Source organism: Conger conger, chromosome 1, assembly GCF_963514075.1.
Source record: "Conger conger chromosome 1, fConCon1.1, whole genome shotgun sequence".
Lineage (NCBI taxonomy): Eukaryota > Metazoa > Chordata > Actinopteri > Anguilliformes > Congridae > Conger > Conger conger.
This window is the reverse complement of record NC_083760.1, coordinates 37,325,891-37,397,979: the sequence shown is the minus strand read 5'-3', so window position 1 is coordinate 37,397,979 and position 72,089 is coordinate 37,325,891. Positions and strand designations below refer to the sequence as shown.

Here is a 72,089-nt window from a genome sequence, read left to right as displayed (position 1 = left end):
ATCTGTGAAATTTACGGTAAAATACCGGCAGCTGTGGTTGCCAGAACTTCACTGTAAGAAATACGGTGACAATGTAAAGGACATTACGGTAAGCTATATTCCCAGTTGTAAATTTCACAGTTTAAAACAGTTGCTTTTAAGGTAAATTACTATTAAAAACAAATATACTGTAAACCTGTTTAAGGTAATTTCCTGCTAAAACAACATCAATAATGTGAAGCTGTTTACGGTAAACTACTGTGAAAAACAAAATATATTCTGTAAACCCCATTACATTCTTTCACCGTGATAAAACACGTCACAACTCTACCATATATCACGGTATTTCATTGCAAAGTTTGTTAGCCTCCAATTTTATTACAAGTTTTATTATAAGTTGTTGGTTACAGTCTGGAGAATGTTCAGAAAATCTAATTCCAGCACAGTAATTGAAAAGACTGATGTTAGAACAGTAATCTAAGATTTGCATACCGTAAATCCTCAAATTATGGCCGAGGTCTTTTATTTGCTGCACAACGCACAATGCAAACAATTTTTTTAATAAACTCCCGGTACACTTACTAAGTTTGTGATGCTTTGTTTCATGTGTAGGGACCCTATTGATACTACTGGTGAAGTGTGGTGCTATTTTGAGCATTATTAGTGGATAAACAATGGTGATTTTGATGAGTTTGGCACACCACCCTTAGCACTGAAATGTTAGCGCTGTTTGGGCTGTTAGCGCCTTAGCGCCAAAGTCAATCAAACTCCGATCAACAAAATATGTCTCTTGAAGGGTTGGTCGACCTATTTTCATGCCGAAAAAAGACCTTGGGTTGAAATTACTCCGGACTTACACTTTAAACTGTAATATGAAAAACCTTCACGATCACAAACGTATCTTAAATGTACAGCATGTCAGTTTACTTTTAACTCTGTTACACTTCACTAATGTAAAACTTAAATTAAACTAAATATGCAACTAGAGTTTTGCATTGTGTTACTCAGTGTGGTTACATAGCCTGCTAATTCCATTTTCAAAATGATAAAGTTAGGTCATCAAAATGTACAAAATATATCTCACAGTTTAATTTGCCTCTCTCCACTCAAGATCAGCGAGATCAGTGATGAGGGTGAGGACTCTCGGGTTTACTGACAGCTGCTTCTTGTTCTTCTTTGTTTCAACTTTTGTGCCCCTCTCAGGGTTGATGTTGAAGAAACACCTTTGTGAACACAACAATTTAAATTAAAATAGTGATTTGTTCAAAATGTGTAAAGAAAAAGAAAAAATGTGCACGCACACACTTTACCTCTGAAGGAGCTCAAGTGTGGAACCCAGGTCTACTGGATAGTGGATATTCAGGCAGTAGTAGCTTCCAAACATCAAGCAGATGGCAGTGATGAAGTTGGAAATTTGGTCGTTCACAATCTTGCCGTCTATGCTGAGCATGAACTGCCTTGCAGCATAGCAGGAAGTTCCTGCAAAGAACAGCACATCAGCTATTACCATTAAATAGTGCAAACATAAAATGTTTTGAATGATGCACACTAACAGAACAGAGCAGACTGTTTTGTATTGAATCACATAACATGAAGGATCTTTTACTTTCTCAATACAAAATATAACTGGGTGGGGAAGAATCACAACTAGCAATTTGAAACTTGACTGTGCATTTTATGTAACATGGCCATACAGGCCCCTTCAGTAAACCGGAATGAACTTACCACGTACAATGATGCAAGGTGTCACAGGCAAGCTTTCTACGTGTACTTCATTTTCCAGGCATGTCTCCTCTACGTAGTGGAAGAGGTTTTCCTCATTTTCATTGAAATAGGAGAGAAGAAGAAGCACCATATCCTTGATGTCACCTGAGCTGCCCTCCAACGGTCCTCTCAGAAATTTCAGTTTTGTTACAGTCTCCAAGACGCGTTTGCTCTTGTCTGCACAAACAGTTGTCATGAAGTTCAAAAGCCGTTTCCCCTTTTTTTCTACACTATTGAGGAAAGTCTCCTTAAGTGGTAGTCCTGTGAGCTCTAGGAAATGGACGGTCATCCCAATTTCTTCAAACAAAAAAGGCCATTCCTCCATTAGGCATTGGATCTGTTCCTGTGTTTATTGCTTTACGTTGGGAGTAGTAAGTGCGCTCCATAAGAGCTTTTACCTCTTCTGGACTGAAGGTACGCTGTTCACGAAGCATCTTAATTTTATCCTTCTTTTCCTATTGGCTTTCCAGTGTCTCACTGACTGGCATGAACTTCAAATTCCACTTTATGCAGCCATATGTGTCCTGAATAACCGCCCTTTGCTCAGCTGGGATTTCATCCGTGTCGGAGTCACCTGATTCCTGTTTACACCTCTTTATCCTTGGTGTTGAAGGCCGCTTCACGTTGTCAATGCGGGCTTGTAGCTGTTTGACTAGTGAGTGATATCCTGCTCCCACTACCTCACCTTCTACGAAGTCTTTCAGGGACTGTGAATACTTGGCAACAATTTTTTTGGCAACTTCTGTAGACTCCAGTTAACTTGGAGATGCGCAAGTGTTCATCATTGCAGAGACAACAATCCGGATCATTTCTCACCGTAAACGTGGGCTTGGCCTTTTCGCTCTCTCCAAGCACTGCATCAAGTCTTCAGGAAATTTTCCCCATGGAATCTGAAAGCCGTCAACCCAATCTGCAGTTCTAATCAGATTGCTGGGTGAGGGGCAAGGTGAGAGTGAGGAGCGAGTGGAGGTAGGAGAGGTGAGAGGTGAAACTGAAGGACTGACGGCTGACTGGCTGGCTGTGGGTTTCAGGGCCCTGAAATGTAAAACAAAAATAATGAAATTAAAGATGTATTAAACTGACTGGTGGTCCGTGTACCATTTGTTCATTTGATATTCATAATTGCAAATCAATTATCAAACAGATGAAAAACGAGTCATTATTCCATTATTTGTTTGTAGATGTGGTTAAAAAAACACACACACACAAAACATGTGATCAAGTTTAAGCATTAGATTGTGTACTGAGACAAAAAGACAAATGTGCAAAAAAATGTGATACGGTCCAAATTATTTAGTTATTAAATTGTTCTGGTATATGTGAAGTATATATGGTAGCCTATCCAAAGTCACCAGCGTTGTTGACATAAGGCAGCAGATTCATCCCGCAAGTAGGACTATCTGATTTTGTAGGTGGTACCCGATCAAGAGGCACACATTTAATGGTATGGTAATCCTTGGTATATGTAAAAGTAAATTCTGTTGATTTGTACTTACTGGTTTCTTTCCATGTAGCAACCAATCTTCTCACTTGTATTGGTCGTAAAACTGACGCGAGATCAACCTGTACAAAGTGAAAATCCTCAGTGGTCTCCTCCACAAGGTTCAGAATTGGGTCTGGGAGGTCTGGCAACACCTTAGTAATGGAACTTCTTATGTTATTTTGCTCTGAATCATCCATTTCTAAGAATGAAAAAGTGAATAAAGTTCAGTTTACACCAGAATGATAGACAATAGAAAGGCATTCATTATTGTGACAGCACACTGTGTTTAAGTGGAACCAATTGATATCCATCCTTCTGGTAAGATGGCAATGGATAGAAATCAGTTAAGTCACTGATGTTCAGACAGTGCATCTTTTCATTGTTCTTCCTAACGGAGTACATACGGAAATGAGGTAAGAACTCGGGAATGTACACTGACACAAGAAATGTCATTTTTTTATCAAAATAAGCACTAGTTCACCAAACTCCACGTTATCCATATTACCAGTCACAAGGAATTGTCCTTTTTTGTACAATGTTCCCTTATAAGACATTTCTACTGTGACCTTTGTGTTAATATCAGTGAAGCCAAACTGTCTGACTGCATCTTGAATGGCTTGACTGTAGAGTGCCAGGTAAAATGGGGAACTGTCTTTAACTTGGAGGACAACTTGGCCAAGTGATCCTGCTGAGAGGTAAGCCTGCAGCATTTCATGTCAGAGAGAGTAAAGCAGAGGTTTTTTAAATTCTTTAAATTCCTTGCACATGTCTTGAAATAACTGTGCTTGCTCTCGTATCTTATTGTCCAGAGTCTGATCAAGGGGCCAAATTTCAGAATGAGTGCCGGATAATGACGTAAATAATGATGCTAGGGTTTCAGCTTAGTGTTTGGGAACAGAGCTTTTCTTGACTCTAAATATTCTTGAATAAGAACATCAAGAAATGCAACATGTCTCTCCGATTCTCATCTCTTCCTAAAAACTATTTCTTAGGTTCAACAAAGTTGAACATTTCTTTGAAAGACTATGTTCTTGAGTATGCTGTCCTCATTGGCCCTGTATGACATGCAGAAAACAGATTGAAACCTCTGACAGACTCACAAACTTTGGTGATGTCCTCATCTGACAATCGTGTGTAATTTTTGAGCAATTAACTAAGTTTACGCAAAGTATATGTCTGACCTAAGTCGTGAATGTTTTGCATCTCTTCAACAATATTCTGAATGGTCGAAGCAGGTAGCAGAAACTGTCCCTGTAATTTCAGGTAAAACAAACTGACATTTCTGAGAAAAAGATCACTGAAATTTTCTGCTATATCCAGATCACCTTCATCTGTGCCTACCTCATTCACTTGAGGGCCAAAGCTATCTGATTCAGTTTCAACTGTTGCAACCGATGCAGATTCTCTGTACAAGTCACTGACACTGCCATCTGAAAGATCCCTGTGTTTCCGTGACATGTGAGATGTAAATGAAGATTTGATATTGAAAACACCTGTGCATCCAGTCACTGGACAACCTACTGCATGCCCTTCAGCAATATGTTCCTTCAAGTGTGTTAACAGATCCTTGATCTCTTGACAATGGTGTTCACACAATGCAGCTGGGCATCTATAAGTATCAACAACGGCCCCCACAGTTACAGGGGCAGCAGGTACGTTATGCCTGTGGTAAAAATGTGCATTAAACGCTCCATATCCGAACCACAACCGGCACCACAACACTTAAATAAACAATGTGGTTCATTCCGATGAAGTTTGCAATGAAGAACATATAACCTCTGAATGTCTTCACTGACTTTCCACAGAAATTGCAATTCAACATTTCAAGCTACATTTAACTTTACTGTGAGGGCAATACAAAACTGTTGAGATGCACCGTGATAAGATAACCGTGATGTAGCAAACTTCAACACCCGACTTCAACAAAAAAGAGTAGCAAAAAATTACCTCTCGAATAAAAATAGTTTTCCTCGCCAAAGCAATCGATTCAACCATCCGGACAGAGCAGCACTAGCTAAACTAAGTGAGCCCTGCCACTGAACAGAAAAAAGGCGCAATTCTTCTTGTTAAAAGAGTCAACCGTTACCTGGATACTTTCGAAAAACAATGCTGGCATATGATAGGTTCAAATATGTGGTACAAGACTATGCCACACCCAGTATTCACAGAAGCGAGGGAAAACTAGCAATGTGGTTCATCATTACGACAAAGTATGCAATCTCAATGTCTACACCGACTTTCCACAGAAATGACAATTCAACATTTCAAGCTACATTTAACTTTGAGGGCAACACAAAATTGTTGAGATGCACCATGAAAAGATAACCGTGACATAGCAAACTTCAACTAGTTGCTGACTTAAACTTCAACTAACCTAAAAAAAAGAAAAAACAACAGTTTCGAATAACTCTGGAATAAAACTTTGTTCCTCGCCAAAACTTTGTGCTGTCGATACAACCACCCAGACAGAGTAGCTAGCTAGCACAACTAACTAAGTGAGCACTGCCACTGAGGGAGAAGAAAGGAAAGGCAGCGCAGTGCGGTAGAATTATAGGGACAGAGAAAATGTAAAAATATATATATTACCTTCGTTCTGGTCTTCTTGTCCGAGATGTCTCTTCACACGAAGTCTCGTTTCGTTATCATGAAATAACGTGATAATTTCATGTAATAACGTGAAAATTATCTTGTAAAAACGTGAAAATATCATATCGTGAAATAACGTGATAATTTCATGTTATAACGTGAAAATATCATTATCATGAAATAACGTGATAATTTCATGTAATAATGTGAAAATTATCTTGTAAAAACTGGAAACTTTTCACGTAAAAACGTGAAACTTTTCACGTAATTACGTGACACTGAGCCTTTTTTTTTTTTTTTTTTGTGTGGCAGCAATATGCTTCCATAATTTTAGGATTTATTCATTTGTTTGTCTTCAAGGTTTTGGATTTTTCACTTTGAAACTAAGAAATCACCAAAAGGTAATTTTTCATACCCATCTACCCCCAACTTTACCAGGGGTGCAGCCTACTGTTTTGAAAAAAAAAAAAAAATTTTACGGCCATAAAATTTACTGTTGACATTTTACCGTTCTTCACTGTACCATGTTTACTATTCTGTCCTCGTTGTGCATGTTCCCGACAGATAGCTTACAGGATTCAGAAAAGTTCCAAACCAGTTACAATGTCTGGTTACAAATTGTTCACAGAATAAACACAAATGCACTTCCATTGCTTACAAATAACATCAATGCACATGCTAATACAAGAAGCTACATTTACCTCTGCTAACCTCTGCAAATGCAATTATCACAAATAGTTTGTTTTTAATTAAAACTTATGAATTACAAATTATTTATGCACATTTGTACAAAAAGCATTAAGAAAGTAGCATTATCTACAAGCAAAGGCTCTCCAAGGCACAAAATGTGAAGGAAAAGGGGAGATGAGCTTTTCGGTCTAACCACATGGAAAAATACTGGATACTGAGATCACTTCCTGGTTTACCTTTAACCTTACTGTCACATGACTTGAACTAAGGAGAAATGCTTATTAAGGCCCGGACACACCAAACCGACGGTCGGCTGCGGAGCGCCGACAAAGATCGCCTCGCGTCGATACGCGTCGTTAATGTTGGCTGTGCCGAACACACCGCAACAACGGTCCGCCGACGGCCGAGTTGCACGTACGTTCTGCGCCTGCGTGAGAGGTAATAACTCTCCACACCAGCAGGTGGCGGTAGTCTGTATTTGTCTTTTAAAAAATGGAAACCGGAAGACCGGGGAATGCGTTTGCATTGCGTTGGACCTAGAAGCAGCCATTGTCTCGCTCACAACAAACAGTTTGCAGCAATTTCCTTGTTCTCTCGCTATTTAGTAATACTAATTGAAAATTATGTCTGGTAGTGATAGCAACTTTGGAATAGCTTGCTTTCGTCGCACACCGGAAAGACTCGGCCGACAGGGCGCCACCGACGGCCGACCGTCGGTTTGGTGTGTCCGGGCCTTTACTGGTAACACTGTTTTTACAACAAACCACCACAAGGTGGTGCTATAAAAAAATTAATTTCAAGGCCACAGAATGTGTGTCATGACATTCCCTGCCTGGTATAGAGACAGAGCGCCCACGCGTCATAATCTAAGTCCCGCCCACACCTTGGGGGAAACTTCACTTTCGGTCCCCATTGACTTTACATTGCGCGAAGGTGCCTCCTTGTCTTTTCCGTCTGTTAACAAACAAAATAAAAATGCCTAAAAGCTGTTGTGTGGTGGGATGCACTAACAACAAGGCAAAGAACCCACAACTAAGTTTTTATAAGCTGCCGAACCGAAAAACGGAGCCTAAACGAAGACAAAAGTGGATACAGGCGATAAAACGCGAGGCATCACCAGGAGGGAAACTGTGGGATCCTGATACTCAGTACGCCTACGTTTGCAGCTTGCATTTTGTCACTGGTAAGTAAAATATCCAAATGTCAGTTTTAGGCTAACTATTTCTGTAGCTAGCTAACGTTAAGCTAAAGCATTTTTACAGTATGCAACTTGTGGAATGTAGATAAATCAGAAAGCTAAGCGTAGCCTTAGCTTGCATTAGCTCGCTAACATTAGCGTGTCCCATCATCATTTTAGTTAGCGGTATGAAATGCTTCCCTCTATATCTGGCTCTATTTTGTACGCTAATTTTCCTCCCTCGTGTGGTGTACCTAACATTACCCTGGAATGTCCTTTCTCTCACTCTGTAACTTATGTGAGGGAGAGGCAGAGAGGGGTGATAATCATCTAATGTTAGCCTATTTACCAGTAGAATTAGAATATTTTTTTAGAATTGGAATTATTTTGGCCAACTGCCATCTATTGATTTGTTGCCTCAAAGTAATGTTACATGATTTTGTTGTTTCAGGCTCCAAAAGTAATGATGAGTCTCATCCAGACTACATTCCAAGCCTACTGCCTCACAAGACTGTAAAAACAGCCACTTCACTACGGCAGTTTCAAAATGAAAAGAAGCGTCATCAAGTCCATGTTGCCAACACCACAGCCACCACAGCCACAATTGACGACCCTCCGAATCCAAACCCACCTGAAGAACACCCAACAGAACCAGGAGATTAATCTTTTAAGAGAGGAAAGGGATGCTGCCAGGAGAGAGAGGGATGAGGCACAACAGAGAACATTTCAATCTACCACTACACCACAATCAGAATTTAACTGAAACACTACATTTCCCTGATATAACCTAAGATTTTGTTATGATGTTTGTGTTTCAGTGCCAAAACCTAAACCTAAGAAGTGGACAACAGCCAAATATTTCATCGCCTGTCATCCATCTGGAGGCATCACCTTCCTTTCAAAAGGCTGGGGGGGTCGGGCATCTGATGTCCATATAGTTAGGCATTCTGGCTTTTTATCTTCTAGCTACCACCAACCAGGGGACCAGGTATGTACCAGTTTGTACAGATGTAGCTGGGGACATTACTTGAATGTGAAAATATCTGACCATTTTTAATCAATTGTATTCTCTATTACAGATACTGGCTGACAGGGGTTTTACTCTTGGGGAAGATTTTGCTGTTTCGGCGCCCATTTGATAATGCCAGCTTTCACTCGGGGCCGGAAACAGTTGCCTGGGAAAGATGTTGAGGAGTCACGGGTGAAATCGAACATCAGAATTCACATAGGCAAGAACTTTGTTTGAATGTATTACTGACAATTTTATTGACAAGGCTAAGCTTATTTCATACATAACAAACAAAACAGGTGAAAGGTTTGTCAATATTTTGTTGTGAAAATGACGAGATCAGTCATTGTAAAACACTCATGAGAGATATAATTTCTTTTTCAAAACAGAAAGAGTGATTGGGGTCCTCAAGGGACGGTTCCACATCCTGGATTGGCCGATTCAGATGCGGCTGGTGAAGAGCCTAATGGATGAAAGGCAACACAGACAAGAGGCAACAATTGACAAAATTGTTCATGTGTGTGCAGCTTTAGTCAACATGTCCAGCAGTGTGGTAAGTTAAATAAGGAACATTGCATGCTAAGGTTCTTGGGGTGATGATACAAGGGGCTACAGTTTGGGACAATATAGATGGCCAATTTTATTTAGACAATTATGTCCCAACAAATTTTTGTCACTTATAACCCACTATGTTGTCACATAGATAGAGTCCCAGATGACAATCCCTATACCTGCTGAGGGCAATATAAACTATTGCACATGTATCATGGAATGCCTTGCTTTACAGGTCTAACTGTCTCATTGGGATCCATGAACTACCGTCACTCTGCTCCCCTGCTCTGCTGGTCCCTGCCACAATGCCTGCTCCTCTGCTGGACCCTGCCACGATGCCTGCTCCTCTGCTGGTCCCTGCCACGATGCCTTCACTGCCAGCGCTTCCTGTTCTACTGTCATGTCTCCTGCCCTTGACTGCACTCTTGCTGTTGGCTCCGCTGCTCCCTGCCTCAGTGCCTGCAATACTGGCACTACTACAACTGCCAGGGTTGTGCTCCAGTCCCTAATCACACATCATTTGGTTAGTAAACCTCAATGCTAAGGGTTTTCCCTGGCTATCTATGTCTTCCAGAACCCGTGTAGCTTCCATGATCAGATTTGTTTAGTCATTTATTTTCCAAATTAAACAAACTACACCATGTACCTGACTGTACAGTGTCATTCTTGGTAGAATGTGGCAGGTCCAGAAGTCTGTGATGGTTCCCACAGCAGCGCAGATGAAGTCTTCACTTCTGGGTACCCGGAAGATGACACACAACTGTGGAGTCCATGTTATGAAGTCACAGTAGTGACTCTTTGTCACAAACATCTCCATCTGCAAAACAATTACACATACTGTACCATCCATACTGTAATGAACTTGACCTTTCCCACCTCTCTTCAATACCTTTCAACATTGGGGGAAAAAATGTGTATGGCATTTGCAATCAAATAAAATTGAGCTATTAATTTTTGTAATGCATTTTATACCTGGGTAAAGTAGGGGTGATGGTTCTTCAAACCAGTTGCACTCTGCAGGTGTCCACTGGGGTCTTGAAGCCACTGGTCTAGACTGCTGCCCATGTCTTGGCCCCAGTTGTAGGGACACTTGGCCTCAACAACTCCCACCCCACAGCAGTCACACATTACATAGCCATCACAAGATGCTCCAATGAATGGTTTGTCCAGTGAGACTCTGAATCCAGCCCTCATCACCTGCAAGTTGACATGCGATGTTCCCACTTGATCATGCAGATAAATCTGGGAGGAGGTTCCTTGCTTTGGTTGGCCAATCCCTAGTGCTAACTTATATGTTTCAAGGGCGTCACTCTCATGATTTCTCCCCCAGAGGATACATGCTGTCTTGATTGCTCTATTTTTGGGTTGACATATTGTACTAATGAGTGACGGAGCAGGAGTGGTGGGAGAGGTATGGAGAACTCGGTGTGCAATTGACCCTGTGACCCTCCCAACTCTATGTCTGTGCTATAAGGCACTGCTCGCCTGGTTCACAGTTTCTCTGTCGATGCTCACTACATCATCTTCTGATATACCAGCAATATTGAGGAACCACGGCTTTGCTGATTGTGTAAATGTTTTGTGTGTTTTCAGGGCCACTGCACTGGTTCCTGTGGAGGACAACATCTCCAATAGTTGCATTTGCTGGTCTTCTGTTGCTGGTGGTAAAGGGCCTTTAGAGCTGCATCTCTTGGCAAGTGGCTTGGCCTTGGCTGAGTCACTATAAAATTCTATATCTTTGATTAAGGCTGGCTCTACTTTTTTAGTGCACACCTTATTCCACTCGCATGCGAGACCAGTGCATGCCACTTTGTTATAGCCAAGACGGACAGATGCCTCTAGTTTAAAAAGTACAGCCCCCACATGAGAACATGTCTCTCCAAGCCTACAAGGGAAATAAAACTAATTCAATAAATTGATATGGGTCATAAAACAAGCTAAAACAAGTCACGTGTAAAGTTCTACTTTGCCAGTATCTGCTTTTAACTTACCCTGCCATACAGTCACAATGGGCTGCCACAACTGTCCCATTACTCCTCCCAGCAACCCATGTGTGATGTGATGCATCAGTGACCCTCCAGGATGGCTTCACATCAGCCTTGAAGACTGTGCATTCAGAGTTGGCTGGTTTATGGTGGTACACAACTTGCACCCATCCACTAACAAAAAAGTTGTGGGCATCTAGAGAACGGTAGTTTCTCATTGTTGTATGAGTGTATATTCCTTACAAAAGGTAAGACATACAAGCAATCAGCTATCACTGGATACTCTTCTCATGCCAAGCTTTTATTAGATGCTTTATCAAATTGGGGAAGTACCTTTCATAAAGCTGAGGCAGGCTATGGGCCTTGATTATTATGAAATAAGTTATAGTTGCTAATTTGGCCAGGCAAACTGTAGGCCTAAAGCTTGACTAGAAAAGCATATAAAGCCTGTATTGTCATTATACAATACAATGTACAACGGGATTAAAATTAAGCTAACTAAACTATGCAAGGCCTAGTTTTGATCTTAGCTAGAGCTATCTAGGTTAAATTATGGTCTTACCTGGTGATTCGATCAAATAGTTGTAAATATCAAAGTATTTTACTTCTGGCCATTCAGTGGGATCATTTCTCCAAGATGAGCAAGGTAAGGAGAAAGGACACTGAGATAGCCCGACAATATTGAGTTTGTCAATATACCTTTTCCTCTCTGGTAGACATAGGGTGTTAAAATAATTATCTTAAATCTGATGGTTTTAGCTTAGTTAGCTAACGTTAGCTAGCTACCGGCACTTTGTTAGCATTGTTTACAGGTCTAATGCCTTGGTTACAGGTGGGCGTGGTTTCCAGCGAGCTGTGCCTGTCTCTGGCCTGTATCGACTTTTGTCTTCTTAAAAAAGCTCAGTTTTTCGGTTCGGCAGCTTATGAAAACTTAGTTGTGGGTTCTTTACCCTGTTGTTAGTGCATCCCACCACACAGAAGCTTTTAGGCATTTTTATTTCATTTGATATCAGACGGAAAAGACAAGAAGGCACCTTTGCGCAATGCAAAGTCAATGGGGACCGGAAGTGAAGGTGAAGGTGAAGGTGTGGGCGGGACTTAAATGCGCTCTGTCTCTATTAATTAGATACCACTATATCGCAAACTGAAATGTTCACATGAAAGACTATGATGTCAGTCCTTGGTTGATATAAGAACTGTTTCTGAAACAGGTCTGAGGAATGTCTTGATTGTTCCATGTTTTGCGACACTGAGCTCGACCCTTCTGACTCTTCCTTCACTGCCAGTGAACGCCTTACTCACAAGAGCCATGGGCCATTCGTTCTTTAAGGATCTTTAAGGAGGACTATATCTCCCTCTCTGATGTTTTGTCATTCCTCTTGCAATTTGTTGATACACTTCCTAACACCAACAATCCAATACCCTGCAGTGCGGATGGCAGCTTCAGTGAACACACGGCCCTGGTGCTTGACTCGATTATGGTAGTGCTCCATGAGTAGATTTGCAGTATGGCTATAGCTTGGAACAATCAAGGGAAACTTCCTCCATTGTCAGTTTTTTCAGAGTACTGTTCCTTGGAATGCCTTTTCCATTTGCAATGCATGCAAGCCCAAGTGGGTCAAAGAGACTGTTGACAGTAGCAAGTATCCCTCTGCGAGTAATGGGCTTCTTGGTGTCTGTTACATGGAAGGTAAATATGTTCCTCTTCAGATCCCAGTTAAGACCAAGGCTGCGTTGGATGGGAGTGGGATCAACATCCAAGTCCAGTTGAGTCCTTTCACATGCTCTTTGGTAGGGAATGCATTCATTACTTCCTTCCTGTTAGTTGCAAACTTGTGAAGTCTCAGATTTGAGGTGGCAAGCATCTCCTGTGTCTGTGTTAACAGGTTGATGGCTGCAGCAGCTGTAGGCATTGACAACAGTCCATCATCAACATAGAACTCCCTCTCAACAAAGCGTTTTGCGTCTGAGCCATACTCCTCTTCGCCGTAGGCAGCTGCTCCTCTGAGACCGTAAATGGCTACTACAGGAGACGGACTGTTCCCGAATACGTGCACCCTCAGGCGGTATTCTATGATTTCTTTGCTGGTGTCATTGTCCTTGAACCAAAGAAAATTAAATCTCTGCCGTCCTCTCTTACAATAAAACTGTGGAACATCTACTCAATGTCTGCAGTTACATTTTTCAGAGAGATACCTTGTTTTTGTGTGCTGGAGTCAAAGACAACTCGGATCTGACCGGGCTTCTGTGGATGGTAGACCCCAAACATAGTTAAATACCAACACTCCTGGCCATCTTGCTTGTTTGTGGCTTCCTTGCATTTAACAAGATTTTCAACCTCACACTAGTCCATCAGCAGGGATTTGTTATCATGTGTCAATCCTTTGTCTGTGGTTTTGAACAGCCTCGCATTTAAGTACCCGCTTGGAGATATCAGACTCATCAAGTGTGTTCCTACCTTCAACCTGATTCTAGTTGAGTTAGGCAGGCTGCCTGGAGGTCTCCCACTCAGAAGTATGAGATGTGGAGGGGGCCAGGAAAAGGGTGACCTCAGGTCTCATCACTGGAAGCCCGTGGTAGGAGGAAGGGAGCAATTTATCAAATTGTACACCTCTAACTGTTTAGCAATTAGTAAAATCAGTCACACTATGAAATGCTACCTGATAATTCACAATTAACTTTTTCATAGTTGTGAGCTGTGGAGGCTCCTGAGCTCAAATTCGAGGATGTAGAAATTATCCCCTTAAACTAATCATTGGTATTGACTTGTTTTCAATCATTTTCCATAATTAACAACTTATGATGGGAATAATCAATCAAAAAGGTAACCACATCGCTTCTTTTTTTACGCAATATTATAGAGATTAATCGGTTCAATTGCACACACTTCGTCGCTACAAAGTCTGCAAAATGTGATTTATTGGGATGACGTATTTTCAGCACAAAAAACTACTGCATTGCAATAAAGGCTATCTAACCCCAATCTAAAATCAATGAATTAAGATGGCCTCAGAGTAAGCCGAATTGAGCCTGTTTTTTCTTCTCTTTTTGAAATCTGTAACGTTTCATGGCTCATTAATTATAGTGACCCAGGGTGCCACACAAGCTAGAACTGCCACTAATGGCCAACATCAGCTAGTTGTAAGCATATATTGAAAACAATACCATAGCTATGCTCTTCATTGTCCTGCTGTCCTGCCATCAGGCAAGTTTTCTGATACAGGGTTATTTTCTTCCAGGCAGTCTTCATGAGTGCTGCAGACAGGGGCATTTTCTTCCGCAATAGCTTGACTTTTAGTCTCAATCGGTGGATATAGCGGCTCCGTGCCATACAATATGCATTATGAAATGTACTGTCGAAGACTGATGATTTTTGAAGTAGGCCTTGACGTAGGTATTGCATTTAGAAAAAAGTGGCATCCAGTCTGTAACAACATCTCTTGTAATATGTCATGTATGCCTTCTGGTTAGAACGAAAAGCAGTGTAACAAGCTTGGATAACGGAATTCTGTTTTGATCAGAAATCAGCATCATCTGTGTACTGAGCTTGGATAAAGGACTTCTGTTTTGATTCGAAACCAACATAATTTCTGTAACAAGCTTGGAAAACAGACTTCTGTTTTGACTTCTTATCTGGGCTTTCTTTTTTAGATTGAAACTGAGAATCTCTTTCTCTCAATGCCTCTCTTTCTCTTTTCTCATGTATACTCTTGCAATGTCTGTGTTCTGCCCCCGCTTCAGTGTGTGTGTGGCGCGATCTAGCCTGCTACATCAGCTCGGTAGATAGCTAACAGTTTCCCCAAGATAAAGAATGAAGCAGCTTGTATTCTTTCCAAACTTTACTCAGGAAGCACTGTAAAACTAGACAGATAAAGGAATACATCTTTCAGTATTTTATACAGAGGTTGTTCAAGAACAATATTGTATATTGTCTGTTTAAAACGTATGGCAACAAATGTGTCCGGGCTAACTTATATCAGAAATTCCATTACGATTCTAGCGGCTAGCATATATGCTCAATATATGCTATATATTTCGAACGAACTTGGGTTCATTAACAAAGGTTTTCATTACTAATATTCTTAATACTCAATGTCAAGATAACTGTATGAGTTCGTACTTGCAGGCAAACGTGTTTTCTGGCCAACCGAATCAAAAGAGAAAAATATGTGACCGTTTACGTCACCATGTATCATCAAACTACCGCAAGACTGTACAAATTAAACAGTTACGTTAGGAGTCACCACTAGAGGTCTCCCTTTCCCCAGATAAACATCAGAACATCACACTCCCCGCTTGTTATAATGTATTATAACACTATTTTTTTACAAGTAAAACAACTTCAGAGACTGGTCTAGAATACACCCGCTGGGTACCCTGTCTGACCACCCTCACGTCTACTTTCCGAACTTTAGAGTCTTTGCTGGGAATGGCGTTCACCACCACTCCGACAGGCCATCATTCCGTTTGACCTGTGCATCCCTGAGCAGCACAACATCTCCTTCACTCAGGTTTGGCTTGTCCACGTGCCACTTTCTCCTTGGTTGAAGTGACACCAGGTAATCTTGACGCCAGCGTTTCCAGAATGCGTCGGCCAACGCCTGTACCTGCTTCCACTGCTTGCTGTATAGGTCTTTAAGGACGTACTCTCCCGTGGGTGGCAGCACTGGGTTGACTTTCGGTGTTAGCAGCATGGCAGGTGTGAGGACAGTGGGCATGTCTGGATCGGATGACACTGGAACAAGGGGTCTGCCGTTCATAATGGCCATTACTTCAGACATGAGTGTGACCAAAACTTCATGAGACAGATGAGCAGTGTTTGTCTTTAAAAGCAATGCATCTAGTATCCTACGGGCAATACCTATCATCCGCTCCCACACTCCGCCCATATGGGAAGAGTGCGGAGGGTTAAAAGTCCAGGTGCTGCTTTGGTCTTGAAGGTAAGTAGTCAGTTCATGGTCGTCAGATTTGATCTGAAGTTCCTTGCATGCCCCTATGAAGTTCGTTCCCTGGTCAGAACAGAAGAGGCGGACAGGGCCACGAACAGCTGTGAATCTCCTTAGTGAATCTCCTTAACGAAGCTTGAGGAGGACAGAGACTCGAGCACTTCGATATGCACAGCTCTTGTGACCATGCAAGTAAAGATGACAGCCCAGCGTTTATTCTCTGCAATGCCACCTCGCGTGCGTCTTGTGCTTATGGTCCGAACACATCAACACCTACACTACGGCCTGTGGCGTAGTGGTTAAGGTAAATGACTGGAGCACGCAAGGTCGGTGGTTCTAATCCCGGTGTAGCCACAATAAGATCCGCACAGCCGTTGGGCCCTTGAGCAAGGCCCTTAACCCTGCATTGCTCCAGGGGAGGATTGTTTCCTGCTTAGTCTAATCAACTGTACGTCGCTCTGGATAAGAGCGTCTGCCAAATGCCATTAATGTAATGTAATGTAATGTACACTTGTGAACGGAGGGCCTGGGTCAAGTTGTTCAGCAGGTAGGTTTGACATTTTTTGTTCTTCCATTCTTCCTCTCAGTTTATTACAGGTTACACACTTATGAATGATGCTTGACACCAGTCTCTTGCCTCCAATCAGCCACAGTCCAGCAGAGTGAACAGCGCCCTCTGTCAGATGTCTTCCCTGCTGAGCGACCTTTTCATGGTAATGCTTCACCAATAAGGTTGCTATGTAATGCTTTTTGGGGACAATGATGGGGTGTTTCTCTTCCCAGGGTAAGTCAGCCAAAGGAATGCGTCCTCCAACTCTTAGCAGGCCGCCTGCGTCCACAATTGGACTCAGGAGGACTTGACTTTGGGACGACTTCACCTCTGGAAAGGCATTTCATCTCTTCGGCAAACGCATCATGTTGAGCATTTCTGGTGATTAGTAGTTTTGCTTGTGTCATCTCATCCGTATTGTTGATTGAGTCCTTTGTGCAGGACCTGGCTTTGTGTATGAGCTTGGTAATGGCCCGACTGAATGACTTCCAGCTGGAGAAGCGTTCAAATCGGTTTGACCCTAGCTTACCTTCGAAGGCCTTGGTTATGAAGGCTTGGACCTGTGGGCGTATCTCTATGTCCGCTTCAGGGTCAATGAGCTCAAATGCCTCTGGCTGTGAGGTGTCTTTGGCTAGGAAAGCTGGACCTTTGAACCGGTTGGTGTTTTTTGACATGGCTGCTGGCACTGAGCGAGTCCCATGGTCTGCAGGGTTGTGTTCTGTGCTGACAAAATGCCATTGTTCAGGGCTTGTGGACTTCCTGATGCGAGTGACTCTGTTGGCTACATATACGTAAAACCTTCGACTATTGTTGCTGATGTAGCCCAATACGATTCGGCTGTCTGTGTAGAATGTAACTTTGTGGATGTCTGCGTCGAGTTCTTCTGTAATTAAGTCCGCCATTTCAACAGCCAAGACAGCAGCACAAAGTTCGAGCCGTGGAACAGTGTGTGGGGCATGAGGAGCCAGCTTTGACTTGCTCATGACGAGTCCAGTATGAGTATGTCCATTTTCATCTGTTGCTTTAAGATAGGCCACTTCTGATATAGCCATAGTGGAAGCATCAGAGAAGACGCAGAGTTCTCTGTGTTTTGTGGAGCACAAAGAAACAGGCACGTAGGGTCTTTCAATCTGAAGCTGCTCAAGCTCACAGAGTGAGTTCGTCCACATTCTCCACTGTTCCTTTTTCAGCGCTGGCAATGGAGCATCCCATTCAGCTTGTTCGGCAGAGAGCTCTCTGACTAAGGCCTTTCCTTGAATTGTGACAGGTGCCACATAGCCCAGGGGGTCATAAAGCCCATTGACAGTAGACAGGATTCCCCTTCTAGTAAATGGCTTCTTCTCTCTTGATACACGGAAAGTGAATGTATCAGACTGCAAGCTCCAAGCGAGTCCCAAACTGCGCTGCAGTGGCAAGGGGTCAGCAGTTAGCTCTAGATCCACCAAGTTTTTGGCCCTCTCCTCAGGGGGAAAGGCATCCATCACAGCACGGCTGTTAGAGGCCATTTTATGCAATTTAATGCTTGACTCTGCTAACATTTCTTTTGTGCTTTTCAGGATGGCAATGGCCTTTTCGTCAGTGGGGAATGAAGAAAGCCCATCATCGACATAGAAGTTTCTCATGACGAACTGTCTAGCTTCGCTGCCATGTTCCTTTTCTCCGTGCCGGGCTGCTCTTCTCAGGCCGTAGATGGCTACCGCAGGGGAAAGAGAGTTGCCAAAAACATGCACTTTCATGCGGTACTCAGTGATGTGTTTGTTTGGGTTGTTATCTTCAAACCACAAAAATCTCAGAAAATCGCGATGCTCTTCCTGGACAATGAAGCAGTAGAACATCTGCTGCACATCCGCAGTTACCGCTACAGGCTCTCTGCGGAAGTGCATTAAGACTCCCAGCAAGGTATTGTTCATGTCAGGCCCACTGAGAAGAACATCATTGAGGGAGGTGCCTTCGTGCTTCGCACTGGAATCAAACACTACCCGTATTTGATCCCTTTTCTGTGGGTGATAAACACCGAATATTGGCAGGTACCAGCATTCTTGTTGAGGCCTCAGCGCTGGGGCAGGCTCCGCTTGGTCTGCGTCGAACATTGCTTGCATGAAGTTTAAGAAGTGTTCTTTCATGGCATGTTTCTTCTCTAGCATGCGACGGAGGGAGGCAAGGCGGTTGACAGCATGTTGTCTGTTGTTGGGAAGACGCGGCCTGTTTGGCCTGAATGGCAGTGGTGCTACCCAGCAGTTTGCTTTGTTCATGTAGACTTCCTTATCCATGAGGTCAAGGAACAACTCATCTTCGATGGAAAGGCCAAGCTGGTCGTCGCGCTGTGTTCTTTGAAACACGTTTCTGCCCAGGCTGTCTGTTTCATTGGCTGCATGAGACACACATGGAGAGGTGTGGGGTGGCACAGGGCTGTCAATTTTCTCTCTGACTATTTAGCTGCTGATGCATGGGCTGAGGATGGAGTGGCGCCAGCTTATCAGCACACTGGTTCTGAAGACGCTGGCAGTGGTGGGCTTGTGTGCTCTTCCCAGACATACATCTCCAATTTTCACCAATCCAAGGTCGAGTCGCTGGGCAACCGGCGCGTTGTGTGGCCCATTACATTGTTCCCGCACTTTGTGCACCTGGATTAAGTCTCTCCCAAGGAGAAGAAGGATGGACGCGTCTGGGTCCAGGACTGGGATTTTGTTTGCCAAGTGTTTGAGGTGAGGATGATGTCTGGCCACGTCTGGTGATGGTATTTCAGACCTGTCGTCTGGCAGCATGTCGCACTCAATCAAAGTAGGCAAGGGAATGTGGATGTTGCCGTCTAATGACTCCACCATGAAGTTGCTGGCTCGCCGCCCGACCGTATCCACCACTCCTGAGCATGTCTTCAAAGTGTATCTTGTTCCTGCACCTTGAATTTCAAAATGTTCAAAGAATTCTGTTCTGCCCAGGGACTTGTTGCTCTGTTCATCAAGAACAATGTAGGTCTTTATGGCTAGGTCTCTTTGGCCTGCAGGATACACTAATGCGATTTTGGAGCATGATTTTGACCTGTTCACACTCCCACAGATTTCCGTGCATTTGGACGTCACAGACGGGATGGCTTCCAGCGGCTGTCGCTCCCCGCTGTGATCCACAGTACTCACATGGGCATCAGTTTTCCATGGGGCGGGCCCTGGATGTAGCGCTGATGGGTGTTTGTCGCTGTTGCACTCCTGGCACAGCACAGGCCTGCCACAGTCTTTAGCAACATGGGTGGACGATGCACAGCATTTGAAACAGATGCGTTTTTCCTTCAGATACGCTTTTATTTCTTCCAGAGTTTTGTTTCTGAAGCTACGACATTTTTGCTTGTTGACGAAGACTGAAAAGGGAGGCTATAGCACTCTGTGTTGATCTTTGTAATGTGATCCTACAGTAATCCACCTCTCTTGTAGGTTGGACGGGAGTTTCTGGACTATTGGGCTTACTCCGCGGGAAGTGCTGAGGTATGAGAGACCAGGTAAGTATCCATCTGCCCTGGCTGCTTCAAGTTCCATGAGAATGTCTCCCAGTTCTCTTAGCTTGTGGTTTTCTTTGGCTGAGATTTTTGGGAAATCTTCAACTTTTTTCAGGAGAGCGTTTTCAATCACCTCCGCTGAGCCGTAGACGTCCTCCAGCCTTCGCCATAACATCCTGAGGCCTGCGGGTGGATTTTGAATGTGTACCGCTCTGATCCGTTTAGCTTGCTCAGATGACGAAGGCCCAAGCCATTTGCACAGCAGATCAAGCTCCTCTCTGGCAGAGAGTTTTAGGTGATCAGTAGAGCTGATAAAAGATGCCTTCCAGGGCCCAGTAGTTCTCCGGCTTGTCCTCAAACTTTAGCAGGCCCAAACTCACCAGCTCACGTCGCATCAGGTACTTCCCTAGGTCTGTCGCAGCCACTGTACTGGATGGGCTTGTGTTGTACATAGGGACTGTGTGTGGTAAGGCTGGGGAGGTTTGGAATCATCACTGGTTTGTCTCAGGTTGTGGGGGAGCTCTCTGTAGCTGTATGATTTTCTCTGTGCAGTGCTGGTTACCTGATTTGGGCTCCAGGTGGCTTCTCCTCTGTGTGTGTGGTGTTGAGCCAGCCCAATAAATTTGTAGTCACTGAGTTCACTCAGAGGCGCATGGCCCTGATTCTCACATCTGTTTGCTTCACCGCTGTCCATGGTAGGCTGGCGCACTGGTGAATGTGAGGTCTTCTGTGGCCTTGCATCTGATGGTGAGACTGTGGCTGCATTTACTATGTTGGCTGTGTTTACACCCTGATAGGACTGGTGACCTGGATGTGTAATAGGAATCTGCATTGCAGCATTTTCTTGAATTTCGACTTGAGTCAGAGACACAGTATTCATTTTAATTGGGTTTGACATTTCATAGTCATATTTTTCTCCAGCAGCTGCTTCTAGGATTTCAGCTTCGGCGTTAGCGGCCGCTGCTGCCTTTGCTAACTTCAGTTCGTGCAGACTGGCGTTTAGAATCGCTTGTTGTTTTATTAGCTCTGCCTCTTGTCTAGCGAATGCGAGCTCCGCACGTGCGGCTTCTGCTTTAGCCAGTGTTTGCAATGCCATAGAGTTAGCTACAGATTGTCTGCTAGCTCTTGAGCAGTTGGATATTTGTGATCTTGTTTCTAGTTCATCCAAATCCTCTTCTCTTCTTAGTGACATGGTGATTGCTTTAGGTGTTCTTTTTACAAGTAAGTTTACTGATCGGACGAATGCTGGCCGTTGGAAGAGTTGCCTTTTTACTGTTCTGCCCCCGCTTCAGTAACTGTGTGGCGCGATCTAGCCTGCTACATCAGCTCGGCAGATAGCTAACAGTTTCCCCAAGATAAAGAATGAAGCAGCTTGTATTCTTTCCTAACTTTACTCAGGAAGCACTGTAAAACTAGACAGATAAAGGAATACATCTTTCAGTATTTTATACAGACGTTTTCCAAGAACAATATTGTATATTGTCTGTTTAAAACGTATAGCAACAAATGCGTTAGCTCCAGGCTAACTTATATCAGAAATTCCATTACGATACTAGCGGTTAGCATATATGCTCAAAATACACATTTCGAACGAACTTGGGTTCATTAACAAAGGTTTTCATTACTAGTATTCTTAATACTCAATGTCAAGATAACTGTATGAGTTCATACTTACAGGCAAACGCGTTTTCTGGCCAACCTAATCAAAAGAGAAAAATATGTGACCGTTTACTTCATGTATCATCAAACTACCGCGAGACTGATAGTACAAATTAAACAGTTACGTTAGGAGTCACCACTAGAGGTCTCCCTTTCCCCAGATAAACATCAGGGGCCTCATTTATAAAACTGTGTTTAGGATTTACGTCAAAAGGTTGCGTAAGCATGAAACCTAGGACGTGCGTACGCAAAAACATATTCTGATTTATAAAACAGTGCATACGCACGTCCCACGCCAGTTTTCCTTTATAAATCACAATCAACTCTAAATGTGGCGCAACTTTGCCAGCTTCATGTCCCGCCCACAGTTGCCTATAAATAGGCAGTGAAACACCCCTAATGAATATGCATTTCACGAAGACGACAATGGCAAACGCTGAAAAGAAAGCCAAGAAAAGGGATTTCAGCCTCTGATTGCCTCTGAAAAGCTACAGGTGTGGGAATTATCCTGATTGATTGTAAATGACGAACAGTTCTGCACAACGAATGTGATGATGACAATGATAATAATAATAATAATACACGTTATTTGTCTAGCACCATTGAAAACACTGTTACAAAATTAAGAAATAAAACGAACAAAAATGTATAACAATAAACACATTATAAAACATAATATATGAATATGATAACAACATATGAAACTATGCTCGTATCTGCCCGACTGACTGACATTGTAAACGGCATCAGTGCAGCGCAATTTGTCCGACTGTTCACCATATTATTTATGAGAATACATTTAATAACATGAAGTATTGTTTAACAATTCGTCTACATATTTGAGGGATTATTTTACAACAACATCTCCGTTTATATTTATCATCCTAAATCATATTTTTTGGGCACTCCAGGGAGCATCAATCAAACAGCTGTTTGTTTATTCGTTGTAAGAGAGGCTTTTATCCGTTTTTGCAAATGAACTCTTCGTATATGATACGTGAGAGGTAATATTTCATTACATTACATTACATTACATTACATTGCATGGCATTTAGCAGACGCTCTTATCCAGAGCGATGTACAACAAAGTGCAAATTAAACACAAGAACAAGTGCAAATAGGACCTGAGAGGACAGTATAGTTCCGAGTCCTAGTGTAAACATGCAGAAAATCAGAACCCTTTAAGAGTACAATCAACAACAATGAATTTCGATTTATTTTACACAGTGGTATCTGTTGTATATCATTTTCGACTTCTCTCGTCGCCAAATGTTGTGTTGCACTTAGGAAGGGAGAGAACCCGTATAGCGAGATTCAACAACACAACACTTTAATAAGTATAACAGGGACGAAGCACGTCCTTACAGCCGCCATACCCAGCCATAACTCCCGGCAAATCTTTATACCTTTTTAAATCCTGTTTCACTTCCCGTTTTCCTGGTTTTACGTCACGAGCATTAAAGGCAGTTTCTCATTTCTCCGGTTAATGTGCGTACAATCACAGTCTGTAATATCTCCAGATTTCTAGCAACCTTTTTTCTTCTGCGTTTATTAACTCTCACAGGTGCTTGTGAAATTCTAACAAATCTGCTTCAGACATATTTTTACTTACTTTTACGTCACGCTGACTATCTTCAATGACTGCTCTGCAAATGCTCTGACAGAAGATCATATTGTCTATCACCACAGTATCACAATGGCTCAAGCATGATTTGAGCATGCACTGACTGATTTGCATTGGGCTAATTGTGCGTCATTACCCTTTTCTGCATTTACTTCCATTACATTCACTGTAACATGATTCTGTGGTTTTCACAGCATCACTACTGTATATGGAAATATTTATTGTAATTGTGAATGGAGTATGGTGCTGTAGTTTCTCTATGGATTATGGTCAAAATTAGCCAAACTACAGTTATAAAATTTTGCTGCGAATCATAACGCAGTAAATATCAATCTGACTCCTCCCCTCTTGTCAACTTTGTGAAAAATCCAACATGGCGGACAATCAGTTGGGGTTTTCTGCACATAAATAAAAAGTTAGGCTATTTTATTACTATATTTTGTGAAATCTGGCGAGAAGTAAGCATTGATCTGTCTGAACGTTCGGCTGTTGAAGCAAAAAAAAATGCCTGTTGCAAGTTTTCTGTGCTTGTACTAACATTCCTTGTTGGCAAATTCGCCTACAGTAATAAAATTTTGCTGCGAATCATAACGCAGTAAAAACAATCTCACTCCTCCCCTCTTGTCAACTTCATGAAAAGTCCAACATGGCGGACAATTGAGACAAATGATTGGGGTTTTCTGTACATACATAAAACCCTAGGCTATTTTATTACTATATTTTTTATAAATCTGGCGAGAATTAACCATTGATCAGTCTAACAGTATGGTTGTTGGAGCAAAAAAATGTCTGTAGCAAGTTTCCAGTGCATACAAACGCTGTGTAATGTAACTTGCTGTAGACTAATAAGTACAGCAACTGGCTGCAGCCGGCCAATATCGATTACCCCGATCACCCCGTCTATGCGATCACCCTGGGCGGAATTCAGAATTGGCACACTTGCAATTCCTGGTTGACTGCCTCCACTCAGTGTGTGTGTGTGGAGCCAGATTTTGTCATTTCCACTCGCCAAGGATCTTGGACAAGTGGGATCTACTCTACAGTAAATTCGTTCATCCTGTGAATCAGTCTACAGCAAGTTTGAGTGGGAGTCGGTATTCGCTAACGTTCGTCCCGTCGTCGTCAGACACTTCACTTCAGTGTGCTCCAGTGTGCTGTGCCAGTAGAGGCGTTCATGCTGCAGGCAAGTTCATTTCACTCTCTTGGACAGAGAAAGTACTGCTGTTTGTTCATTTGGCTGGCTCATGTTGGTACCTATTTCTTGGTTTTGAATCGTTTAATTAGGACGTATAGCAATTTATTTTGAGTTGTTTTTATTTTTTGTAGTGGTCTGCTAGGGTGGCAGCTACGTCTTGCTAGCCACTTGCTACCCAGCTAACACAGGACGTCGTCACGACGTCGTCAGAAGGTCATGTCACCCGTGACCAATATATCACCTTACTGCGACGTCGTGACGACGTCCTGTGTTAGCTGGGTAGTTAGCAAGTTGCTTGATCCCAGACGTGGATCTAGCTAGCTTACTGCACATTCAGTCTCCAAATTTACAAGTTGCCCGAAGGAATTTAGTTCAGTTTAAGTAATTTGTCATATACATTTTGATGTCAAAATTGTGAATATATATGCTTGTGTAGTCTTTATGCTAATTGTCAAAATTTTCCCTTGCCAGGTAGGCTACATTACCGAGAAGGAGGAGAGGTACGGAGGGTAAAAGCTACCGGAACACCGCAAAATCAGGTATTGTGGAGTTTGCATGACATGGCATTTAAGTGCAGATACTGCGAGTCATCTTTAGACACCATCCCTAACTATGTGAAACATACAAAAATGCACCGAAAACCGCTAACTTTCGTTTCCCCTGTGGTGTTGCTCAATGTCCCTCTCAATTGAAGACAGTCTGTGCATTACAGACTCATGTATAAAAAACATTCGGCACCAAAGCCAGTTAGGCACACATATGTTGATTTTACTTGTCCTGTGGAAAGATGCCCTGTTGTATGTGCAGATTTCAGTAGCCTGTGTGCTCATGAAATTGCATATCAGTTGTGGGGAAATGGTAGCTTGTCCTTTTCATAAGGGTGACTGTGTCTCTGGTGTAACTGAATTGGTGGGTGAAGCAAGTGAGTACAATGAATCGGTTGATTTTGGAAATGAGAACTTGGCTGAAGCTGCAGAATGTTCTCAGCTTTTTGATTCTGTAGGTGAAGAGAGAGACAAGCATGTTTTTCTAACCAATTTGGCCCTCTTTTACTTGAGAATGCAAGCAAGGCACACTATTAGGCACACCCTCCCCCATCTTGCCGAATAATCTGTGCTGGAGCTCCTGCAGCATCTGGGTAACCTGGGGGTAAGGAATGCGGAGGATTTTGAAGTGATCACTGAAGAGGACATAAAGCTCGACCAGCAGACTGTTGTTGACTGCAGGAGACTAATCAGAGCCTTCCGAAAAGAAAATTAAATATATCCGCTAGCGGCGATGGCGGGGCCTCTCACCAAGCTGGGGCCGCTGAGACACTCAACTCGGCAGCGGATGTTATGGGGCTCTTCACACAGTTAACGTGCGTCTTTATGTAGACGTTCAAAATTTCTACAGTCTGTTTTGATTGTGTTCACAATCGCATTGTGGCACTATGGCCAGTCCCATTCCCCTGAATTGCAAGAGTTAGCGGAAACAGGGAGCAATGATTTCATGGTCAGGACTCGTGACCACCATCTGCTGTGTGAGCAGATGGTGGCGCTGTTATGTTCAGAGACAGGGTGGAAATAAATTTGGACCTTCATATTAACCATGAGTTTTAATGCATGGCAAGTTAGTGAAAAATAGCAAAGTCTTGGAAAATAATAATAATAATACCTTCCGTATACCTACGGTGCTGGACTCTTTGCTCGGCCCTTAACTAACTAACTAGCCGCTTTGCGTCTTGCAGGAGCATTAAGCCAGTTGGCCTGTTAGTGGGGGTTAATATGTAATTTTAGGAACGATTCATATAGATTTTTAGAAAAAAAAAACCTCCCTAGTACTCAAAACCAACTGTTTCCAATTTTTCTTGATGGTTTTAGTGACCCCAGGGCAAATGTCAAAGTTAATGCATTTTCAATGGGCGATTTTCGTAATGGGTATATAGGATAACATTTCTCACTGAAAGAACTGTGCAGGTGTAATTGTTTTTAATTTGCACACATTTATAATTGACCCAAAACAAATTGCAAAATTAATCATTTCAAGTTTTGTGACCTTTAGGGGCATTGAAATAACATACTAAAAGTTGACCATTTGTAATGTAGCGGAACATGGTAAATCAGGGTCAAAATCTCCGGCTTTACACCAAATTACCAATAGGCCGTGGACCAGAGGGGTCCGCAGTGCACCCCCTGCACCTTCCAACCAAACCAACTTTTTTTGAAGGGTCTAGCCATACTGAATATGAATTTGAACATTGACAATTTTGGGATGCACTGCCTGTTTCAGGCCCATGTCTATATTCCCATTGGAAACCATTGTATTTCACTAAGATAGAAATATATTAGAATGTGCTGTCCATGGCATTGAGGAATCTGGTACATTTTGTTTTAATGCATATCATATTCCATCTAGAGGGGAGAGGCTTTCAAGGAAATGCATCATTTAGGGTGTTAAATCTGTGGTACAGGCTCACATGTATCAGCCAATTCACCAGTATTATAATAGAGGACAGTATATTGGATGGTATGCACCATCCAATATATGGAGGGTTTGGACTTGCCTAAAAGCAGATCAAACACCCAAACTGATGTATTGTCTAAAAGCCCTATGTCCTGTAGATGGGATATGACATGGATAGAAACATGTCTCACACTACCCTGTGCCATGGGGAGGACATGGTTTTCCAATGTATTTCTATTGTAATGAAATACAATGGTTTTCAATGGGAACACATGCGGCTGAAACAGACAGTACATCCCAAAATTCTCAATGTTAACATTCCAATTCGTATTCAGTATGGCTTGACCTTTCACAAAAAGTTGGTTTCGTGGGAAGGTGTGTGTATGTGGGTACACTGCGGTCCCCTCTGGCCCGCGGCCTACTATACCCAGTGCACTATGCAGGGACAGCAAAGTGATGGGGAAGGTGAGACCTGCCTGAACTTATGTTTCTTAGCAGCCTGAGTTTTCCCTGAATGTACAGGCCTAGTTATAGATATATGCAAATTAGTGCATTTTTAAGACTACTGCACCTTATTAGCATATGAAATCATGCAAATTAAAAAAACTTCCAATGCAAAAAAAATGTAGTTTCCTTAACTAGTTTCATTGTCCTATTTTTTAGTTAAAAAATTTACCCTATCTACCCATTATGAAAATCAGCCATTGAAAATGCATTGACTTTGACCTTTGCCCTGGGGTCTGTAGATTTGAGAGAACCTTTTTCCAAAAATCTATATGAAACATTCCTAAACCTGTATTTTGCAATGTTAGTTTGTGTCAAGTGTTCTTATAATGGGCCACTTTTGCATTGTCTCTTCACTTTGTAGTACATTTTTGTAATCACAGCAGGCTGTGATTACCTTTGGCTGGAAATTATCTTGCTTATAGAACTACAGCATATTGATGCGTAGTGATGTATTTACATGAATGAGGAAAATATTATCTGTTACCTATCTGTTATTGTACTTGATAGGATATGGATTCTGAATTGACTGCTGTGTTTCTCTGTTTCTTTATTTGTTTCAGGTGCACAGAACACTCAAGTTGACACTCCCATGGCCTCACCTGATCGCGATAATGTCCAAGCTCATACAAATTCCACTTCTCCGGACCTTGCCACTCCTGTCCAGAATAGTTCCTGGGTATCAGCATTTACGGTGCCATGGGAGAAGATGCATGCAAATTTGAGTAGATGTCTCGAACAGAAGAAGCGACCACAAGCTTCAGATAGAAGACACATGATGAGAGTCATTGCCGATGCCATAATACAGGTGTGCCTAAACCGCCCACTCAACCAGTGTGTGGAACTTGCCAAAAAGATTGTCAATACATACCCTGACTCTTTTGAAGATAGGACTGATGAGGGAGACAGGTTGGGCAATGGTTATTACACCTTGAGCAAGCAAATCAGGACCAGGATTGATTTTTTGAACAGGGACAATACCTTAGTCCGAATTCGAAAACCAAAGCGATCAGCTCCTGCTGATGATACAGAAGAAATAGAACCACCGAGGAAGTGTGCCCGAACAGACAGTTATGGCTGTATTAATTGGCAACCACTACATCTACTTGAAGGGGAGACCAGACAGTCTCTAGATGAAAAGAAGAATGAGCGTCTGAACAGGCCACAGAGCATCGGAGCAGCATCGCATCAGTGAGCTGATGACCTGCACCTATGAACCACAGCGGCGCGAAATCAATGCATCACCCCCTCCAAGTGTAACAGATGTGCAGAAGAACTGGCCCTTTTTGTTCATACCAATTTTTTGTTGCAGCATTTCAGCATGTTAACAGGCATTGATTTGGAAGCCAGGCTTAGAGAAACACTCAATGGAAAGGCCAAAAGAATTCTGAAGTTTTTTTACTACTCAACTCCTAAAATGGGGAAAGGAGGTGAAGACTTTGTGGTCTTGAGGGGCTGGCTGAAATTGGATGTGCAGCAATACTTGTGGTAATGGCTCACTTCAGAGAGCAGGAAGATGCCATTTTCCTCTTGGCTGATGTAAGTAGTATTCCCATATCACTTTCCCCTTTGATGTTTCGCTCTCATTTGTGTTGGTGATTTCTAAGGTTTTGTGTGCATTTCTGCCTATTTCCTGTTGTAGGAAACCTCCACTCAGGCAGACGTGGAAGCCCAGCTCTCCCTGCCAAGCACTCCCAGGCTCATCATGCTTGGTAAGATTCCAACACAAGACACAGAAACTAAATGGGCAGGAGGTGCATACATTTCCATACATAGTCTTCTCATTCTGAGAGGCTATCAGTATTTGGACAAAAGCTGCTCCATTGACTTAGTATGGGCTTGTCCCTTTGTCATTACCCTCTTGTTACTACATGCAGTCAAAGGAACTCACAATACAAGCGACAATCCATCAGAGAAAAACAGAAAATATCTATTAACACTATCTAGGAAGTAAGCATTAATCAAGTTTACCATAAAGAGGAGACTTAACAAGAGCAAATACAGAGAATTCACCAAAAATCTAATCTGGCCCTCCATTCATAAGGCTTATGAATGGTTTGTACTGTGTGGTGAACCCTTTGTATTTGTATTTTTGTATTTCAGTATACTTGGATAAGGATAGGCCTACTAGATGTCAGTAGAGTCAGTAGATGTTGTGCAGAGGTTCTTTTCCAATGGATTGTTGCTTGCATTCTTTACCTTTTGCTGCCAAATGGCTTGCTATGATATCTTAGATCAGTGCTTTTCAAAAAATAATTCTGTCAAGGCACCCCCTAACATGTTAAAACATACATACTGTACACACACACACACACACACACACTCAACATCGAATACCCAGAGGAAGCAGCCACATCTTTAGAATTTATCCAACGGTATAAGGGGTTTTGACTTTATCAAGTGGGATGGGTAAGCCTGAAAATTGGGCCCAATGTGATAAAAATGTCAAATTTGGCAGACACATTGATACATTCTTGGATGGATTTCCATATCCATAACAGAATAAAGTCTTAAAACTGATTAGAACCCCTTCATAAATATGTAAATCAGAATTTATGTCATTATACAAATACAATGAGACTAAAAGTTTGTAAGAGTGCATCTGTGACATAACAAGGGCCAGGCATTCACATACACATATCCAAACACATTATTGTCCACATTCCAAAGGCAAGTTAAAGTGCTATGTGCATAGAATACAAGGTAACTGTACTGCAGTGGTGGATAATAAATATAGTAATAAATATAGATGATAAATAGGGGGGGTAGCGTGGGGTAGTAGTGCATGTTTGAGTTCAGTATGGCTATGGTTCTAGGGATAAAACTGTTTTACACTCTGCTTGTTCTGGAGTGAACACCCCTTTAGCACATTCCAGGGGGATCAGGCAGAACAGGCGATGATGGGATGGGTGAGTGCGGTCCTTGATTATGGATCTTGCCTTACTGAGGCAGCGAGAGTTGTAGAGCTCAGTCAGGGAGGGAAGGGGGTGATCAACAAGTTGCGGGGCTCACTTCACCACCCTCATCATCATTTGCCCGTCTGCCTCAGTGCTGAGAGTGCAGGTTGAGGAGAGGTGCAGGCCAAGTTTCACTGACTGGTGACGATTAGTTAGTAAGTCCTTAATCCAGGAGCAGGTGAGTGAGGGGAGGCCCAGCGCTGACAGCTTGATGATAAGTCTTTCTGGTATGATGATATTGAAAGCTGATGTATAATACACAAAGAGAATTCTCACATAGGGCCCCTGCCATTCCAAATGGCAGAGGGCAGTGGTTATGGCATTTTCAGTGTATCTCTTTAGTCAGTTTGGTGCACTGGTGGTGGTCAAAGCCGGGTGGAAGGCAGGATGTGATGTGTTGTTACATCAGCCTCTCTAGACACTTGGTGATGCATGTTGTGAGAGTAACCGGACGGTACACTTTGAGACAGTCGACTGTGAGTTTCTGTGAGAGATGATTATGGATGATATCAGGCACGATGGCACAATGTTTTGTGACAGGCAGCGATTGAAGAAAAGGGTGAAGACCTGTGCCAGCTGGTCAGCATATGCTTATAGTATCCTGACCGGGGCGCTGTCCGGACCAGCAGCCTTCCTCTGGTTCACTACCTGTAGTACCTACCTCACCTCATGCTCCGTGACTGTGGGCTGTTTTGTTTCATGCATGCAAAAAAACAGTTCAGTTCTTTCAGCTAATAAAACATCTGGGTTCTTGGGTACTTCATTGATGCTTTTATCTTGGGCCCATTTCTATGAAAATTTGACTTTAGCCTCCCTCCATGCATGTGACATTGTCATAGACACACCAACAAAATAGGCTTGTGAAAGTGACCTTGGTTTTCAAGACACCTACCTGTATTAACAATGTCCAACTCCAACTTGCGTGAAATTTGACAACAGAATCCATCTTTTTTTTCTAGATATAATCTAAACCTGCATTTCCTGCGAATTAGCTACACATTAGGTCCATAAACTATAGAAAGAAAATCTGTTATCATCCTGGCTAAATGATGCTGTTACTGAAATTTCACTTGACACATCACATAGATTATGAGTACTGACTGCTCTGTCTTCATTAGCAACTGTCACAACTTTTTCTGCAACAATTCTGCCTGACATCCTCTGCAGCTTTTTGGCTTGGGATTTATTTGATCTTCTAGGCATTTTTGGACAGTTAACACAATCTGAACTAATGAGGAATTTTTATTTTCGAAAAAAGATTGAATTACGTACCCTTAGTACTTATCAGACAGGGTTCCCGCACATTCAACCAATGAATTTCCGAAATTTTTCATGACTTTTCGATTCTTTTCTACTTATTTCCATGACTATTTTATAAGTGAAATGAGTTGGTGGCCTATGATTTCATTATTAGTACATAATCCAATAAATGGAACAGTTGAAGTCAAGGCAAGTTCTAGAATACTACAGTTGTGTTCAAATAAATAACAGTGCGTTAAAAAAAGTTAATAAAGTGCAAACATTTTTTAATAGCTTTTAGTTCCATATTTCAAATGTAGTGGAAACATTACACATTCAATTCCAAATCAAAGCATTAACACATTTTAGTCTGCATTATTCTTTTACTGGAAGCAAAGAAAAGGAATATTAATCTGTTAAAAAAAATGGCAGTGTCGACATTTTTCTCTTCAAACTCAAACATTACTGTATAAACTGAAGAAGATTTAACTTGACTTTAAATTGGTGAACTAATATTTAGTTGCATAACCATTGTTTTTGATAACTGCTGCACATCTCAGTTGCATCTAGTCAATCAACTTCTGGCACCTAGAAAAGGTATTTCAGCCCAGGATGAACAAACAACATTTGTTGTTTTTGGGTTTTGTTTCAGAAACTGCATTTTTAATGTCACCCCACAAGTTCTCTCATCAGTCCACAGAATGCTACACCATTTCTCTTTGGGCCAATCGATGTGTTCCTTGGCTAATTTTAACTGATTCTGCACATGCCATTCTTTCAACAATGGTGCTTTACGGGGGCTTCCTGCTGATACCTTAGTTTAGTCTTCTGACTGTAACAGCACTTACAGGTAATTGTAATCTTTCTGGAGTTGATGAATGGCTGAATCCGTTTTAACAGTAGTTGCTCATTTTCTTCCAAGTGTTTCGGGTTTTTGTTGGCCATTTTAAAGCATTTGAGATCATTTTAGCTGAGCATCCTATAATTTGCTGCACTTCTTTAAACGTCTTCCCTTCTCCAATCAACTTTTTAATCAAATGACATTGTTCCTCCTAACAATGTTTGGAATGGCCCATTTTACTTAGCAATTCAGAAGGAAATATATTTTATAACAATGTGTGAAACATTTGCTTCCCTTCTTCCTTAATAAAGGATAATTAATGACACCTGCTTTTCACAGAATTAATTATGTAATTAAACTCCACACTGCTATTATTTTGAACATGCCCCTTTCAATGAATGACTCAATTACTCAGAACAAGCAGTGCGCATGTCATGACAGTTTGGTCTGTTGTTTTTCTATTACATTACTACATCTACAAGTAAATTGTTTGCCATGCAGAAATATCACTACTACAAATAACTGATTCATCAGGTTACTGATGTTGGACTACTATTTTTTTTAACACGACTAAGTAAATGTTCATATAGAATGGCCCGATACCTTCAAAATCTTCAGATGAACTACAACTTACTCTCAACACAAGAAACTGAAAAGTTACTTTTGCGATCACATGGATTTCTTTATGAGCATGGTGAGAAGGCAGGATGTATTTTGTCACACCAAATTAAGAGTCAATCAGCATCCCAGCAAATTAAACAAATTAGGACTCTTTCAGGTGAACTCACAGTAATCCCATCTGTCATTAACGAAACTTTAAAAATATTCTACTCTGAGTTATATACCTCACAGTCCCCTGCTGATGACACAGACATGATAGTTTCTTGATAACCTGGAATGTCCTTCCATAACTCCTATTCATGTGATTGAGATGGATCAACCTTTAAAATCTAGTGAAATTGTAGACTCGCTTAAACTAATGCAAAGTGGCAAGGCCCCTGGTGAGACGGGTGCGTGGGGGTTGGACCCAAAATGCACGAAACAATGGTTAAATAAAGTCCCGTTAGGGCTTTATTCGGGACGAATCCCAGGAGCGTAGTCAAAACAAGCAAAGTCCATACACGAAGATCCAGCCAAACAAATAACAAACAAACAAAAAGCACAGTGCCGAGGGAAGAGGCAAGCTCGTAGTCGGTAGATGTGCAGGGAGGTCCGGTAGCAGGAGAGCTGTCAGCTGTCAGTCGTGGGCGAAGCGGGAATCGAAACCATGAAACAATCAGCAAAGCAAAAGTACAAAACGGTAGGCGAGGACGTGGTCAAAAACAAACAGTGGTCAACAAAACAGAAATCAATGGACAATGGTCGGTAACAGGCTTGGATCGTAACGTGTAATCAACCAGTAAATAATGCTCAAGAGTTGCGTAGTAAACTAGAGGCAGACAATTTCGCAGTGAACAGTAGCGCGACTGGGATATAAATGCAGGTGTAGACAGGTGTAGACAATAGTTAGAGCGTAGCAAGGAAATGGAAAACAGGTGCGATGGATGACAAGTTTAACAAGGTGATTAGTAATCGTTAGTAATAAACCTATCCTGCCCTAGCATTAGTAAATTAGTAAATGACTTGCACGAGAAACGTAAAGTAACATGAACACATGATTAGTTTGTTAGTTTCTACCCAATCCTGATCTAGCTTTAGTAGTTTTAGTAAATAGACAAATGGAAACAATTAGGGAGTGAATGACAGAAAGAGAGAGAGAGAAAAGGCGGAACGCAAGGTTTGCGGAAAGACATGTAAAAGTGTATGCATAAACAATGACCAGTTAACGTAACAATAAACATAAATCAAAACATAACACAAAGCGAAACTAAGACGATAACCACTCAACATAACAAGGTAATATAATCGTACGAAACATAACTAGACATGACAAGAAAATAAATCGTAACGAAACATAACTAAACAACATGACGAACCTAGACTAACATAATACATGATAAGACACTACGTGACTAAGACAACATGAATAAACATAAAACATGGCAAGACAGACCTGAAACGTGACACCTGGTCCAGATGGATATCCAATAGAGTTCTATAAGAAATTTACTGATAAATTAGCCCCTCTCCTCTTATAAATGTTCAATGACTCTCTGGAACAGGGAGCCCTGCCCCAAACTCTCACTGAGGCTTCAATAACCTTACTATTAAAACCAGGTAAAGAAAACTGTGATTGCAGTTCTTATCGCCCCATCTCTCTTTTAAATGCGGACTATAAAATCCTAGCTAAAGTGTTGGCCGTACGGCTTGAATCGGTCATGGCAAACATCATATCACCAGACCAAACCGGGTTCATGAAAAACCGACACTCCTTCTCTAATATTCCTCGCCTTCTTAACATTATTTTTTCTCCAGCATCCACTGAGACACCAGAAGTGGTAGTCTCTTTGGGTGCGGAGAAAGCGTTCGATAGGGTGGAGTGGAGGTATTTATTTGAGGTCCTTAAGAGGTTTTGCATAGGTTCCAAATTTATATCCTGGATATCACTTTTATACTCTTCACCTAAGGTTTCCGTAATGAAATCCCAATATTTCACACTTACTAGAGGATCTCGTCAGGGGTGCCCTTTGAGTCCATTGCTATTTGCCGTAGCAATTGAACCTTTATCTATCGCGCTTAAATCTGCCAGTTTTAGTCAAGGAATTCTCAGATGTGGTTCGAAACACACACTTTCTTTTATGCAGATGACTTATTATTATTTATTTCTGACCAAATAATTACCATCGACCAGACAATCGAACTGCTAAACAGATTTGGAACTTTTTCAGGCTATAAATTGAACTTTACAAAGAGTGAATGCTTTCTTGTAAACAATCTAGCCCTTCTGATCCCTGATAAGTACCTCCCCTTTAAGATGTCTAGAAACAATTTCAAGTATTTAGGTGTGAATATCTGTCGACAATTCTCAGATCTGTATAAAAACAATTTCCCACCCTTAATTGACAAGCTTAAATTGGACCTGGAAAGGTGGAATAGTTTGCATATAACCATTGCTGGGAGGATAAATTGCATTAAAATGATTGTGCTTCCACGCTTTTTGTATATCTTCCAATGTTTGCCAGTGTTTTTACCGAAATCATTTTTTTGTACAATAAACAAACTAATTTCCTCCTTTCTATGGAAGGGCAGGACCCCCAGGATCAGGAGAGAGTTCTTACAAAGGCCTAGATCTGTAGGTGGATTGGCACTTCCTAACCTAAGAAATTATTATTGGGCAGCAAATATACACAAAATGACTCTCTGGATCCAGGAACCGACATTAAGTTGGTATGAATTTGAAGCCAAATTCTGTCCTTCTTCTTCACTTTTGGCTGTGATTACATCTAAATTGCCCATTCGGCCAACCCAACTCTCATGTAACCCAATTGTTGTTTCCACCTTAAGAATCTGGTCTCAATTTAGAGTTGCTTTTGGACTCCAGGGATTGTCGAACCACAGTCCCATTTGCAATAACCATCTTTTCCTCCCTCCCGGCACCGACATGGCCTTTTCTTTATGGCAGAGGTCAGGCCTTGTCAGGTTAAGGGACCTCTACATTAACAATTGTTTCTGTAGCTTTAATGAACTGTGTGAAAAATTTAACCTCCCAAATTCTCATCTATTTCGATACTTCCAGGTCCGTAACTTTGTTAAACTAAATAACGCTTCATTCCCCAATATCCCTCCTAACTCAGTAATTGACTCAATTTTGGACAACCCCAGAAATCAGAAAGCCCTCATTTCCAAAATTTACACTTTAATCTCCCATCGAACATAGGCCTCTCTCGATAAAATTAAAAAAGATTGGGAAGATGAACTTGGAAAAGTTATAGATGACAATGACTGGGATGGTGCATTAACCCGAGTGAATGACAGTACCTCTTGTTCCAGGCTCAATCTGATACAATTTAAAGTTGTCCACCGCATCTATTTTACCAACTACAAACTCTCCAAAATGTATTCCAGTGTCACAGATACTTGTAATAGATGTCACATGTCACCAGCAAACATGACGCACATGTTCTGGTCTTGTCCTCGTCTACAAGGTTACTGGACAGCCATTTTCAAACACCTTGCTGAGGCTTTAAACATGGTGTTAACACCGTGTGCAGAAATTGCCATTTTTGGAGTATTACCAGGTCGTCAGATAATCAAGAGGAAAATAAAGGACAGTATTGCCTTTGCATCCTTATTAGCACGTAGAAGAATATTGTTAGAGTAAATATTGTATTTCATTGTACCTGTTAGGGAATAAATACATTCATAAAAAAAAAGAATGGCCCGATACCTGGTGAGAAATGCTCAGAAGAACCCACACATCACTGCAAAATAGCTGCAAAAAAGAGCAGCAGGTACAGATCTAGCTGTTCACAGGACAACAATACAACATACTTTAAACAACAGAGTTGTTTGGCAGAGTTGCGAGAAAGAAGCCTTTGCTATGACCTCAACACAGAATAAAGCGTATGAAGTATAAGCCTTTTGGAACAATGTGCTTTGGACTGACAAAACCAAAATGGAACTTTTTGGCCACCACCAAAGAAGGTATCGTTCGATAAAAAAGGGTGAAGCCTTTGTAGAGAGGAACACATTGACAACTGTGAAGCATGGAGGTGGATCCATTATGCTTTGTGGTTGTGTGGCAGCTGGGGACACAGGAAATATTATGCGAGTGGTCAGTCCAGACATTGAAGTTAAACAGAGGTTGGGTATTCCAGCAAGACAATAATCCAAAGCATACCTCTTGGAAATCTCTTTTTCTGCTATCCAGGATCACGTAATCCATTTTATTTTTATGCTGGTTTTTCAAAGCAATGTGGGATTGGATTACTCTGATCCGGATTCAAACTTTTCAGGATTACCAAATCTGGATTACCTGTGGTCTAAATGGGACTATCACAATGTAGCTATGTAAAGAACAACAGGTAGAATAGTGTGGGGTCACTCCAATATGCTTTATTTGAACAGAAAATAGGACTGAACGGAACAGCAAACAAACAATATAAACATCCCCCTCCATTGTCCATTTCTTGGAAACAGGCAGTCCGCTCATCTGAGACCTACAACAAATAAATAAATACATACTTTACTCACAAATACATTATGGATGTTTCAAACAGGTTTCAAACAAACATTTATTTAATTGAACTGGATAAAAAAGGCTTAAATGTCCAATACTTAACAAAATAAATTACTTCTTAGTTCTTCTTATGAGTAGTTCTTCTTCTTCTTCATCATCATCATCTGCTTCATCTGCTGTGGAGAGACCAGCTTGTCCAAGCTTGGCCTTTAGGAGGCGGATCTGAAGTCTGGCCTTGGTTTGCTGCAGTCGGGCAAGAATAAGCTGTTCCTCTGCTAGATGGATCTGTACTTCTGCCCTTTCAGTCTCTTTTTGCAGAAGTACCTTACAGGCGTCATCTTTCCTTGGGTGCTTTGAGCCTCTCTCTGGGGGTCCTGTGGGAACTAGGCCTTCTGGCTCCACCTGTGATTGACCTTCTCCCTCGATTACAGGGCTGAGATTAAGAATAAATGTTTCTGAAGAAGGCTCACTTTCTGCTGTCATTACAGGCTCACCATCCTCTGCAACATCTTGGATCCCATGCAGAGCTTCCAACTTTTCACCTCCAATAATATCACGGACAATGTCTGTGTATTCATCCCTCTTATATGGGTTGTTGCCTGTTTGGCTGTTCTTGGCTTCAGCGTGGTCTTTTGTTGCCCTGGCCTTAAGATTCTTCCACCAAAATCTTAGTTGCTCTGTTGTCCTCTTCTGGCCAAACCCCATGGCATTCACATGTTGTGTGATTTCAGCCCAAATTTCCGTCTTCATTTTACTGCTCAATTTACCACCCTTGGCAGAACTAAAAGATCCTACCAATGACCTATAATGGCACCTAACACCCTCCAGTAGGGCGTGGGTTTCAGCAGCAGAGAAATTTGGGCTTTTTGAGTCCATGGTTCCACCGCTTTGATGTAGCAAGCATCATTTTATAGGCTTTGGGTATGATTCCATTAATTGAACACAAGCCAAAGCAATTAAGCTAACAGGTGTGTTTGGGAAGACCAATTTACACAGCCATATGTATATTCAGCCTTTCTCAGAGGACTCAGAGAGAAGGTCACAGAGAGGCAGTGACATGGCAGGTGTTGTCCATCGCCACCACAGGAGAAGATACCGTCAAAGGGTGTATGCTGAGCGTATAGATCCACTGCAGAAATATACCAATGAGGAGCTGTATGCTCGGTTTCGCTTCGGAAGAGCTGATATTCAGTATATTGTGGACCTTCTCAGGCCCAACCTCCAACGCAGAACCCAAAGGAGTCATGGTCTGTCTGTGGAGGAACAGGTCCTCATTGCTCTTCGCTTCTATGCGTGTGGGACTTTCTACCAAGTTGTGGGTGACTACATGGGTGTGGGAAAATCAACTGTTTGTGATGTTCTGAAAAGTGTGTCAACTGCATTGGCCAGCCTGATTAATGAATTTGTTTCATTTCCGAGCAGAATTTTTTTCTTTTGGGGAATATGCCCAATACTATTGGAGCAATCGACTGCACCCATGTGCACATACAAGCACCTCATGAGAATGAGTGGGAGTTTGTAAACTGAAAGGGGAGACACAGCATCAACGTTCAACTTGTGGGCAACGCTGAGCTCCTCATCACAAACTGCGTTGTGAAGTGGCCTGGGTCTGTCCATGATGCGCGCATCCTGAGGGAGAGCGCTCTATATAGTTGGCTCCAAACCAACCGACCAAATGGTATCATATTAGGAGACAGTGCCTACCCTCTTCTACCATGGCTGATGACCCCTTTTCTGGCTGCAAACACGCCTGAGCAGGTACGCTTCAACACTGCTCATTGCAAAACAAGTTGCACCATTGAGCGCTTAAATGGAGTTCTGAAGAGGCGCTTTGCATGCCTTAACTACTTGAGAGTGGAACCACAGAACGCATGCAACATAATACTTGCTTGCATTGTCCTACACAACATCGCGACCAGGCGCAAAGTCCCTCTCTGTGATGACGTCCCTGATGCACCTGAGCCCATTGGAGACACTGACCAACCTCCGGCATTCTGTCAGAATGAGGGCCCGACTGGACGACCAATAAGAGATGCAATTGTTAGACACTATTTTTGAAGTCCATGATTGATGATTGTGTCAGTGTGATTAATGTTTAATGAACAAAGACAGAATTTATTATTTGAGTTCAATATTGACAGCTGTTTGGGGGATTATTTTATGGGGCCGAAATATTTATAATTTATAATTTGCTGTACTGAAAGGTTGCTAGTTTACATAGCCTACCTACTTTATGTACTTCCTGTTGAACAATTCAAGTGAAATTGATGAATAAATATAAATACTGTAAAATGCATGATATAAATGTTGTATTATTTAACTAACCAATTTTAGTTACCTAGTTTTATTACTGATATCCACCATGAATCCACCCTCCTGCTGGGATCACTTTAATCAAAATGATCCCAATCCTACCAAAAGGTTTTGAAAAACCCAAACTCAAGGTTTGATCCGGATCAACAAGAAGATTGGATTACGTGATCCAATCCAATTTCTGAATCCTTTTTTTCTTTTGAAAAACCCATTTTCAAGATTTGATCCAATCCGATAGCCGTAATCCGATCAGATTACTTTTGAAAAACCGGCCCCAGGAAAGACGGATGAAGGTCTTGGAATGGCCACCACAACCACAGTCCTCAGACTTGAATATTATTGAAAATCAGTGGAGAGACCTCAAACATGCTGTATGCAAGGAGGCCAAAGAATACTTCTGAGCTAGAGGTGTTCTGCCAGGAAGAATGGTGAAAAATTCCAAAAGCAAGAATTGAAAAGACTTGGCTACAGGAAGCATTTACAAGCTGTTACAGTTGCCCAAGGAGGAGTTACAAAGTACTAACTGACAGGGTTCCCCAAAACTTTTGCTTCCTTTTTGTATTCATTAAAAGTAATCTTTTAACCGGGCGTGATCAAATTACATACATTTTATATTTTATTAATTTAGTAAAATACAGTGGGGCAAAAAAGTATTTAGTCAGCCACCAATTGTGCAAGTTCTCCCACTTAAAAAGATGAGAGAGGCCTGTAATTTTCATCATAGGTACACTTCAACTATGAGAGACAGAATGGGGGGAAAGAATCCAGGAAATCACATTGTAGGATTTTTAATGAATTAATTGGTAATTTCCTCGGTAAAATAAGTATTTGGTCACCTACAAACAAGCAAGATTTCTGGCTCTCACAGACTTGTAACTTCTTCTTGAAGAGGCTCCTCTGTCCTCCACTCGTTACCTGTATTAATGGCACCTGTTTGAACTCGTTATCAGTATAAAAGACACCTGTCCACAACCTCAAACAGTCACACTCCAAACTCCACTATGGACCAAAGAGCTGTCAAAGGACACCAGAAACAAAATTGTAGACCTGCACCAGGCTGGGAAGCCTGAATCTGCAATAGGTAAGCAGCTTGGTGTGAAGAAATCAACTGTGGGAGCAATTATTAGAAAATGGAAGACATACAAGACCACTGATAATCTCCCTCGATCTGGGGCTCCACGCAAGATCTCACCCAGGGGGGTCAAAATGATCACAAGAACGGTGAGCAAAAATCCCAGAACCACACGGGGGGACCTAGTGAATGACCTGCAGAGAGCTGGGACCAAAGTAACACAGGCTACCATCAGTAACACACTACGCCGCCAGGGACTCAAATCCTGCAGTGCCAGACGTGTCCCTCTGCTTAAGCCAGTACATGTCCAGGCCCGTCTGAAGTTTGCTAGAGAGCATTTGGATGATCCAGAAGAGGATTGGGAGAATGTCATATGGTCAGATGAAACCAAAATAGAACTTTTTGGTAAAAACTCAACTTGTTGTGTTTGGAGGAGAAAGAATGCTGAGTTGCATCCAAAGAACACCATTCCTACTGTGAAGCATGGGGGTGGAAACATCATGCTTTGGGGCTGTTTTTCTGCAAAGGGACCAGGACGACTGATCCGTGTAAAGGAAAGAATGAATGGGGCCATGTATCGTGAGGTTTTGAGTGAAAACCTCCTTCCATCAGCAAGGGCATTGAAGATGAAACGTGGCTGGGTCTTTCAGCATGACAATGATCCGAAACACACCGCCCGGGCAACGTAGGAGTGGCTTCGTAAGAAGCATTTCAAGGTCCTGGAGTGGCCTAGCCAGTCTCCAGATCTCAGCCCCATAGAAAATCTTTGGAGGGAGTTGAAAGTCCGTGTTGCCCAGCGACAGCCCCAAAACATCACTGCTCTAGAGGAGATCTGCATGGAGGAATGGGCCAAAATACCAGCAACAGTGTGTGAAAACCTTGTGAAGACTTACAGAAAACGTTTGACCTCTGTCATTGCCAACAAAGGGTATATAACAAAGTATTGAGATGAACTTTTGTTATTGACCAAATACTTATTTTCCACCATAATTTGCAAATAAATTCTTTAAAAATCAGACAATGTGATTTTCTGGATTTTTTTTTCTCATTTTGTCTCTCATAGTTGAGGTATACCTAGGATGAAAATTACAGGCCTCTCATCTTTTTAAGTGGGAGAACTTGCACAATTGGTGGCTGACTAAATACTTTTTTGCCCCACTGTATAAACTGATCACGTCAAAATTTTCCTTTAAATATCCTTAAGAGACATCAATCTTAGCGATAAACTGGGTTTTAAGCCCACAATGTTATAATAAAGTTATAATTGTGTTAATGATGTGGAAAACACCAGCTTATTTTATTACACCCTGCTGTGAGGCTGTAAACAATCGGCAAGCAGACTGTCCCTTTTGAATCTTTTACACAAAACTTCCGTTTGAAAAATCATTATGCCTTTAGTCTTTAAGAAAATACACTTCAAAACTTTCAGTGTGACTGTTTATTATTTTCTTCTCGTTAACTAGACGGACTTGCGTTTTCCAGTGCTATTCGCAAGTAATTTTGTTTTCTGGGTTTGACATTCTCTAACTCATGCACAAAATGGGGAATGTCTCTGCAGTTCACTGTGTTGTTGTTAAAGGGGCGTTTATCTCGTTTACACTGTTCTGTGACAATCCATTCTCAATTGGCTGACTTATCTTGATTGATAGCAGAAGTAGTCAATCGGAAGTTGCGATAAGAGCCTGGGGTCGGTCCCCAGATCGAGACCTCGTTTGCTCCCATTGTGTATTCGAATAGAGCAAAGCCATACCCATACATTCTTTTACTACGGCCCTGCGTAAACCACGGACGCACAGGAGCGCATAGCTTAGCATAGCGTAGAATAGCTTAGCATAGTGCAGCATAGCATATTCGCTTAGATATAGTTTGTAGAACCACTCTGGTTAGTTAGATTATAAACAATAAACCGTTTCAGTTTAGTTTTTACAGTCAGTCAGTTTGTTTTTTGTTTTATTAGCTCGTCATGTCTAGGTTTTTGAGGCGTTTGTCTTTGCAGCTAGTCTTAGACGAGTTGGACAAGCACAGAGCGGATTTTCTCGAAGGGGATTCATCTTCCAGCGACTCATCTGATGAGCAGGCCGATGATCCCCTCGTTGAAACGTGTTATTTTACAATGTTACTTATTTTATAAATGCATTTAATTTTGAACAATTAAGATTGTGTGGTAGCGATAGCTTTTTGGTGATTCATGCCGACCTGTGATCAAGCAACCTGTTTTGCACTGGCATCGTCTGCCATTTTTATTTAGCCTTTTAAGCCCTTAAAATTCAGTGCCCGGTTGCATAAAACACCTTAAGTGTAATTTCCCCTTAAGGTTTCCCTTAAGTTCCCCTTAAATTTAAGGGAGTTGCACAACAAACCCTTAAGTGACACTCAGTAAAATTTAAGGTTAGGTACAGATGACCTCAAGTCTCTGTAAAATAAGAAATGGCTGAATTTTTTTGAGGCATTAGAGGATAGAGAAAATTCACTTGATTATATGACAGATGAGAAGTTAATTATTGAATACAGATTTACACGCCCATCTCGCCCCGAGACGGCACTCACATAAGGATCCAGGCACCCCAGGCACATGAAGAGCAGTCTGTAAATTGTAAGAATTATCACTCCATTAATATTCAGCTGGTGTGTGACCACCTCTGCCACATCACAAATGTGGTGGCTTCATGGCCTGGGAGCACCCATGACTCCCGTATCCTGGTGGAGAGTAGGCTTGGGAGGGATTTTGGCTGACACCATTTTTGAGTCCCTCTACCTCTGCACAGGTAAATTGATAGTCTCATACTCATTGCATATCATTAGGCTTATACATTAGGGTATACAGATCCCATTTTCAGGGGACAGTCCCTGTTTTTAGTGGCGTGTCCCCAGCTGTATTTCCATTTACTTTTATTATTACTGTTGCTAGGCTACTTATTTTTGTCAATATATATTTTTTTCCATTGTAGGAATGGTACAACTACACCCTTACGCACACAAGGTGCATCATAGAGCGGACCATCGGGTAGCTCAAGCACAGGTTCCACTGTCTCCACAGTGAGCTGCGTGTGGAACCGGAGAGGGCCTGCAGAATCATTGTTGCGTGTGTTGTTCTCTTCAATTTATCAAAGAACAATCCTGCCACTGATGAAGAGCATGCGGTGGAGGAAGAACAGCAGTAAGGCGATGGGCATGGACATGCAGTTAGAAATGCAATCGTGAACGCATTTTTTGATTAGCCCAAAATAGTTGTAAATAGTACACCACTTTGTAAATAGTAAAATAATCAGGTAGTCATGTGATGGTAGGCTGTAATTTATTTTATATTAAATCAAATAAATACATTTCCAATAAATGAGACAATGCATTACATAGCCTTAATTAATATTCAAACTATCTTAATCTTATATTATCCTTAATTATTAAACATACAAACCGCACCAACGTGACCTATCAGAAAGATACGCAAACTGTCAATGAAATCGAAACTTTGTTGGAACAATGTTTTAAAGCAGTGCAGAAAAAAGGTTTTGCTCTGGCTTACTTTGCTTTGAAACATTGTTGCAATAAAGTTTCGATTTCATTGGCAGGTCGCGCATATTGTTGTATATAAATAGTTTGATTTAGAGAGGCTATTCTTCTGTGATATGTCTGATCATAAGTTTTCCTTCATTTTGAAGTTGGAGCAACTGATTGTTTAGAATAATACTGTACAGCTCCTGGTTGTCCTTCTCCGCTTTAAGTTTATTTTGTTTTTTAGTTCATTGATCTTGTTGCCAGGTGCCTTCCCATGTGCTGCCGTCTTCCACATATTGCCTAGGTCTACAGAGGAGAAAGTGATTATACTAGGCATAGCTTCTCATTTATTTCATATTTTATAGTTACTTCTTAAATGACTCACTCTGTGCTACACTCCATCAGCTCAGGTGATCCACTCTCTAAACCGCCTGGGATACTCTGATACATTGGCTGGGGGCGGTCCACCTCCTATCAAACAATGTAACTTGCATTTGGGCTTCAGAGTATGGCTTGCTATATGCAGTTAGCTAAAGCTATCTAGCAAGCCCAAATGATCGGTTACAATGTTATGTTATGTTATGTTATGTTATGCGGGCGGGGGGGTTATGCGGGCAACATGGCTCAGGCAGTAAGAGCAGTCATCTGGCAGTCGGAGGGTTGCTGGTTCGATCCCCCGCCCGGGCTGTGTCAAAGTGTCCCTGAGCAAGACACCTAACGCCCATTTGCTCCTGACGAGCTGGTCGGTGCCTTGCATGGCAGCCAATTGCCATTGGTGTGTGAGCGTGTGTATGAATGGGTGAATGAGAAGCATCAATTGTACAGCACTTTGGATAAAGGCGCTATATAAATTCCAACCATTTACCATTAACCATATGTTGAAGCTACTAGCTAGCTATAACTTTAGTTCTCACCGGTTTTGCTGGATTCCCTCCTATAACTGCTCAATTCTTTTTTTGGCCAATACAGGTATATTCTCGTATTTTTTAACGACCTCCTGAATTCTCCTCTTCACGGCTATATTTCTAGCGTTAATCGGATCTGTTATTTCCTCCTACGTCTTCTGTTTTTTGGTCGCTGTCACAGCCGGATTGAATTTGCTTTTTAAGACGGTTTTTTACATAAGCCTAACTAGCTAATGTTATATTTAGCAGCCAATCATAAATGCTTTCTTGAAATAGCATGCTATGTAACTTAGGTATTCAACTGAATATAGCAATTTGTAAAACAATCTCCCTTTTACAAGTTATGCAAGCCAAAGTACTCTTGCTCATATAACCATAGCTAAGTTTCATGGAAATGTATACTTTTATTGTGATATAGCTAGCATGTGCTAAACATATTTTTTACAATGTATGAAATGGTTTGTGAAAGTGTTTGTAGATTAGTGTATGCAGTAAATTGTGCAGATAAACATGTGTAATTTATGCATAACATGAGGAGAGATTGTTTATTATTGTTTACATAAGGGGGAGGAATGTTTCGGGGGTAAAGTTATATCAGCATGGTGTCAGTAGTTTGTTGGCATTCATGGTCAGGGTTGTAGTGTGTAATAATTTGGCTTGTTCTCCTGAGGGCACGTTTGGCATAAATGATTTGTGAATAATTAGTCCTTCTCCCTTTTCTTACCCACATAAATTCTGTGCTTGTAGGCTCACCTTTATGCTCTCGGTCGTCCTCTCCTCTTCCATCTGTGAGTGACCAGTTCTGCTGGTCCTTCTCTAAAGAGGCCATACAGACTGGGTGCTGGTAAGAGGTCTCTCCCACAGTGCTCTGGTGCTCGGGGGGGGGAGCACGACGAGGAAGTGGGCGTACCAGGGTGCAGAGACCAGGAGACCTGTGCCCTTCAGGCTCGTCATCCAGTTCACCCTCTCCTCCCCCTCCACCCAGAGGGGGCACAAGCCCACCTGTGCAAGGGAATAGGTGGATGGATGGCAGTGAGCAGGATCTGCAGCCATCAGTCCATCTGTTCTCTCTGTCCAGGACACCTGGGGCTCAGCTGGACTTTACCAAGGAGTACTCACCCTTGGATCTATTCCAGTTGACCTTCTCACAGAGTGTGATGCATCAACAATAATAAGAAGGCTCAATGGAGAATAGACCAGGGAGTGAAAACTCCTTGGATCCAGAGATGTGACCAAGTCCCTCTTATCCAAGTCACAAGTAAGTCTCAAGTCATTTGGTCCAAGTCTCAAGCAAGTCCAAAGTATTTTTTTCTTGGGCAAGTCAAGTCAAGTCAAGTCACAGGTTATGTCAAGTCAAGTCAAGTCGAGTCCTTGGTTACGGCAAGTCAAGTCCCAAGTCGAGTCACTCCCGCAACGGTGACACAACAATAGCTTTTGCTGGTTTACTTCACGCGCTCATACATGGCAGTTGGTGGCAGTTCGAACTGTCAAAAGTGTGACTGTAGCCAGGTCAATATTTTTGCTGGGTACTCGGTATGTCAAGCCTTATAAGTCCAAAGTCCCTGGTTACTTTTTCATAGTTTCAATGGATTTTGACAATAGACATGTCAGACTTCAATCATGTTAACGCTCTCGAGCGTGCGTCAAAGTTTAGGTAGCAAATAACAGTGCTGTATCCTTCTGACGTCATTTACATAGCTACAGAACTGTCCGATCACGCCGAATCACTGATAGAAACAAGATGAATTAATGACGATTCAGAAAATGTATAACTTTTAAAGATTTAAATAAATCCTATGGTGGGACTTTTGCCATTTATGGACGGTACGACAGAAAATTCCGGTGCCGTCGAACTTAATCGAATGCTTTTATTTATATCGTTCGAATGACCAAGTGCCGTTAAAAAGCAAATTGTATGGCTTTGTGCTATTCACGTATGCTAGCTACATCATGCTAACATCGTACAGGGACCAGTAAAGGCTTAGAACACACTAGCACTTAGTTATTGTAAGTTTGATCACCTCTACTGTAAAGTAAAAAAGTGGACAAATTACGTTTTCTGTGAGAAATCTATTGGCGAGCTCACGTGCACACACAGCGGTCTACATTCTAAAGCTCCATTTTGCCCTCCCTACTAAGTAATATCACCTGCGCCTATTTAGGAATCAGTCTGTTTGTTGTTTGCAACTGAGAGAGGGTGAGTCAGGGTGCCGATATTTCTGTTGACCACTAAACGCTAACACTAACATCTAAGTCCAAATGCAATACCATCTATGCAGAGCAATGTTTTGTCGTAGTATCAATAAACACTCTTTAACTGCAACTACGGACTCATGCTCGTTCCTTGGACTCGTGTCGGACAGATCTCCCTGTACTCGCCCTCTCAGCGGCTTATAGTTGGTTTTGATAGTCGCATTACAGCCACTAAATTAATCAGCCGTTCCTCCTCCACGACACCGTGTCCTACAGCGCTTTCAAAGCGCGGGGCAGGACGTAAGTAGAAACGGCTTCTGACAAACGTTTAGTACAAGTTATGTTTATTAAATGTGTTATTTAATGTGCATTTGGTGTCTGTGGTCTGTTTTGGGAGCTGGTAATGGAGAGTATTGGGGGTGCAATTGTGTGGGGGCAGCATCACGGTCGTGTGCTGTGGCGTTATTTCATTTTATCTGGCTAACGTTAGCTAACATGAGCCACCCCTCACACTTACCGATCCGAATGAGTCCTCAAATGACGAACAATGTTTGATGTTGTACTCTGGCTGTCAGAAATTGTTGTTGAGCAGGTCTTGCATTCAGCAGTTCGTTTTTTTCCATCACATTTGAAATTTTTAAATCCAAAAGTGATGACTCTTGGCACAGTCGCGGTCGCCATGATCAGATCACATTCACATGACAGGGCAGTCATCCAATCATGACCATGCCATTCCCAGTGTACGCGCTCGCATACCGGTAACCTTGACAACTTGAACATTTGAATAATATTTAAACTGAAAACAAAACGAACACAAACAAGTCATTCGAGTCATCATGTCTCAAGTCACATCAAGTCTCAAGTCTTTAACTTCCAAGTCCAAGTCGAGTCTCAAGTAAATTATTTTCTGTCAAGTCAAGTTGCAAGTCGTCAAAAAGGTGACTCGAGTCGACTCGAGTCGGAGTCACAATGACTTGAGTCTACATCTCTGCTTGGATCCCACTGGAACCAGGTGAGCTGTATCGGTATTTTGGGGTGCTGATTAGCATGGGCCTTGTGAGGTGCCCTGAGACTCGGGACAATTGGAGCCATGTGAGGTGTGACAGCTTGCACGTCAGTGACCCTGATATGGATGGGCAAAACGATGCGCTGAAGGGCACAGAGGGGTACGACATGACATGAGGTTTGGCGCCTGTGGGACCTGCAGGGAGAGAAAGGTTTTCCTGTTACTAAGGTAAGTGACATGCCCAGGTAAGCTGAGAGGGGTACAGTGAAGTGGATACGGCAAGGTAAGATGCTGTATGTAAAATGGATGGACAGAGGGGAGGTCAAGATGTGTTCCACAATCCAAATGGCATTCCAGGGGGACACCACTGTGCGAAATATGCACAACACTGAGGGGACTTGGTCCACCTGTCGTGTTCCAGTTCCAGTTTCTGTCAGGGAGTACAACAAGTTCATGGAAGGCGTGGACTTGTTGGATGCCCTGCTGAAATACTACAGCATCCGGAGAAAGACGGTGAAATGGTATAAGGCCTTGCTGTTACACTTTATTGATATTGTGGTGGTGAACAGCTTCCTGTTGCACAAGGAGCTTGCAGCGCAGAAGATGTGCAGACCCCTCAATCACAAGCACTTCTGTTAGTCAAGCAGCTGGTCGACTTTCAACCTGGAAGGGCGTTTGCTGCTGCTTCTGCTCCTGTGTCATCACCTGGTCCTCCTTCTGTGTCTCATGCTCAGTGGTTCTCCCCAGGTCCCTCTGCTGCACCAGACACTGCTTCTTCTGGTGCCTTGCCCGGTGCTGGTTCCTGTGCTTCTGGTCCTGCTGCTGGTGCTGTGGGTCTAGCTGGTGGATTTGGTTGCCTCCCAGTCCCCATCCGTGACCCTAGCTCAGTGCCTAGATCCCAGAAGGCAACAGCGAGCAGACGGCGATGTGTGCATTCCACTGCTAAAGGTGAGCTCAATCTAACACCCTGGAAATGCTCCCAGTGTGATGTACCTCTCAGTCTGATCCTGGACCGGAACTGCTTTCAGGCATGGCACATAGGCAGGTGCGTGCGTGCGTGCGTGCGTGCGTGCGTGCGTGCGTGCGGCACGGATGGTGCAGTGGGTAGCACTGCCGCCTCACAGCAAGGAGGTCCTGGGTTCGAATCCCCGTCGGCCAGGGCCTCTCTGTACGGAGTTTGCATGTTCTCCCCGTGTCTGTGTGGGTTTCCTCCGGGTACTCTGGTTTCCTCCCACAGTCCATAGACATGCATGTTAGGCTGATAGGAGAGTCTAAACTGCCCGTAGGTATGAATGTGTGAGTGAATGGTGTGTGTGCCCTGTGATGGACTGGCGACCCGTCCAGGGTGTATTCCTGCCTTTCGCCCAATGTATGCTGGGATAGGCTCCAGCCCCCCTACGACCCTGTTCAGGATAAGCGGGTTCAGATAATGGATGGATGGATGGATATATGTATACATATATATATACAGTGGTGTGAAAAAGTGTTTGCCCCCTTCCTGATTTCTTATTTTTTTGCATGTTTGTCAGACTTAAATGTTTCAGATCATCAAACAAATTTTAATATTAGTCAAAGACAACACAAGTAAACACAAAATGCAGTTTTTAAATGAAGGTTTTTATTATTAAGGGAGAAAAAAAATCCAAACCTACATGGCCCTGTGTGAAAAAGTGATTGCCCCCTAAACCTAATAACTGGTTGGGCCACCTTTAGCAGCAACAACTGCAATCAAGCATTTGCGATAACTTGCAATGAGTCTCTTACAGCGCTGTGGAGGAATTTTGGCCCACTCATCTTTGCAGAATTGTTGTAATTCAGCCACATTGGAGGGTTTTTGAGCATGAACCGCCTTTTTAAGGTCATGCCACAGCATCTCAATAGGATTCAGGTCAGGACTTTGACGAGGCCACTCCAAAGCCTTCATTTTGTTTTTCTTCAGCCATTCAGAGGTGGACTTGCTGGTGTGTTTTGGATCATTGTCCTGCTGCAGAACCCAAGTTTGCTTCAGCTTGAGGTCACAAACAGATGGCCAGACATTCTCCTTCAGGATTTTTTGGTAGACAGCAGAATTCATGGTTCCATTTATCACAGCAAGTCTTCCAGGTCTTGAAGCAGCAAATCAGCCCCAGACCATCACACTACCACTATTTTACTGTTGGTATGATGTTCTTTTTCTGAAATGCGGTGTTACTTTTACGCCAGATGTAATGGGACACACCTTCCAAAAATTTCAACTTTTGTCTCGTCAGACCACAGAGTATTTTCCCAAAAGTCTTGGGGATCATCAAGATGTTTTCTGGCAAAATTGAGACGAGCCTTAATGTTCTTTTTGCTCAGCAGTGGTTTTCGTCTTGGAACTCTGTCATGCAGGCCATTTTTGCCCAGTCTCTTTCTTATGGTGGAGTCATGAACACTGACCTTAACTGAGGCAAGTGAGGCCTGCAGTTCTTTGGATGTTGTTGTGGGGTCTTTTGTGACCTCTTGGATGAGTCGTCGCTGCGCTCTTGGGGTAATTTTGGTCGGCCGGCCACTCCTGGGAAGGTTCACCACTGTTCCATGTTTTCACCATTTGTGGATAATGGCTCTCACTGTGGTTGGCTGGAGTCCCAAAGCTTTAGAAATGGCTTCTTAACCTTTTCCAGACTGATAGATCTCAATTACTTTCTTTCTCATTTGTTCCTGAATTTCTTTAGATCTCAGCATGATGTCTAGCTTTTGAGGATCATTTGGTCTACTTCACTTTGTCAGGCAGGTCCTATTTAAGTGATTTCTTGATTGAGAACAGGTGTGGCAGTAATCAGGCCTGGGTGTGGCTAGAGAAATTGAACTCAGGTTTGATAAACCACAGGGGGGGCAATCACTTTTTCACACAGGGCCATGTAGGTTTGGATTTTTTTTCTCCCTTAATAATAAAAACCTTCATTTAAAAACTGCATTTTGTGTTTACTTGTGTTGTCTTTGAATAATATTTAAATTTGTTTGATGATCTGAAACATTTAAGTGTGACAAACATGCAAAAAAATAAGAAATCAGGAAGGGGGCAAACACTTTTTCACACCACTGTATATATAATATGTACATTATTATATAATTATCTTGCAGTTCAGGAACTAGAGGTAAATTACTTCTCGACACCATCTTAACAAGTTAAATTGCTCTTTTTTTATAAGAAAGTACTTGAAATACTGTAAAAACACAAGCATACAATTGCTCGACCTTAGACCTAAAAGACTAAATTGCAATTCCAGTACCCTATCCTTCGGTCGACTGTATAGCGCTTCCTGCAGATAAAGTCCCTGTGACACATTAACAGTTCCTTTGCAGCTTCCCTTTAAAAGTAAAAAGGATTGAGGAAATAACTATATCCAAAGGCAGCAGAAGACAACTGTCTGCCTGGAGGATGCATAAGCCAGAGACTTTCATGACTACTGATTGAAGACTGTGGAGGCTATTCACAGAATATCTAACAAGCCAATGACACACTGCACGAGATCTAAGGTTGCTTCAGGATGATGTAAATTATTTCTGAAGTGCTTCATCCTATTTAGCTGCTGTTTACACCTTTGAAAGTATTCCAGTATTCCATTGTCAGTTTCAGAAGTGTTTTTTCTCACATTTTCCATCCACTGTCAGAACAGTTTCTTTAAAGAAATAGTTTTGTATGGCACTACTCCTATTTTGCTGCAGTTTCTAATTCATGGGCTGAAAGGCTCTATATCAACTCAGAACATACTCAAATTAAGACACCTTATAGAAGTAAATGACTGAGACTAGAGTCTGATTCACACTTATTCTTGTCTTGTTCACCGCAAATAATTCTGCAAAAAAATAAAATAAATACATTTGTATGTAACACATTGCTAAAAACACAATATTTTTATTGTCAGTATTTTTCAATATTTTTAAGAACAATATTATATTAACCTCTAAATTATTATTTAACCCTTTTGCAGGTACGTTTCCAGTGGCCACATAGCATAAGATTTGTTTCCACATGCAGCAGCTGTTCTCAAATTCTACTGTTACATCACTAGCCTTTGCATGGCAGAAGTTGCCCTCGATATGAGTGCTGACAATTATTGTAAATACAGTAAAGGATGTTGAACAGGTCAGAGCATGTAGGCGGACTTAACAGGTCCCTACCAGCACAGATGATCTTAGGCTACAGGTTAGTCTGAGCATGCGTGAGCTCTGAGAACGCAACTTGTGGAGGGAAATTCAACTTGGCAGCGCTCTCCTGCTAGACAAACAAGCAATCCTATAACTGCCTAAATAATTGGAATGTGCCAAAAGAAAAAGAAAAGAAACCTCTTATTTCCTAATCGGATTAAAACATACATTTTCAATGTGGAAGACCTGGAGAAATTCATTGACGAGTACTTTTATCAGGACAAAATGGAAGACAACACTCACCTGCCAACAGAAACCAGCAACCCTTCAAAGAGAAAGAAGGCTGACTCCTCCACCAGCACAGATGATCTTATCTCCTCCGAAATCGAGGTCAGTGTACTCACTTCTATTCACAAAAAAACTAGATGTCCTTGGTTTACTTCATCAGGAGATAAAAGCGCTGCGTGCTAGCCTTGAGTACACTCACCACCAGATTGACACGCTTCAAAAAGACAATAGCAAATGTCTTGAAAGAAAATAAAAATCAAAGAAACCATCTTCGACATACAAAGCAGAAGCATGCGTGATAATGTAAATTCTCAGGGATTCCAGAAACTACACAGGACAATCCAGAAGCATTAATTAAAGACTTCATGCAGCGAGAACTCCAACCGGACATCATCAACAACATAACTTTTCACCGCGTCCACCGACTCGGCGCACGCAAAGACCGCGGTCCCCGAGCGATTGTTGCTAAATTCGAACACCATAAACAAGAGGAATTTGTAAAAAGCAAAGGACGAGAACTAAGAGGCACAAAGTTCGGTCTAAATGATCAGTTCCCCCGGCAAATAAATGAGCGCCGCAAAATACTGTGGCCAATATTGAAAAAACATAGAGATCAGGGCAAGCGTGTCTCCCTTGTGGTGGACAAACTGTACATTGACGGACATTTATTTTGAGACTGCAACACCACACCCTGGCTTTTCTAAAATATTTTAAGGTTTGCAATGACCCTAAGATCATAACTTCCGTACGTACCTAGCCCATTCCATTACTGGTAGTATTCAGTGTTATCTGTACTATGGACACTCCACTGTTCTCTCCTTTTGTTCTTTTTATTTTTATTTTTATTTTCTCTCCTTTCATTCACTCTCACTCTCTAAAACAAACATGCACACACAGCTCTTTGTCTCTCATGCATTGTTTGATGTTTGTCTCTGTACCTATCTGTGCCTAGCTGTCTATTTCTGTTTTAAAACTAGGAGTAAGGAAGAAACAGTACAGACATGGGGAAACCCATTCAACCTCTTGTGCGGAAAAACAGACCATCACCCTCCTAAAAAATGTCAATCAAATTCATAAACTGGAATATCCGTGGGATTAGTTCATAGGCAAAGAAAGTTAAAATTCGAAATCACCTCACCAAATTGCATGCAGACATATGCCTCATACAAGAAACTCACCTAACAGACTCTGAGCCTCAGAAGTTAAAATCCTCACAATTCATTCAGGTTTTCTCATCTACCTACAACCCCAAAAAAAGAGGCGTATCTATTCTAATAACAAAAGAATACCATTAATCCATAATGCAACAATTACTGATCCTGAAGGAAGATATGTTATCATCAATGCCTCCATTAATATCAACAGTATCACCATTGCAAACATATATGGTCCCAATGTTGATGATCCTACTTTCTTTCATATATTTTTCTCTTCACTAAATGATATTTCAAATTCTACAACAATAATCGGAGGCGACTTCAACACCGTCATCAACCCTGCTTAAGATAGATCTAGCCACACAGGTAATACTAGAAACTGGCTCACCAACAAAACACTGAAACATGAGTGATTTTGGTCTTGGCGATAGCTGGCGATTTAAAAAAGCCCATCATCCAGAGAATACACATACTTCTCCCCAGTTCATAAATCATTCTCTCGCATAGACTTTTTACTCACAAGTAACTCTATCATATCTGATATTTCAGACTTTAAAATCCACCCCATCATAATCAGTGACCATGCCCCTGTGTCCTTCAATCTAAACACTATGCAATTCAAACTACCCATGACCAGATGGCGTTTCAATATCTCGCTGCTTAAAGATGCTGATTTCAACACCTTCTTCACTAAAGAATGGGCATCCTTCTTTGAAATAAACGATTCTCCAGAAATTCCACCCTCAATACTCTGGGAAACTGCCAAAGTAGTGCTGCGAGGAAAAATAATTTTTTCATATAAGAAAAAAAAAGAACTTGAACTTGAATTGAATGGCATGTATGCTTGTAATCCCACAGAAGAAATACAGAATGAATTAGCGGCAATCACTTCTCAACTAAACAATATCATAAACAAAAAGACCCAGTTCCTAATACAAAGACTTAGACATGACAATTTTGAACACAATAACAAATCAAGTAAATATCTGGCAAACCAACTCAAGCGGAACAAAGACAAATCTCTCATCTCAGTCATAAAGAACTGAGCAGGGGAAACCGTGACCACACCCACAGAGATTAACAATACATTCCGCAAATTTTACAACAAATTATATACCTCGGATCATGAACCAAATTTAGTGGATACCCACTCCTTTCTTAACCATGTAGACCTACCTAGTCTTAACGAAAAACTGAACTAGATGCACCCCTGACACTGGATGATTTCTATAAAGCAATTAACCAGATGCCTAACAATAAAGCACCAGGACCTGATGGTTTCCCTGCTGAGTTCTTTAAGCACTTCTGGAACACAATCTCACCACTCGTCTTCAGAATGTCAGTTGACATCAAACTAAACTCGAAAATACCACCACACATGAACACAGCCCTACTCTCAGTATTACTGAAGCCTGATAAAGACCCAACCCTATGTTCCAGCTACCGCCCCCTATCGCTCATCAACACCGATCTCCAAATGATCAGTAAAGCACTAGCCAACCAAATTGAAATGGTTACCCCATCACTAATCCATCCAGATCTAACCGGATTTATCAAAGGAAGATACTCTTCAAACAATATGCGTAGACTTTTCAAAACAATAATCGCTTCACTAGATGCAGAAAAGGCATTTGACAGAGTAAATTGGACATTCCTGTTTAAAACACTCAACAAATTTGGCTTTGGAGAATCGTTTATTCACTGGATAAAAATATTATATAATTCACCAATGGCCACAGTTTCTACTAACGGACTAACATCACACAGTTCACACTGCACAGAGGGACCAGGCAAGGATGCCCACTCTCACCAACTTTATTCGCCTTGTTTATTGAACCACTAGCTGCTGCTATTCGTCAAAACGATAAAATAAAGGGAATCCATACCCCCTCTACACACCACAAAATCAGCCTTTACGCAGACAACATATTGCTCTACCTACAAGACCCATCAAACTCCCTGCATGAGGTCATCAGTCTCATTAATTCAGGTAACACTTTATAATAACGATCCCTTCTAAATCATTTATATGTTACTAGTTCATGATGAATTAATCATCAACAAATTATTTAAATACATTTGCAAATAATTAATAAATCAGCTGTTCGTATATCGATAATGTGTTGTAAGTCATGAACTAACTAATGAACTAATCATGAATAAAACGTACAAATAATTTATAAAACATTTATATGTGATTAGTATATTACTGTTTCCAACAAATCATTAAATACATTTGTAAATTATTAATGAATAATTTGTTAATATATATAGATAACATGTTGTAAATCATGAAGTAACTAATGAACTAAACCTGAATAAAATATATGTAAATGATTTGTAAACAATTAGTCATCATGTTAACTGAACATTCACAAATAATCTGTAGCTGATCTATGAAACATTTGAAAATGGTGGTGTGGTCAGCAGGGATGCCACCATGCACCTTGCTCCTGCCAAAGGGTAGAAGCTCAGCAGGTATGGGTTGGTTCGTAATATGGATGGATCTAAAGACGTTTCTGCTGGAAGTCGGTGGCATTCCTCCCTCTGGTCAAATTAGCCCCGATGCAGTGATGTTTGGGAGGCCATCTTTCGATTGAGACGTTATACCATGACACTGACACTCATTGCAATGACTAGGTGGTTCTCTCATGTCCTCAACGTGGTGCTCAACCTGTCACCTAATCATCCCAATTCAATTAGCTAAAAATCATTCTCTCCCTCTCCATCTTAGGTGATGTGGCACCTGTTTGTCAATTAAGTTTAAGCCTACACATGTGTATTCAACTTTGTTATGCATGGTATTCCCTTTTCAGTTTTTCACCTGTTACACATGACCTGTAAATGTATTAATGACTAATTTTCTAACCATTTACAAAGCTTTTTGCAGCCCCTAATCTAAAGTGGGAACTGTTCTTCATGTCCAAATGTGTATTTAACTGTGTTATGCATGGTCTACCCTTTTCAGTTTCTCACCTGTTACACATGACCAGTAGATGTATTAAGGAATGATTTACTAACCATTTACAAAGCTTTATGCAGCCCCTAATCTAAAGTTGCATCAAACAACCATACTTTTCATTCCGGCAAACAGTTTTGGGATCCATTCCTTGTTTGTGTCTCAACAGGAGCAAGCAAATATATAAAAAATTGACAACACAATATTAACAGATTTATTTCAGAAACATAACCACAAAAATATTGTTAATATTTTAACAATAAAATAAGTTCAGTGTTCATGACTTGACAATAAGAAGAGAGGGATTCATGGGAGAGTAGTGAGGCTGAAACCAGTGCTAACAAAAAAAAACCTCAATGCTCATCTCTCATTTGAAAAAAAATACCTGGAAGATCGGCAGTCAAAAATTGGAATTGCCTGGCCAGTAGACTTATCCGTGCAGTTTTGCAATGTCATGAATCAGTCGGCCATTGGGGTGCAAGCCACTGATGCCACTCAATTAGTGCCAGGTGGTCTATCAATAGCTCCTCTGTGCAGTTACCCCTGAGCCTCCAGACTGTTTCCTTGTAGGTTCTCCAAGCCCTCTCCATGTGTTGGGTGTGTGCTCCTGTTTTGGGCATCTACAAATGCAACACTGTGGTTAACACTGTAGTGCCTGTACCCAAGCTCAGGCAGAGCACGTTGGTAGGCCCGCCACTCATCACTGATGATGATGGACCCTCTCCTGGCATGGTGTGCAATGAGTGGTATTAGTTCTCTTCTTTCCACTAAGCGGAGAACTGGTTTTGAAGATTTGCCTCCACGGTTTCCAATGCCTAGCATGCCAAACACCCACTTCCTCCTCTTCCATCCACCATCCATTCGACCCCTTCCATACTGTGTTGCAGAAAAACACCTTCCATACTGTGTTATGGTAAAACATCTTCCATACTGTGTTACGTAAAACACCTTCCATACTGTGTTATGGTAAAACATCTTCCATACTGTGTTATGGTAAAACATCTTCCATACTGTGTTACAGTAAAACATCTTCCATACTGTGTTACAGTAAAACATCTTCCATACTGTGTTACAGTAAAACAAAAGATTGACATTGAGTCAGATTCATTGATGTGAGCAAAAATTGCAGGTAATCGATTTTCATGGTTACAAAGTACTCCATCAATGATTTTCCACAATGGTGACATGGATATAGTGGCTATCTTAATTTTCAATTGTTAGTTAATGCTTATAATAAGACTTGCCTTTCTTTCATGTCGGAAGTGATGAACTGCCTATGTCCTCCTATTTTCTGTCCTCTGTGCCTTCTCAATCTCTCCATTGCCATGACACATGCCTCCTGCACTTTCCTGGCCATCTTTGACAATGTGGCCGAACTCCCTGCTATATTGTCGGCGATCATGTCAATTTGTCGTAACCGGAGTCCCTGGGAAAACCTTGAAAAACATGGTTGGAAAAATGTTCACCAGAACCCAATGATTCATTGATGCATGGTACAAGAAGACCCAAGTGCACAATACATTGTAAGTAAATGCATAAATAGATACACATTTCTTTATACCTTATAGTATTTATGTATTTCATTACATAAAGTAGCATATTTCTAATAGACTCATTTCCAGGCAGAAACTTGATTGAGGCTGTCTGGGACTACGTGGAGAGCCAGAAGCAAGTGAGACAGCCAAAGTCTTGCAGAAGAACTGTGGCAAGTTCTCCAACATGCTTGGAACAACCTACCAGCCAATTTTCTTCAAAAACTGCAGGACAGTGTCCCCAAGAGAACTGTTGCAGTTTTAAAGGTGGGTGGTCACACCAGATATTGATATGATTTAACTTTATTAACTATGTAATGCTCTTTCGTAATGATATTTAGAACATTACATTTTTTCAGAGCATCTTAACTGTACAGAATTACAGTTTTGCAAAACTACTTTTGCAAATACTGTACAGTATATATGTTAACCTGATCACATCATCATATGTGAAAGCTTCAAGTTTCAATTTGTGAAGACATTAAAATGATGGGAAAAAATATATTCACATATGAAATATATGCATATGAAGAATCCACATTTGAAAGCTTATTTGAAAAAATTACATGAACATCTACATTGAGGTATTTGGGACAAAAAGTAATTGGCCATTTGACTTGTCAGTTGTTTATGACTAGTGAGGTGTATTCAATCTTATAATCTTAATATGCATATAAGAAAGCTTTCAGTATCTATTCTTGATTCTAGGCTTTTGATTGCCATTGTTTGTCACAATGTTGAACTTTTGGTTAACCGCTAGGTGTCACTGTATTTGATTTTGTTTCACTGCCTAATTATCTTGTTAGACTCACCTGTGATTCAGTCATGTGATTTGTGTAGCCTATTGTCTCCAGTATTTAAGCCTGGTTTTTTCACCCTGTCTTTGTTGAGTCTTCACTGAACCCTCTGTGAGTAACTTTTGTCTGTACCGCTGTAGAATTATTCTCTGTTTGCCTCACCTGCTCTTTGACCCTGGACTGTTGCAACGCTGTGATTCTTGGATTGCCCTGTGGATTTGTTTGCCTCACCTGGATTTATATTTTTGTCTACGTAACCTTTCTCTGTACCCTGATTGTTTTGGTTTACCCTTTGGATTTTTTGTCAGATGTTTTTTGCCTTTTCGGATTTAAGGACTGAACTTTTGTTTTTGGATTTTTTTGTTCTAATATCTTCTGAGCTTTTTGAATTTTGACTTTTGTGGAATAAACCTTTGAACTTTACCTGCTGTTGCTTCGCTTTTGGGTCACCCTCAGTTCCTTGGTGGTTCAGAGGATTGTTCTCTGATTACCACAGCGGAGACCTGGGTTCTAGACCCAAGTCTGACATTGTTGTCTGTTATTGGCATTTGTCAATAGACTAACCTGTACAGAAATCTCATCCAGTTAAAAAGGGATACTTTACAATGGCTAAAAATGGACTTCTTCATGTTTCTGCCCCTGTGGTTGGCCTACTGACACCTCCTGGATAAAAAAAAATGCAACATGAAAAACAGTGACATTAATCAGATATATTTAGCTTATTTTGTTTAAAGTTTAAATAGCATGGCCAAAAACATTGTACTCCCGCTCATTAGTTCTGCAGGTTCAGGCACAATCATGTAACTCTAAAACACTGTAGAACATGGCTCAGATAATTATAATGACTTAAACACAAAATCACTTGGTTTAACTAATTTAGTTTATTTACACAATGAGAATCATGTATGGTGAATTGGCTCACTTCAGAGTAGAGGTAGTTGGAGCAAGCACTACAAACGCGGCAGCTGTAAATTGGGATGGCGACGTCCCACCCCTGCAGGCCACAATGGGCTAAACAACACTTCCACTAGGATACAAATTTCGAACTGCATCTGGAGTTCAGATGATGTGCACTCAAAAAATTATTTAATAAAATTATGAAGAGTGGTTGCAGAGAGTATTATTAAAGGAGTAACACGGTGGTTGATCACACTTCCTTGGTTTTTATATGCAATCGGGACAAGAGGGCATTGAAAAAACACGATGATAGTATTAAATAAGCATTTTGAAATTTATCGTCCTATTTTCAGCCAGTTGAGAATGTTATCCTCGTAGTGCATCACACAAGGATAACCTCTCCCCTCTCCAGGCAAAACAATGCAAATATTTGACTAACGTTAGGTTCACTTAAATTAGACTGCCTTTTAAGGACTATTAGACTATTTCTGGTTATATTCATTATATTCACTAACGTTAGCTAGCTATATTTTTGAGTCTGGAACAATGTGTTTAAACAAGTCTAATTTGTTAAATAACTTTTCAAAGTGTTTAAATTCATTTTTTGAACTATACTGCCCAAAAATTGTCAGGTGGCGCAACCAAATATTTGTACAAATATATATATTTTCCTATTACTTATTCTAAGTGAAATCTTTGGCAAGTATCACTTAGTGTCTACAGTGCCTAACACATTATTATTTTGTGGTTCTGTTTTGTATTTAAAATAATTTCAGATTATTGCATTCTAGTGGCAAGGTATTTAATATCATTAGCATCCGATTTTACATTTAAAGACAGAAAAATAATTATACAAATATACAAATGAATGAATTCAACACAATAAGCATTCAAATCGGCTGCTAGAAAAGAAGGGGAATCAGTCAGAGCATTAAGGATAGCTTGTACAACCTGTCCTGAAAAAGTAAGAGCAACAGATATTGAAAAGGTTGACCAAGGAAAACAGCAATTGATGACAGAAACTGTTAGAGAGCTGTGGAGAAAAACCCCCAAACATCACAAACAATCTCCTCAGGGCAGGGGTGAAAGTATCTCAATCAACCGTTCAAAGAAGACTTGGACAGAGCAGCGATATAGAGACTATACCACAAGATGCAAACCACACAGTAGTAAGAATCGGAAGGCAAGATTACAATTTGCAAAGAATTACAACGATGAGCCACAAAAGTTTTATCGACTGATGAGACCAGGATTAACCTCTACCAAAGTGATGGAAAGGCCAAAGTGTGGAGAAAGAAGGGATCTGCTCATGATCCAAAGCATATGAGCTCATCTGTGAAGCATGGTGGAGGAAGTGTCATGGCTTGGGCTTGCATGGCTGCTCCTGGAGTGGGCTCACTAATCTTTATTGATGATGTAACCCATGAAGGTAGCAGCAGAATTTATTCAGAAGTCTGCAAAAACATTCTGTCTGCCAACATACAGAGAAATGCATCCAAACTAATTGGGAGGAACTTCATCACGCAGTAAAACAATGACCCAAAATACACTGCCAACACAAAAAAGTACTTCATTATGCAGAAAAAGTGTTTTAGACTGGCCAAGTCAATCACCAATTGAGCATGCATTTGACCTCCTGGAAAGGAGATTGAAGGTAAAAACCTCTTGAAAAAAACAGGGTGCAGTAAAAGCCTTGAGAAGCATCACAAAAGAAGAAGTCTTGTGAGTTGCAGGCTTGATGCAGTTATGGCAAGCAATGGATATGCTACCAAATATTAATTGTTATTTATTTTCATTTACTTAAATACTCACTGTTCCAATACTTTTTCTCACCTAAAAATTGGGTGGTCTGATACCAAAGGTGCTATGTTATAAGCAGTTTAACACATCTAGGTGTAAATGCCAGGAAATAAAAGCTGAAATTCATCTTTTGTTCATCTTTTTATATCAACCCCACATGTATTCAGTGTATTGCAAAAACAAAGGAATTAGCCTTGCTGTTCCAATACATTTGGGGGGGGGGGGGGGGGGGGCTGTATTTCAAAACAATTTGAAATGTTTGTTCAACACAGAGGGCTAATATCCCATTGCATGCAGTTCACCTCAGTCTCATCACCCATTACCTGTTGAACCTGTCCCACAAACGCAAAATAAACTGTTATTCAAACTTGCATTATAGTTCGAGATATATTACCCCTCTTTTCTTTTTGCAAGATATGCTTCTCTTGCAGCCGGGTCATTTTTTATGCGCTCCCTGTGTCATGCTGATTTTTCTTTCATTGATATTGGCATCTAATATTTTAAAAATTATAATCGTGAAAAATGTTTGAAAGTGTTTAACATCTTTTACTTAAAACTAATAAACATCTATACATTTTAGAGCTTAAAATAACATTATTTATTTCATATAGTCACATTCCTTGTAGTTGCATCACCTGACTTACTGGTTGTGCCACCTGACTTTTGCTACTAATTTGAAATTAAACAGGCTTCTGCTTGGACACCTGTGTTAGCTTTTGGCATTGAAATTCATACATATAATTTTAAAATAGAATAAAGAGTTTTATGATGAAATCAAATTTTCCTAGTTTTACATTGTTTGACATGGAAAGTGTACCAGCCTACCTACCAGTTGAAAGTAGCTATTTTTACCAATATTTGAGAGAGATCTACAAACCTTTTCACTCAGCCATAAAGGGGTGCTCTTGATGATCCCATGTTTATGGTTGTACTACTCTGACATTTCAGAACATTGCTGGACAAAAGTTTTTCAACTATTTTGTAGAATTTGGTTATTTGAAAGGTTTCAAATATTAAATCATGCCATAGTATTTTATTTTAAATTTATTATCATTAAAATACAATTTTTAAGTATTTTAGTTTTCTTAGTCTGTTCATTTGCACAGACGGTTGCGCAGCCTGACATTTTGTGGGTTTGAGATGCCAAAACATAGAGTAATAAGTATTGACAATGTATTCAAGCTAAATAGATTTTGTAGAATAAAGTGATACATGTAATGAATTGAATAAATTATTTTAAAGGGAAATATTGCGAAGGACCCTATTGTTATTGGAAGGATTATTATTATTATTAGGACCCAAGCACCGTAGGGTGCGAAGGACCCTATTGTTATTGGAAGGATTATTATTATTATTAGGGCCCAAGCACCGTAGGGTGCAAAGGACCCTATTGTTATTGGAAGGATTATTATTATTATTATTAGGGCCCAAGCACCGTAGGGTGCGAAGGACCCTATTGTTATTGGAAGGATTATTATTAGGGCCCAAGCACCGTAGGGTGCGAAGGACCCTATTGTTATTGGAAGGATTATTATTATTATTATTATTATTATTATTATTATTAGGGCCCAAGCACCGTAGGGTGCGAAGGACCCTATTGTTATTGGAAGGATTATTATTAGGGCCCAAGCACCGTAGGGTGCGAAGGACCCTATTGTTATTGTAAAGATTATTATTATTATTATTATTATTATTATTATTATTATTATTAAAGCCCAAGCACCGTAGGGTGCGAAGGACCCTATTGTTATTGTAAAGATTATTATTATTATTAATATTATTAGGGCCCAAGCACCGTAGGGTGCGAAGGACCCTATTGTTATTGTAAAAATTATTATTATTATTATTATTATTATTATTATTAGGGCCCAAGCACCGTAGGGTGCAAAGGACCCTATTGTTATTGTAAAGATTATTATTATTATTATTATTATTATTAGGGCCCAAGCACCGTAGGGTGCGAAGGACCCTATTGTTATTGTAAAGATTATTATTATTATTATTATTATTATTATTAGGGCCCAAGCACCGTAGGGTGCGAAGGACCCTATTGTTATTGTAAAGATTATTATTATTATTATTATTATTAGGGCCCAAGCACCATAGGGTGCGAAGGACCCTATTGTTATTGGAAGGATTATTATTATTAGGGCCCAAGCACCGTAGGGTGCGAAGGACCCTATTGTTATTGTAAAAATTATTATTATTATTATTATTATTAGGGCCCAAGCACCGTAGGGTGCGAAGGACCCTATTGTTATTGTAAAGATTATTATTATTATTAATATTATTAGGGCCCAAGCACCGTAGGGTGCGAAGGACCCTATTGTTATTGTAAAAATTATTATTATTATTATTATTATTATTATTAGGGCCCAAGCACCGTAGGGTGCGAAGGACCCTATTGTTATTGTAAAGATTATTATTATTATTATTATTATTAGGGCCCAAGCACCGTAGGGTGCGAAGGACCCTATTGTTATTGTAAAGATTATTATTATTATTATTATTAGGGCCCAAGCACCATAGGGTGCGAAGGACCCTATTGTTATTGGAAGGATTATTATTATTAGGGCCCAAGCACCGTAGGGTGCGAAGGACCCTATTGTTATTGTAAAGATTATTATTATTATTATTAGGGCCCAAGCACCGTAGGGTGCGAAGGACCCTATTGTTATTGTAAAGATTATTATTATTATTATTAGGGCCCAAGCACCGTAGGGTGCGAAGGACCCTATTGTTATTGGAAGGATTATTAGGGCCCAAGCACCGTAGGGTGCGAAGGACCCTATTGTTATTGTAAAGATTATTATTATTATTAGGGCCCAAGCACCGTAGGGTGCGAAGGACCCTATTGTTATTGGAAGGATTATTATTATTAGGGCCCAAGCACCGTAGGGTGCGAAGGACCCTATTGTTATTGTAAAGATTATTAGGGCCCAAGCACCGTAGGGTGCGAAGGACCCTATTGTTATTGTAAAGATTATTATTATTAGGGCCCAAGCACCGTAGGGTGCGAAGGACCCTATTGTTATTGGAAGGATTATTATTATTATTATTAGGGCCCAAGCACCGTAGGGTGCGAAGGACCCTATTGTTATTGTAAAGATTATTATTATTATTATTAGGGCCCAAGCACCATAGGGTGCGAAGGACCCTATTGTTATTGTAAAGATTATTATTATTAGGGCCCAAGCACCGTAGGGTGCGAAGGACCCTATTGTTATTGTAAAGATTATTATTATTATTATTAGGGCCCAAGCACCGTAGGGTGCGAAGGACCCTATTGTTATTGTAAAGATTATTATTAGGGCCCAAGCACCGTAGGGTGCGAAGGACCCTATTGTTATTGGAAGGATTATTATTATTATTATTATTATTAGGGCCCAAGCACCGTAGGGTGCGAAGGACCCTATTGTTATTGGAAGGATTATTATTATTATTATTATTATTATTAGGGCCCAAGCACCGTAGGGTGCGAAGGACCCTATTGTTATTGGAAGGATTATTATTATTATTATTAGGGCCCAAGCACCGTAGGGTGCGAAGGACCCTATTGTTATTGTAAAGATTATTATTAGGGCCCAAGCACCGTAGGGTGCGAAGGACCCTATTGTTATTGGAAGGATTATTATTATTATTATTATTATTATTATTATTATTATTATTATTATTCTTTTTCTTCAGGCAAATGGGCTTTTTTGAGGGCCTTGCCATGCGTAAAAAGTCTTGACATTTTGCACACACATCAGAAGTGGTTGCTGTCAGAAGCTCTCAGATGCTCAGACCTGGGCGTGGCCAAGGGACTCCACAGCGCCCCCTAATGCTTTGTCTTCTATTGTGGACAGGCACTTTGAGCTACCTTCACCTAATTTGGTATGCATCTGGGACTCCTCTGGACAAACACATTTCTCATTCGCATCAAATCAAATATGTAAACAGGAAGTCAGCCATTTTGAATTTTGTGCATTTTACACGTACTACACTTTTAAGTACTCCTCCTAGGGGGTTCATTGCATTCACACCAAATGTGGTCAAATTGGTCTCAGGATAGTCATGATACTAATTCCAAAGGATATTTTTGATATCTCAAACGGTATGGTCATGGCGAGGCGTACAATTTTCATGTCACGCCGCGCCAACAGGAAGTTGCCATAAATTCATGGTCTACATTGTCTGATCTGGCTGATATTTTACAAATATGTTTACTGTTAGAGTGTAATCACATCCAAATACCAAGAAGAAATCAATGTTATAGCGCCACCATCTGGCAACGGACGTGAGGTTTTTATCATGTTTGTATGCGTTCCTGCTAGGGTATTCATCACATTCACACCAAATGTAGTCATCATGATCTTAGAATAGTCCTGACCCTAAATGACGAAAGGATTTTTGATATCTCAAACGGTTTGGCAATGGCGAGACGTATAATACACACGTTACGCCCAAAAAGAGGAAGTGGGTTTAATTCCGTTCTACATCATCTGATCAGGCTGATATTTTACACATATATTCACCTTTGGAGTGCAATCACATCCATATCCACATTCATCGGGGCGTGGCTAGACAGCGCCCCCTATAATTATTATTCTCTTTTTTTTCAATGTATTTTGCATTTTTGAGGAGCTTGCCATGGATGAAAACTCACGGAATTTTGCACACACATGAGAAGTGTTGGCTGTCAGGAGGTATCAGATGCTCAGACCTGGGCGTGGCCGAGGGACTCCACAGCGCCCCCTAATGCTTTGTCTTCTATTGTGGACAGGCACTTTGAGCTACCTTCACCTAATTTGGTATGCATGTGGGGCTCCTCTGGACAAACACATTTCTCATTCGCATCGAATCAAATATGTGAACAGGAAGTCAGCCATTTTGAATTTTGTGCATTTTACACGTACTACACTTTTAAGTACTCCTCCTAGGGGGTTCATTGCATTCACACAAAATGTGGTCAAAGTGGTCTCAGGATAGTCATGATACTAATTCCAAAGGATATTTTTGATATCTCAAACGGTATGGTCATGGCGAGGCGTACAATTTTCATGTCACGCCGCGCCAACAGGAAGTAGCCATAAATTCATGGTCTACATTGTCTGATCTGGCTGATATTTTACAAATATGTTCACTGTTAGAGTGTAATCACATACAAATACCAAGAAGAAATCAATGTTATAGCGCCACCAACTGGCAACGGAAGTGACGTTTTGATCATGTTTGTATGCGTTCCTGCTAGGGGGTTCATCACATTCACACAAAATGTGGTCAGCATGATATTATACCCCTGACACACAACTATGAACTGATTTTTAATATCTTGGAATGGTATGGCTATGGTCAGCCTTAAAATTAACTTGTAATGCTGCCCAAATAGGAAAATTATATATTAAATAATTTCAAAAAGGTATTAAATTCTACATTGCCTGATTTTGAGGCTACATCTTTTCACATATGTTCATTGTTGGAGTGTCATCACATCCATTAAGCAATAATAGTTTACTATTTTCGCTGGAGACTCATTATCTCCAGTCTTAAAACTTCAACGCAAGTCGCAACTGACTCTCCCATTTCTAATACGCGACTGCCATCTAGTGGCAAAGGTTAGTATTCTTTATAATTTTCGGTATTGTTTCTCTTTTTCTTGGATAAAGTGATTTCTCAACGACAAGTTTTGTTTCTTTTTGCGAGCCAGTAACCATAACGATGTATGAGTAACAGCGGCAGCCTACATGACAAAATGTACTGAAAACACCCAGCCCACAGCAACGTTTTTTCTCATCTATCTTAATTAACTCGATTGAATAACTAAAATAAAAAACAGGCTTTTACTGGCAGGAAAGTATCATATATTTAAAAGATTAACACATATAATGCATATATTGCTTTGACGTTCAATGTTATTTGGATTTTAAAAAAACCGTATTGTAGCATTTTAAGGACTCAATACAAAACAGCTGTTCGGAAAGTTGGCTTGAAAGCCAAGAAGCCTTATTAAGGAATTCGAGCCGTTTCTATTTGACTTCATTCGATTGAAGTGAATGCCGTAACCCAATTAAATGTAATTCGCGTCGGAATACACATAATAGCCTACACTGTCAACGTGAAATAAAAATATATAGAGGTTTAAATCGATCCTGTATTGGGACATTTGTTATGATGGCTGGTGCAACGGGCATTTTCGGTACCGTTGACCATAATCGAATGCTAGCATTTATATCATTACACTGACCAAGTCCTGTTAAAAAGCACATTTTTGGTTCCTTTGTGGAAACAGTGAAGTTGTCTACACAATCTGTTCTACTCACAGACTAACTGCGTCGCTGTAACTTCCCCCCATTTCTGATACGGCGATTCAATTTATTGGCAGAAAGTGGTACTTTCATTTTTTTCTTCCTTCAAGTGATTTTTCAACGATAGGTTTTTGTTTTTTTCTAGCGAGCCAGTAGGCATAACGATGTATGATTTACAGCTGCAGCCTACGTGACAAAATGTATTGACAACACCAGCCCGACGTTTCTTTGCATCTATTTTCATTACATGAATTGAATAACTAAAATAAATATTAAAGACATTTAAAGACTTAAAGACAGGCTTTAACTGGCAGGAGAGTATCATATTTTTAAAAGATTAACTCATGAAGTCAAAAAGAAACTTTAGCGTCTGAGGTGGCTCTGCTCGAACGCTGTGTTAACATGAGACCGTTTTGTTCAACAAAGGTATCACATGCAGGTCGTTGCGAGATGACACGCACGGGCTAACAGCAGCCAGCCAGTCCACTGTCTGTGTGAGTCAAAAAACAGGTCAGCTACGTTGGTTTACATGAATAGAAAACTTTCAGTTAAATCGCCAGCTATGTTAGTTTATTAGGCTTGTCATTAAACACGAATTAAGAGAACATACAATTTCGCTAGGAATGGTAAATTAATATGAAAATACTGTATTGAGGGCAGAGAGTTGGCATCTCTTTTAGATTTGGCTGAACAAATGCGTTTCAGGCAGCATAATTACCAGTGAAATGGAAAAGAATGATGCTGGTTAACTAGACGTTTCGTGCAATATTATCCGACACTTCGTAGAGAAATTATTAAACCAAGATAAAAGGAGACATTTGGCCAATAGATGGCACCCGTGTATAAGCGGGCAGTATAGCGTAATGGTTAGGGCGGTGGATTAAGGCACGCAAATTCAGCCGTTCGATCCCCGCTGCAGCCACAATGAATTTGAATAGTTTCTTGAAGCCAATTGTTTTCATTTTGAGTGCATGTTTATGGCCTAATGACTTTTCAAGCATAAATTGTGCCTCCCCGTGTAAAAACTATGGAAATTAATTAATCTCTGCTCTCCATACAGGACTGTAGCATGTTATCACAATGTGCAAGCAAGACGTTATTTTTATTTCATTCTACATTGTCTGATGTGGCTGAAACTTCACACGTTCATTTTTGGAGTGTAATCTCATCCATTTTCCAATAAAGGCTCAATGGCAAAGCGCCACCCGCTGGCAACAGGAAGTGAGCCTTATATTGCATTCTTAAGCATTATTTTTCAATGGGTTCATGACATTCACGGTAAATGTGGTCAGCATGATGCTAGGATGGTCCTGACAAAACAGATTTTTGATTTACTGGGATGATATAGCTATGGTCAGGCACATAAAAAACACATCAAGCCAGACAAACAGGAAGTGGTCATACTTAAATTCTCCAATGTCTGATGTGACTGCAACTTTACACAGATGCTCAGTGTTGGAGTGTAATCAAATCCATATTCCAAAAACGACTCAATGTTATAGCAGCATCATCTGGAAACAGGAATTGACCTTAATTTCGCTGAACATCTTCCGATGTGGCTGAAAATGTACAAATATGTTTATTTCTGGAGTGTAATCAAATTCAAAAAACATACACGGATCAATAATATAGCGCCACCATCTGGCAACAGGAAGTGAGGCTTATATCATTGATGCATTCCAATAGCAGCGCCAACATCTTCATTGATCAAAGGGAAATTCCTGTGCACACTATACGTTGTCCAGGAAGGTGATTATTTCCAAAGTGTGTACATGTTGTGAAACATGTCATTGGCAGAACTATGCCACCAAGGCGGTTGCCCCCATGGGGCTTGGGCCCGTTCATTGCTGCTTGCAGCTATATTTATTATTATTAGGGCCCAAGCACCGTAGGGTGCGAAGGACCCTATTGTTATTGGAAGGATTATTATTATTATTATTATTATTATTATTATTATTATTATTCTTTCTCTTCCGTCAAATGGGCATTTTTGAGGGCCTTGCCATGGCTAAAAAGTCTTGAAATGTTGCAGACACATCAGAAGTGGTGGCCGTCAGGATCTATCAGATGCTCAGACCTGGGTGTGGCCGAGGGACTCCACAGCGCCCCCTATTGCGCTGACCCCCCCCCCCCATTGCATTGTTGTCTATTGTGGGCAGGCACTTTGAACTACATGAAACTAATTTGGTAAACATGTGTGGCTCCTCAATTCAAACACATTTCTCATTCGCATTGATGCAAATATGCGAACAGGAAGTGAGCTATTTTGGATTTTGTGTGTTTTACACGTACTACACTTTTAAGTACTCCTCCTAGGGGGTTCATCACATTCACACCACCTGTGGTCAGAATGGTCTCAGGATATTCATGATGCTAAATTGCCAGGATATTTTTGATAGCTCAAACGGGACGGTCCTGGGGAGGCGTATAATTTTTATGTCACGCCACGCCAACAGGAAGTGGCCGTAATTTCATGGTCTACATCGTCTGATCTGGCTGATATTTTAGAAATACGTTTATTGTTGGAGTATAATCACATCCATATCCCAAGAACGGGTCAATGTTATAGCGCCACCATCTGGCAACAGGAAGTGAGGTCTTTATCATATTTGTATGCCTTCCTGCTAGGGCATTCATCACATTCACACGAAATGTGGTCCGCATGATCTTAGGATAGTCATGACCATAAGCTGTGAAGGGATTTTTGATATCTCAAACGGTATGGAAATGGCGAGTCGTAAAGTACACATATTGCGTGCAAAAAAATGACTTTTTTTTCGACATCGTCCGATCTGGCTGATATTTTATAAATATGTTCACTGTTGGAGTAGAATATGAAATATATACATATCAATCGGGGCGTGGCTAGACAGCGCCCCCTATAATTATTATTCTCTTTTTTTTCAATGTATTTTGCATTTTTGAGGTGCTTGCCATGGATGAAAACTCACAGAATTTTGCACACACATGAGAAGTGTTGGCTGTCAGGATGTATCAGATGCTCAGACCTGGGCGTGGCCGAGGGACTCCACAGCGCCCCCTAATGCTTTGTCTTTTATTGTGGAAAGGCACTTTGAACTACCTTCACCTAATTTGGTATGCATGTGGGGCTCCTCTGGACAAACACATTTCTCTTTCGCATCCAATAAATATGTGAACAGGAAGTCAGCCATTTGGAATTTTGGGCATTTTACACGTACTACACTTTTAAGTACTCCTCCTAGGGGGTTTATTGCATTCACACGAAATGTGGTCTAAGCGGTCTCAGGATAGTCATGATACTAATTCCAAAGGATATTTTTGATATCTCAAACGGTATGCTCATGGCGAGGCGTACAATTTTCATGTCACGCCGCGCCAACAGGAAGTAGCCATAAATTCATGGTCTACATTGTCTGATCTGGCTGATATTTTACACATATGTTCACTGTTAGAGTGTAATCACATCCATATACCAAGAAGTTGTCAATGTTATAGCGCCACCATC

The 72,089-nt window shown here is 41.1% G+C and overlaps 1 pseudogene; it reads left to right on the top strand.

Moving 5' to 3' along the window:
• The first annotated feature begins 38,848 nt into the window (after positions 1-38,848).
• LOC133125011 (putative nuclease HARBI1) lies at positions 38,849-39,849 on the top strand (annotated as a pseudogene).
• Positions 39,850-72,089: the final 32,240 nt, after the last annotated feature.